A 68,135-nucleotide genomic window follows, 5' to 3' on the forward strand; every position below is an offset into this window, starting at 1 on the left:
AAGACAAGAGCTAAAAATGAAAAGCTAGAACTTGAGAAGGACTCACTCTTAGTAAAGTATGACATAGCCAAAAAAAAGCTAGTGTTGAGCTTAAAGAAGAAAATAAAATCGTGTCATCCAAACTCAAGGAGTTCAAATCCTCTAAAAAGGAGCTTAGAGAAAAACATGATAAACTTGAGGGGATACATAATGAGCTCACCACTAGTTATAATTTGCTAAAAGAAGAGACACCAATCTCAAGATTAATCATGACAATCTTATTCTTTCTCATGAGTTATTATTCAATGAGCCACATGATCCTACTAACAATGTTGTTAAGATTGATATAGCTACATCATGTGATGACTTGATTGTTGAGAGCATTGAGCAAGGTTCTAGTAGCAAAGGAAAGAAAGTGGTTGAGTCTGGCAACTATGATGATTATGTCAAGCTCAAGAATAAGAATGAAAAGCTTAAGAAAGATCTAGAAAAGCTATCAACCACCAACACAATTGTGATAGAGAATCTTAACAATGATTATGATATAGCTCTTGAGAATGAGATGCTTAAAGAAGAGAACAAGAGAATCAAGATGGAGAAAAATCATGATAAACTTAGAGAAGAAAATAGGAAGCTCAAGTTGGAGAAAGAACATCTCAAGATCGGGTTGAGCAAATTCACAAGAGGCCAATATCTCCAAAGTGAGCTACTCATGAACACCGTGATAAAGATGGATAGAAGTGGTATTGAGTACTTGGCAAATCAAGAGAAGAAAGCTCAAGCTCAACATCAACAACAATACAATTCAAAGCCTAAGCCAAAGAGATGTTTTGAGTGTGGACAAGAAAGTCACTTTGCTCATGAGTGTGAAATTCCACCACCACAACCTTTGCCCAAGCATGCTAGACCCTTTGCCTTCAATGCTCACTACATGCTTAGAAATGATTCTAGTGGAAAAATGAAAGTCATGTTCTTAGGTCCATCCAACAAGAATAGGCCTAAGAAAATTTGGGTTGCAAAGTCACTAGTTGAGAAAGCAAAGGGCACTCATCAAGTTTGGGTCCCTAAACAACAAGCTTGATCTCTTATGTGTAGGTGAACTACAAGACCGGTGAAAGTCATTGGGTTATTGATAGTGGTTGCACTCAACATAAGACCGGTGATCCTCGTATGTTCACCTCACTAGATAAAGAAGTAGATGGTCAAGAAAGGATTACATTTGGTGATAATTCAAAAGGCAAAGTTTAAGGATTGGGCAAAGTTGTAATATCAAATGTGTTATATGTTGCTTCATTGAGTTTTAACTTGCTATCCGTTGGTCAATTGTGTGATCTTGGCTTTCAATGTTTGTTTACCGAGAAGGAAGTGGTTGTGTCAAAGAAAGATGATGATCAAGTTATATTCAAGGGTTTTAGATATAACAACCTATATCTAGTGGATTTCACCTCCGAAGATGCAAATTTGAAGACATACTTATTCATCAAAATATCACTTGGGTGGCTATGGCATAGAAGACTTGCACATGTTGGGATGAGCTCACTCAAGAAGCTAATGAAGAATGAATTGGTGAGAGGTTTGAAGGATGTGAAATTTGAGAAAGACAAGCTTTGTATTGCATGTCAAGCCAGCAAGCAAGTTGCAAACACTCATCCAACAAAAGCTTACATGTCAACAACAAGAGTGCTAGAGCTTCTTCACATGGGTCTATTTGGACCAACAACTTACAAGAGTTTAGGAGGAAATCTCTATTGTCTTGTGATAGTTGATGACTACTCTAGATATACTTGAGTGTTCTTCCTTCATGACAAGACCGAAGTGGCCGCATGTTTCAAGAAGTTTGCCAAGAGAGCACAAAATGAATTTGAACTGAAGCTCAAGAAGATAAGAAGTGACAATGGAAAAGAATTTAATAACACAAACATTGAAGCATATTATGATGAAGTAGAGATCAAGCATGAGGTGTCTGCAATAGCAAAATGGCATAGTAGAGAGAAACAACTGTAACACCCTAGGTGTTAGCCTTGCATAACTTGATTTGTATAGCATAAGCATGATCATCAAGCATTCATATATAAGCATTTACACTTGAAACATTTAATTGAAACATATGCAGCATTTCTTATTATTTCATGTTTCCATGTGTATAGGCATATGATCATGAGTGTAAACATGTACTTGGTTGATGTGAGTCACAAAAACATGTAGCAACACTTAGGTTAGCAAATAGGACATTGTTCATGAAGGTCACCTTTCATGATCAAACACTTAAGTAAGATTACATGTGTTAACCTAGATAGCACTATGAGTGACTAATATATGAAATGATTGTATGACCTTGCAATTAGCTTAAACATGTTTAGAGTATCATTATAAACAACTTTGATATTCATGGTTAGGGGTAAATAGGTCATTAGGCCCTAGTTTGAATGTAGACCATCAATTGAATGTGACATGTTTGACCAAGTTTGAACTATGTGTTAGAGACCTTGCATAGAGGTGGTCACTAAAGCAAAGTTGTAGTATTTGATATAGGGAACAACTTTTATTTTTGGGTCATTGACTGGTTTAGCTCCTAACATGCTTGAAATTGGCTCACAAGAATCAACAAAACAAACATTTATCTCCAGTTGTATAGCTTAAAAAATTGTGAAATAAATTTGGTAGTATTTCTTAGGAAGTGTAGTATTTAAGAAAAATATGATCTTGACACTTACAGTAGAAATTTTGGAAGATTTAAATTGAAACATGAAATGTGATTTTGAATGCATGCAAACTTGTTTATTTTATATCTAGAGTTCCTGTGCACCAAAAATTATGAAATTTTTGTGGTAAGCTATTCTTGACATGTACGAGCTCTAGTAAAATGTTTAGGATCAGTGCATGTGTAGATTTGTAGTTATAGATTTTTCTTTTATATATAGGTAATCCTTGTATGAATTTTTATAAATTATTTATGAATCCATTATTCATGAAATTTGTTGGAGGTTATCCTAGTACCATATGGATGATGAGAAAAATAGGAAATCTGTTGCTTGACACTTTTCAATAGGGTTTTCTATTTTTGCTATTATAAGCCTTTCTATCTTGTCATTTTTATATAAAGTGTTCTACTTAGTGAAATGGCATGAAACTTTTACAGTAGTCTTTTGGTAGCATTAGAAAGGCACTATAAATTTTTGAGAATTTATGATGCATATTTAGTATATGTTTATTATTTAACCTAAGTATCTAAATAAAATAATAAAGGCATCTAATAAATATTTTGGGCTTCACCATTATGTTTTCCTGAGTGTGTTAGGTATGCTTGCACTATTGGTAGGACTTTGTGTTGTAAAAATTGGAATACTTATATGAAGTAGAAGTATTGTTGCTTTATAATTCGAATTGAGCGGGTTTTCGGACAGATTTGGTAGTTTGGTATGTTGCATGGTAAGAAGTGGTGTTTGCTATAAAAATAGGTTAATAACAAAGTTGTAGATAACTTCTTCATGTATCTTGTGTTAAAATTTCAGAGTAATAGGCCAAGAGGGTTTAGGAGTTATGGCTGTTCAAAGTTAGTGTTTCCGAATTTGCTTGCTCTCTGGAATTTCTGGATAGCACTGAGTTGCTTGTCTGTTTTGGTTAAGATAAAATGTGAATTAGCTTTTGATGATTAAATAAGAGTTGTAGGAAATTTTATAAGATTTCCAGAAAGTCTAAGATCACCATATTTGGATAAGTAGAACTTCAGTTATGAGTAAAACAATTAGCTGATGTTTTGTAGTGTGGTACATGAACTGCTGAAGTGTTTGATTGAATCATTAAGAAGAGATATGCACCTACTCAGTAAAAACATGATACACTTGTTATTACTTTAGCACTATGATGTTAAAAATACTTACAAGAATGCATTCGTCACATGTCATTATATTATACTGGTCATGCATACATCCGCACTACCTTATGCCATATTCCTGCATCTAGGATCGAAGGAAGAAATAACGTTGCTGGAATTCGACGAAGTAGAGGAAGGGGACCAACAGGAGATCCTCAAGTCGCAGCTCCCGAAGGCGAGGAGCAGAACCCTAAGAGCTTTCGGAGTGCCCTGATCACCACCCCACGTCCTTTCTGAAAGGCAAGCCACGAAGCATTTTAAGTCTCCCAGTATTTTACAAATGATTACTTAAGTACTTATGATTGATGCATTAGGTTATAAGAGTTGAATGAAACCACTTGATGCATACAAATTCCATGTCCAGATATTACACCCTTAATCCTATGTAGGTCCAGGATCGAACATATGCTTAGCCATGCTTAGACCGGTAGAAGTCGGGTGATTTCCTGTCACCTGCGAGATATAGGTGGATACCGGAGCACGGTTGGCTATATTTGCTATCGTGGAACAGAACCATGGGGTGATGTAAATCGAGGCCAGACAGAGTCTATGCGTAGGCTGACTCATATAATTCCGTCTGTGCCGGTTAAGGACCATACCGTTGTTGGCGCTTCTGACAAGATTGAACGCATGCCTATCATTTAGCTGGCCGGATAAGTCATTCCGACCGCGAAGCCGAGTAGCTCAATTCAGGCCGGGCCTCATTCTGTTGTGCGCTCCTTGCGGGGAGGCAGACGTGAGCCTAAGGGCAGGGTAGTCCTGAATGTCATGGCAACTGGTTGTCCCCGATTGTGCGGCGCGGTACGAACCCGTGAAATGTGTACCTGAGTTGTACCAAAGGTGACCTAAGGCTGCCTTCGCATGGCATGCCTGGGTTTGTGTTAGGAATAAATTCCTAGCTGGTTGAAAATGATTCGAATCGCCGTCTCTCCTGGATAGTGAGAAACTTGGCTAGTCCCAACATCGTAGTAACTGTGTTATGGAACATGATGGTTCGGATGAATATGGAATCACAATACCTGTTATGGTTACTATTGTATTCTTTAAATTTGATATACCACATGTTTGGCACAGGATAGCTGCTAATCTAGAGATAGATAGTTATAATTAACTTGATAAAGGAATCATAATTGTACAACTAAGTCAATCGCTTTTATGCAAAATGTGGTCAAGCTATCTCCACTTATACAGCCTTGCATGATCCTTGGAGTCATTTATTTCTAGTTTATGATGGGTAAGTCTAGCTGAGTACCTTCTCGTACTCAGGGTTTATTTTCCATTGTTGCAGATGGCACTGTGTATCATGGTTATTGCAAGAGTTGCTTCTATCCCGCCGTGGATGAGGAGTAAGCCTTGGGTAGGCTTCTTTATTAATCCCTCTATTGCTTTTGTGGACTGTGATCCTACTTTGGCACTGTACTAAACTATGTTGGAAACTTTACTTTCAAACTTAATTTGCTTCCTACTTTTATCTACCAAACTCGGTTGTAATAACTTGGTTTCATACTCTGATGATGAAAATAGTATCTGTGAACTTTATGTAATATGTGACATGTATGTTGAATCATGTACGATCTTGGTTGTTGTAAATCATTTATCGAGACCCGTCGTGGTACTCGACAGGACTACCGGGTTTATATGGATTCAAGTATGACAGTGCGACCGCTTGCGGCTGCCATTGTACTTGTACTCTTATAAATTGGTCGGTTATGCAACAACAACTAGACACTTATCACCCTGGCAGGAACAATGTTTGATGAGTATAATACACCCGAAGCTCTATGGGCAGAAGCTATCAACATCGCATGTTATGCATCTAATCGCCTATTTCTTCAAAAGTTTCTTGGCAAGACCCCTTATGAGTTGCTCAATGGGAAGAAGCCGGACATATCATTCTTCTAGGTATTTGGTTGCAAATGCTACATCTACAAGAAACGGCAACACCTAGGGAAGTTCCAAAGACGTTGTGATATTGGTTTTCTTGTTGGTTACTCATCAAAGTCCAAAGCATATCGAGTATTTAATCATGCCACCGGCTTGGTTGAAAAAATATATGATGTGGAATTTGATGAATCTAATGGCTCCCAAGGAGCACATAAGAATCTCGAGGATATAGGTGATGAACCATTGAGGGAGACCATGAAGAACATTCCAGTTGGAGACATCAAGCCCAAAGATGATGTACAAGTGATTGATCCACCTTTTTCATCAAATGTGCCACAAGATGATGATAAAGATGGGAGAGTAGAAAATGAAGATACTCATGTCTCTTCATGATCAAATGGTAGCACAAGCTCAAGATGTTGATGCTCCACAACCTCCCCCTTAAGTGGTTGATAGAAGAAATTCACCCCTACTACAAGCACTATCCACAAGATCTCATCATAGGGAGTCCTTCAAAGGGTGTAATGACTCGCTCTTAAAAACTTACTTCATTTATTGAACATCACTCGTTTGTTTCTTGCATTGAGCCTAAAAATGTAGAAGAAGCTCTTCAAGATCTGGATTGGATAAATGCCATGCATGAAGAGTTGAACAACTTCACCCGAAATGAAGTTTGGACACTTGAAGAGTGACCACAAGATGCAAGAGTAATTGGAATAAAGTGGGTGTTCCACAACAAACAAGATGATCAAGGCATTATTGTTACGAATAAGGCAAGGCTAGTTGCGAAGGGTTTCTCCCAAGTTGAAGGGTTGGATTTTGGAGAGACCTTTGCACCGGTTGCAAGACTTAAAGCCATTCGTATCCTTCTTGCATATGCATCTCATCATAAAATAAAATTATATCAAATGGATGTTAAAAGTGCATTTTTAAATGATTTCATAAATGAACTAGTCTATGTTGATCAACCTCCCGGGTTTGAAGACCATAGATATCCTAATCATGTCTATAGGTTGTCTAAGGCGCTATATGGGCTTAAGCAAGCCCCAAGAGCTTGGTATGAGCACCTTCAGGATTTCCTCATTGAGAAGGGCTTCACCATTGGGAAGGTCGATACCACACTATTCATCAAAAAAGTTTGATGGAGAGATCTTCATTTGTCAAGTATATGTTGATGATATCATTTTTGGCTCATCAAATGAAGACTATTGTAAAGAGTTTGGTGAATTAATGTCAAAGGAGTTCGAGATGTCTATGATTAGAGAGCTTACATTCTTTATTGGTTTTTAAGTCAAGCAAATGAGAGAGGGGATTTTCATCTCTCAAGAAAAATATACCAAGGACCTTCTCAAGTGGTTCAAAATGGATGAATGTAAGCCAATCAAGACACCAATACCATCTAATGGACATCTCAACCTAGATGAGGGAGGTAAATCGGTTGATCAAACTCTCTACCGTTCTATGATTGGTAGTTTATTATATTTGACCGCATCTAGGCCCGACATCATATTTAGTGTGTGTATGTGTGCTAGATTTCAAGCTAATCCTAAAGAGGCTTACATGGTTGCCGTTAAAAAAATCCTTAGGTACCTTAAGCACACACCAAGCATTGGCCTTTGGTATCCCAAAGGAGCTAGATTCCAAGTAGTTGGCTATTCCGATTCGAATTATGCTAGTTGCAAAATTGATAGAAAAAACACATCCGGAGGGTGCCATTTACTTGGTAGATCACTAGTGTCTTAGTCCTCCAAGAAGCAAAATAGTGTGACATTGTCCACCGCTGAGGCGGAGTACATTGCCATGGGTGCTTGTTGTGCACAAATTCTTTACATGAAGCAAACTCTTCTAGACTATGCTGTAGTTCTAGAAAAGGTACCTCTCTTATGTGACAATGAGAGCACGGTAAAGCTTCCTAATAATCCGGTTCAACACTCTCGCACCAAGCACATAGATATCCGCCATTATTTTTTCTTAGAGATCATGTTGCTAAAAATGATATATCACTGGAAGGTGTAAGGACCGAGGATCAATTGGTGGATATCTTCACCAAACCGCTAGGTGAGGCTACATTTTGTTAGTTGAGGAATGAGCTAAATATGCTTGACTTTAGTAACTTCACTAAAAATGAGCTTGTGTTGTCCCTTGCATTGCATTGTAATATAAAACATATTTAATTTTTAGTAATGCACTTAGGGCTTGTCTAACATGGTTAAGGTAACCGCCAAAAAGCGTGTGAAGAAGCTTAACCTTGGATCAAACTTGACAAGCAACTAGACTTACTTTCAAGTATTGCATTACATGTGCATGTGTGTTGCTTTGTCATTTCTTTTTGGTTATCTTTTGAACACCCGTTGTGTTTATCCACAAATAGGGAGAGCATTTGAAGCTCCTATTGGTCATAAAACCCTCTTGTGTGGTCACATGGTGTTCCTCGCCCATTTTGTTGCTTATTTTCTTAAAAAGAATTATAGCCAAAGGTAAATTATTTAGAACAACTTGAGGGTTTGAGAGAAGTCTCTCATATCAGTCTTAATTGGTGTTTAATTTAGATCTTATTGAAGTTTGGGACTTGATTGGGAGAAAGCATCGTGAAGAAAGGAGGCGTTTTTGCAGTTGAAGACGGACTGGATGCAGGGACCGAACTCACCTGTTGCAGCGTCCGGTGAGTACATTAGGAGGAGATATAGTTGCTGAAGAAAGACCGGAAGATGAACAATGTTTCTACAGCGTCCGGTGTGACGATGTTTCTGCGTCCGGTCAGCGCAAGATGGATCTTAGGGAAGGACCAAACTCTGTGCTGTGTCCGGTCAAGGGTTATCAGACACATCCGGTCATGATTTGAGGGTCTCTAACCTCTCTGTTGTTCACCGAACACCGGAGGGCTACGTCCGATCGTCTTTACCGGTGCGTCTGGTCACTGGAGTGCAAGCGAAAAAGATTTCTCTTTTCTTTCCTTGTCCGTCATGGGGGGGCTACCATATTATCATTCTCTCTCTCACCGCGCCATCTCTGCTGCCCTCACCACGCCGTGCCCATGCCTGCCTCTTCGCCATCGTGCATGCGCCTGCCTCTCCGTCGCAGCGCCCATGCCCATGCCTGCATCTCCACCACCGCGCCCGCGCCTGCCTCTTCGCCGCCGCGCCCACACCCACGCCTATCTCTACCGCTGCACCCACTCCTGCCTCTTCGCCGTCACGCCCGCACCCACGCCTGCATCCCCGCCGCCAACACCTCATGCCGTCTTTATCTGTTTCGTCGTCGTGGCCCCGCCATCGCACAGCCCACGCATCCACGCCGCCGTGCCACCGCACATGTGTCACCCGCTGCCACATGCTCGTGCTCCATTGCGCCGCCGTGTGCTCACGCACCACCGCGTTGCCTTCTCTCACGCCGATGGTTTCCCAGTGTTGTGCCTCCTCGGTCGCCGCACTACTTCGCTGCACCAACCCTAGCCTTATGGTGTCATTGTCATTCCCGTGTGGTGTCCCTGTGATCGACAACTTATCCCTTCACACGTCTCGGGATTGTTCTAAGGTAGCAAGCCATATTTGCTCATTACTTTTGTACTGCTTACTTTCCATTAGGTCTTTCACTTCCCTAGTATATAAAGTTGCTTATATATATTCTTCCTATTCTATCGTGTGGCAATTTGGGCAGTGAGTCTGCTTGGCAGTTGGGTAGTTGACAGATTTACTCAGGGCCAAGCCTACGAGTATGGATTGAGGCCAAGCCTCATGAGTGTCAGTTGGCAGTTCTTCTTTATCAGTGGCAGTGATTCTTATCAGCTTCAGAGATGGCTCGTTGCAAGAATGTTGGGGGTGGTCCCGGTGATGAGGATCCAAGGCCTCTGCCTCGCCTGATTGCTTAGAAAAAAGGAAAGGTGAAAAAGACTACAAAGAAGAAGTGCAAGAGAGATGATGTTGAGACAGAGAGAGCAGCAGTAGTGGTAGCCACCGCAGAGCATGCCAAGATAGGTGAACCTGCAGTGGCATTAGTATAGGCGATTAGTTATCACCAGCTCCGAGGGCCACCATCGAGAGGATTGAGGCTAGTCTTGGTAGTCCACCTGGAACCATCATGCTTGAAGGATGACATGTCTCTTTAGAGGAGAGTCAGACTCAGGGGGTGATTGAGCAGTAGACACAGTCGATAGAGCAGATAGAGAATGCTTTGTAGGGAGAGCAGGTTGAGGAGATAGAGCAGGCAGCATAGCCATAGCTTCGATGCTCTAGTCACACATGCACTCAGGTGTCACCGAGGCCTCAGACATAGAGGCGGGGCTCTCGTCCACCTCCTAGACCACAGGGTCTGCCTCTAGTGGTTCACCTTGACCTGAGGGCAGCCACAGCTAGATAGGTGCAGCAGCTATGATTCATATAGTTTGAGGATTGGTTTTTGCCGAGGCGGGATGAGCATGCCTTAGAGCACTTCTACACTGTGTTGCAGGAGGACTTCTATAGTGCATATCTCAACAGTGGTGTTGCTTTTAGATCTTAGTGGGTCTGCTCCATAGAGTCTCTAGTTGTAGCTATAGGCGAGCAGATCCATCCTCACCTCACTTATCTGCCAGGCTTTGTCAGATCTCCTTGGATGGGCTGGTTGGTATGTTCCATCTTGGGTTCGTGAGTTCTACTCCTTGTGGATTGACCCGAGACATAGGTTTATTCATTTTGCTTTCCAAGGGCGTGACTATAGGCTTCAGAGCTCGAGGGTCAGAGAGATACTGAGAATTCTAGGGTCACCTATTCGTCTTCATGAGACATGCTATGGATAGACAGGGCCTCTGAGATGCCCTCATGGTGGACTTGTGCCACCTACAGATCTTGTCAAACCATGCTTCATAGAGCCGTTTGGCAAGGGGTCTAGTAGGACACCATGTGACCTTACACCTATAGCTCGGCTCCTTGATGCTATTATGAGGAGGACTCTGCTTCCGAGGATGGGCTACCATGAGGGCCTAACTCGAATTCAGCTGTGCCTAGTGGATTACCTAGGGTCTCAGACTGTCTTTGATATTTGGGATGTGATGCTCTCAGAGATGGAGGACACACTAGCAGAGGGCTTCAGAGGTCATTGTTAGTTGCCTTATGCTCATTGGATCACTTTCTTACTCCGAAAGGCAGTTTCACACAAGTCCCCAGAGACAATGGTAGAGTGGATAGGTGCTACTACTGAGTTTCCACAGTATCACATGAGCTAGATGCTACGTCATAGTCGTGTGAGGACACCTCACCAGCCGAGTCATCGCCTAGAGGTACTAGAGATAGTAGCTTAGTAGGATGAGATCATCAGGGGCATCACAGAGACATAGGAGGAGCAGCTTGATGCACAGTAGGAAGATAAGGTCGAGAGCAACCCGAGTGATAGCTCAGACAATGACTATCAGCCGTTTCCACCGATAGCACCTCATCCACACGATAGAGAGGCTAGTGGCTCTAGCTCAGCTCCACCACAGCCACCGTAGATAGACCCGACACTTCTAGCTGTACTTGAGCGGATGAGACAGGACCAAGCACGCCAGGCATAGGAGACCATAACTGCACTTGCTTAGGTTTAGACATGATAGGATGAGTTTCAATGGTAGCAACAGGCCATACAGTAATAGCTAATGATTCAGCAGCAGTTACTCAGCTTCATGCAACATGTATTCGCTGTTATCGAGGTTGATCCTCAGTAGTCTACATTTCAGATAGGCTAGCCTGCCACCACCACTCCAGTGACTACAGCTGTATAACCCAGTGGGCTTCTGAGTCAGAGATAGCTAGCTCCTTAGTTTTCCTCACCTACAAAGCATGTGTCTCAGTGGTTTGCTTCACCAGGGACAGCTCAGGGTTTGCACTTTACTCCTATTGTTACGGACTTCACTCCAACTCAAACTTCTTTGGCGTTAGTGATGGACACCCTAGTCTCCAGGAGTCTTGGCGGTACCTTCAGTGAGCTTACAGGGTAGCCTACACCTCTAGTGTTCTGAGTCTCTGGTCCTACCATAGCTGCTCTAGTTATCGAGACTACCGAGACGATTCTATCATCTTTTGCATCATCCGAGCCTCCTCTGACAGTCACTCCTACACTTGAGGCTTCAGCGACAGCGACAACGGCAGATGTGGCTCCCCTTCCTACAGTGACACCTGCAGAGTTACAGGCCACGCTAGTTACTGACCAGACCCAGACCGCTTTACCTTCACTTCCAGCTATAGAGGGTCAGACCCCTCAGAGTTCAGGGTCAGAGGATGATGCAGCTCAGTTCTAGGTCTCTCACCGTACCTCAGCGCCCAACTCGACTGCTCCTGTCCTATCGTCCGACCTTTAGGTTTTGGTGCTTGATGCCAAAGGAGGAGAGGGACCAAGTATGTTAGATTTAGGGGGAGTGTGTGAGATGGACTCGATTCTTTTGGTCTTTCGTGTGTGATACTTCGTGCATTCATGTTTACTTTCATGCATTGTATTATATACATGTGATGGTGAGACTTATGTGACATGTGTGCTCTCTACATTGGTTTATATATGTCATGTCACTTGGTTATGCTCATTGGCTTTGCTTCCACGTTTTACTCTGATTCAGATGAGCTTTACTTCATGTACTCATACTTAATTCATATCTTTTGAGTACACCATGTTGGCTTGGGTCATATAAGCATCCCTAATCCTTTTGTTCTTATTATCAAAAGCTTATATGAACCAAGCATGTTGAAAACCTCACTCATCTCTTTTACATACTCGAGGTTGTGTTGTCATCAATCACCAAAAAGGGAGAGATTGAAAGCATCTAGGCCCCCAGTTGGGTTTCGGTGATTAATGACAACATGAGATTACTATGACTGACATGTGTTTTGCAGAGGTAATTTGAGTTATGTCATGGTAATAGAAATTGATTGGGCAATCATGGTTGCCATGCCCCTGTCGATGGAAATCATTTCGGTTTTCAAAGGATGGACGGCAAGATTAAGGACGGACTAGTTCTAAGTGTCGTTTGGTATTGGAGAGACACTTAGAATAATTTAGGACTTTGTTTTTCCTTTGACCATACTATTAAGGGGGGTATGGACTAGTAGCTTAACCTAGGTGAGTCTAATGGATTAGGTGTGGTGCACACTTGTCAAACTTAGCACTAGGTAGCTCAAGAATAGCCCTAAGATCGATAGAAGTCAACTTCATTCATAAAGAATTTCTAATTGGAAGTAAATGGAGAGTCAAATGACTGAACGAACGCTGATTTGGTTGTGACCGGACGTGGCTTGGAGAGTCCGGTCAGTTCATTTGATCAACAGCAGCAGTTAGAGTGCGACTGAACGCTGGACACCAGTCCTCACCAAACGCGACGCTAGCCGTATCTATAGCAGCATGGACAGGCTGTTGACCACGGACCAGATGTTGAACAGAGAAATGACCAGACTCTGGGTGCCAGCGTCCGATCAACAACGGTAAGGTTTTAGAGAGGGTTTTTGATGACCAGATGCATCCGGTGGGTGCTGACCGAACACAGGCCAGAGTCCGGTCAGAGCAAACGGCTCTTTCTGACACGCTGACGTATTACACTGACCGGTGCATCCGGTCACCTTGACCAGAGCGTCCGGTCATCCTGATACTTGCTGAGTTGGACCCAACCATTATATTTTGAATGGAGGTATAAATACATATCTCACTCGTCCATTTGAGGTCTCTTGTCCATTTTTTCAGCTGAGAAACACCTTTGGAGTGCAAGGGAGAGCAAGAGCCTAGTGGGGTGATTGAGATTTAATCATCCAAGATTAACGACCTCATTAGTGCATAGGGAGTAGCAAGTGTGCATCCACCTTACTCATTAGGTTTGTCTTGGTCAAGTGAGAGTTTGTGCTTGTTACTCTTGGTGATCGCCATCACCTAGACGGTTCGGTGGTGATTGGAAGCTTGGTGATTATCCGACAGAGCTTGTGGATGACCCAAGTTACTTTGTGAGCTGTTGTGGGTGATTCACCGTGACGGAGTGTCAAAGAATCAGCTCGTAGAGTGCACTTGATCCTTGCGTGGATCAAGGGGGAGCTACACCCTTGCGCGGGTGCTCCAACGAGGACTAGTAGGGAGTGGCTACTCTCCGATACCTCGGGAAAACATCGCCGTGTTCCTTTCTCTCTCTTTACTTTGAGCATTTACATTTGAGCAATTCATTTCATGTCTTTGTATTTCTAGAATTGCCATGCTAGAGTAGGATTAGAACCTAGGGTGCAAAACTTTTGTACGAGAGAACAATAGAAACACATTTTAGACACAAGAGGTGAAATAGGCTAAGTGTAGGACTTATTTATTGCAAAAATTTAGAATCAGCCCAATTCACCCCCCTCTTGGGCATCTTGATCCTTTCACGGCGTCCGACTACCGGCTTGCGGCCCGCATCTTCGACGACCACTGTGCTTCCCGCGTCCGACTGCCGGCTGCCGGCTGCCGGCGCGCAAGCAAGGCGATAACAGTTCCGAGGCCCGCGCGCATAGGAGGAAATGGTGGCTCCAGAGGCCCACGTGCGAGCGGGGCAAGCGGAGCGTGGGAGACGGGCACGGCGATGGAGACCCGCCGCGCCGCGCAGGAGGGAGGCGAGGGTGGCTATCGCATGGAGCTGCTAATCCACCGTGGCCTTCCTCTCCACCGGAGCGGCGATCTCAGTGCCGCCGGCGAGCTCTACACCGGTGAACTCCACGCGCCGACGAGCTTTCATTCAGAAACAACAAGGAAATATTGCGCTCAAAGCCCATGTTGCAAGCTTATGTTTCAAGTGTTTTAGAAGTATGTAGCATGTGCTTCATACGGATGTTGCAATAGTAGATCGAGATGTTGCACATATTGCAATAGTTGTACACGTATGTTGCAAGCTTCTGTTTCTAATGTTTCATCTGTGTTTTTTTCAGACATATGTTACAAGTGTGTTTATTCGGATGTTGCATATGCTTCACGCATATGTTGCAAGTGTTTTATCTGGATGTTGCGTGTGATTTTACGATGGTTTTCATGTGATTTTCATGTGTTTTTTGCGAGTGTTTCAGATGCATGTTTCAAGTTTTTCATTTGTCTTCAGACGTATGTTGCAATTGTTGCATCTGGAGGTTTCGAAAGTAGATCGGGTATTGCATCTCCTTTCTCGCTTTCTGTTGTCCACCTCGTTGTCTCTTCCTCCCGGCGCCAGTTGGGCATCCGCCGCCCCTACCCCTCTTTCTCGATGCTGGTGATGTTCGGAGAGGCACAAACCCCACATGGGCGTGTGAAACTGCGCGGGAAACGGCTATAGGTGTGGACGTCCGTACGTCCCGTCTGTCCAGACTTCCGGGCGCTAGCCAACCCCTCTTGAGAACTGCTGGTAAATTATACTCATTTAGATTTGCCGCGCACTTTGCACCCTTGTCAATGGAACTGTAACACAAATATATCTCATAGTTTTGTACCCTAGCAGTTAATTTCTGCTCTATCGACCCGTGCACGACGTCGATCGCTCAAGGCGCGGGCCTGGAGACGCCAGCGTGGCAGCGTGCACAACACAGCGAGGCGAATGGCCTGGCCGGCGCTAGTCCCGTCTCGCCGTGCGCCGCTCCGCTAGCCATGGAGCTGCCCAAGTCCGTGTCCCGCAAGGCCCCATGGATCAGGATAAACCATGGCAGTGATTTGTAGTATTGACCACCCCAGCCCGGCCCAGTCCAGCAGTGACCATCTACACTTCTTATAGGAGGAGAAGAAGTAAGACCCTCGCCTAAACCTGCCAATTAGGTTCCGATGATGGCCGCCGGCGCGGTTCCTGTGCCGGTCCCGGTGCGCGGCGGATCCTCCCTCCGCGTCCATCCCTCCTCTTTCTCTGCCAATGCTGCCGCCTCGTCCTCGTCCTCTTCGGCGCGCCCCATCTTCCGCGTCTTCTGCAAGGGCATGGTGATCAACGACGACGACGAGGTCGTAGGCCTTGCTGACGAGGACCCCGGCGGCGTGCCGGTGCTGGCCGTGGCCGTATCTGGACCGCAGGGAAAGGTTGTGCTCAGGGGGCACAAGCCCGTGCTGGGGTTTGTGGGCGGGCATGATGACGAATATGGCCAGGTGCTGCTAGGGGCGATGGCGCTCGTGGAGGGCCTCCACACCGCGATCAGACTGGGCATCGCCAGCGTCAAGGCCATCACCGATCACAGGCTACTGCGCAACATTCCTGATTATTGCAGATGCTTGGGCTTTCACGTCCAACAGGGGAGAAGCTTGCAGATATGATCAGTCAGGCTCTATCAGTGCGGAAGCAATTCGAGCAATGTGAAATATCACTCGCTAAGCAAGGCCAAGTCGGCAATGTGGTGAAGCTAGCAAAAGAGGGACTAGATGTTGAGATCGCCAGATATCTTGCTACCAAGGATAAACGAGAGAGTTGCATGCAAGATCTGCTTCGACGACGTTGACACTACAAGAATCCATGCGGTTGAAGGCTGTTCGCATCGTTTTTGCCTCCCCTGTATGAAAAAGCACATGGAAGTTATGCTACTCCGTGGAATGGCCCCACGTTGCCCACAACTTGGTTGTACCACCAAGCTGACCGTGGAGGAGGGTTCAAGAGTATTGTTGCCGTCACGGCTTTTGGGGATGATGGCGCAGCGCGTGTAGGAAGAACATATCCATCCAAGGCCTTGATGTCCTTGAGGAGCGAAGTGCAAGCGGGATCATCGTGCTCAGAATACTTGGCTCATAATAACGCTGCGACATTGAGAAAGTGCGTCAAGTGTGGAAGGTGGCATGGCATGAGAGGATGAGCTGCCTTGAGTACCAGAGGTGCTACCCCCACGGTGGTCCTGAAGGTGAAAGGTTGCAGAAGCTTGCGAGGCAGCGGCAGTACGTGGAAGTAGTGTGAGAGATGCAACCACATGATCGAACTCGCAATGGGTTGCGCATATATACATAACCTGCGTGTAAGTTACAAGCACAGTGTCTTTTGTACCCGATCTTTTCTTTGCACTTGCATACACATATATTATATATATAAATATATAATGATAAATCTTGTGTCGTAATATAAACATCAAGTGTGTGGTTGCAGGTGTGGTAATCATTTATGCTACATATGTGGGAAGACATTGACGGAGGATGGAAGCTGCGCCTGTACCGAATTAGCACGCAGGAGAGGACTGAGGGTGTCTTCGATCCACTACTAGCATGTTAGGGGGAGGCATGCGTCGCTAGTTTCCTTGGAATGAATTAATTTAATTATTTCAGTTGTACTCCGATCCATTAGCTAAGAATAGGATGCTTGGTGCAGGGAGATTTTGAGCTACTGAAACCGGCCTGTATGTTTGAAGCGGAGCAGGAATGACTTCTTCCATAATATGTTTGATTGGGATGTATGGAGACACATGGGTAGGGTTATATGGGTGAAAATGAAACTACTCCCGAGTCCCAAGTTACTACTGCTGCTTATGTACGTGTAGCTGACCCTGACAAAGGGGGCACGGTGACATTGTCGTTCACCGATCTTGCAGCAGTAGCAGTTGTTGGAGTTAGAGGAGGTGAAGCGAAGACACCTGCAAACCTGAGGGGCTCCTGCATCGTCGACAGCTCTTCCTAAAGAGTCGGATGGTGCCGGTGATGCATCGGCATCGGCATCGGCGACAGCTCTTTCCCAAGAGGGCTGCTGCATGTTTTCTAAACTCACAGGTACATGCATTGCTTGTATCCAAATTGCGGTGCAGACATCTATTATTTAAAAAAAGTTTCTCCAATAATCCAATTAATATAAGGCTTCGTTTTCATTTGATTTAGAATTGTCGTGCACTGCACCCTTGTCAATAAAACTGTAAAACAAATTATATTTATATCTTTTGTACTCTTAAAATTTCAGCTTTATCTCATCATATGGTGGGTGGTTTTTTTTTTGGCAGATATCTCTTTTTTGGTTGTATTTATTAATTTGTTTTTTTAATAACAAAGAGAAGAAGGAAACAAAAAATCGAGCACGCAGGCGCTCTTTCTGTTCCTGCATGGCATTGGCGCTGCACGCCGCGGTCTGCGCATACCGCCGTGGCCGGGCATTGATCTAGCAGTGATGGCTAGCGGCCGACGCAAGCCTGGGGCACCGCCCGTGGAGGATTCGGCGCCGGATCTAGAAGAGTATTTTCGAGTTGCTGCAGGCGCCGGATCTACGAATACAAGTTTTTCCCGCGTGGTGTCCAATGCGCTGCGCTAACCAGAAATGGAAGTCGCGGGTACCCGTTGCCATCTTAATTCACCGGCTGTGATCTGTTAGAATAATTTAGTACATATAAACTCCAATGGTGAAATGCTTGAATTAATATTTTATTGTAATATCATCCTGATATCAGTTGGCATTCTTGCAAACAATCCTAACACCGTCTTGATTATTGCAGATGCTTGGGCTTTCACGTCCAACAGGGGAGAAGCTTGCATATATGATAAATCAGGCTCTCTCGGTGCGGAAGCAATTCGAACGATGCGAAATATCGCTTGTTAATGACGGCCATGTCGACAATGTGGTGAAGCTAGCAAAAGAGGGAATAGATGATGAGATTGCCAGATATCTTGCTACAAGGGAGAAAAGAGAGAGTTGCAGGATCTGTTTTGAGGATGTTGACACTACAAAATTCCATGCGGTTGAAGGCTGCGCACATCGATTTTGCCTTGTCTGCATGAAGAAGCACATGGAAGTTATGTTACTTGGGGAGGGCTCAAAAGCATTGCTATCGACGCGGCTTCTGGAGATTATAGCGCAACGGTTGAAGGAAGAAGATATACAGCATCTCTCTCACCCCAAGTGTTGGGCCTTGATGTCCTTGAGCGAAGTGGAAGGATCATTTTGCTCAGAATATCCTGCGACATTCAGGGAGCGTGTGAAGTGTGGAGGGCGCATGTGTGTGGCCTGTAAGGTGGCATGGCATGAGAGGATGGGCTACCTTGAGTACCCCCATGGTGATCCTGAGGACAAAAGGTTGCATAAGCTTGCGAGGCGGAAAATGTGGAAGCAGTGTGAGAGATGCAACCACATGATTGAACTCGCGGTGGGTTGCGCACACCGTAAGTTATAAGCACATTGTCTTTTGTACTCGATCTTATGGTTGCACCTGCACATATATATAACTATATAATGATAGATTTTATTGCCGTAATAAACATCAAGAGTGTGGTTACAGGTGTGGTAATCAATTATGCTACAGTTGTGGGAAGACATTAGCGGAGAATGGAAGTTGCGTATGCACGAGATTAGCAGGCAGGAGACGAGGAGGGTGTTTCCCACTAACAACATGCTGGGGAGGCATGTGTCGTGAGTTTCCTTGGACTGAATTAATTCAATTATCTCAGTGGTACTCCGATCCATTAGCTATGAATAGGAGGATGATTCAGGTAGATTTTGGCCTCGTTCGGCTTACCTAAAAACCGGCTTGTTCGGCTTGTTTTTTCAGTCAGAACAGTGTTTTTCTGTCACAACAATTTAGTCAGAACAGTGTTTTTCAGCCCGTTTCAATCAAGTTTCAGCAAGTCGAACGGGCCTTTGAGGTGGTAGTTGAGCAACTAAGATCTGTATGTACATTGAGGGGGGTATAGAGTGTGCTCCGGTTTTCAGCTCTGGTACTGTAGTAGTACTGTAGCACGAATCTGGTGGAGCTCAAAACCGTGGCTCTGCCGACTCCTCTTTCAAGTTCATTTTTAGTCAAAAGATAAACCATCCCGTGCTATAGTGCTCCTGCATAGTTTCCCAGTAGGAGCCGAAGCACCTGGGAGCCTTACCTAACAAGGTCTAAGTTTGTAGTTGAACAGGAATTACTTCTTTCATAATACAATATTTTTGATTTCACGTTGCTTGCTCTAATCGATTGTATGGATATGGGATGTATGGATACATTGAAATGACACCTGACCATGAGAGAATCAAATTAAAGTTACCGTGTCATATCACTGCTGTAGGTGTAGAGAGGCAACTCATTCTGCTACACATACTCCGTAGGTACTGTACATGGGTAAGGTTACATTATATGGGTGTTGGTATATTTAACGCACACAGATAAATCTGTAAGCGCATGGATACCGCTGTAGCTTTCACCTGGAAGTATTCCAAGTATTATATTTATAGGGAAACGTGTGAGATTAACTATATCTAACTTAACCCGGAGTAGCAACAAGACTTAAAATAACAGGAGTATAAAGGAGATCACTAAGGTCTTCTAGTTTTAACTTCGGTAAGCTATGTCTTTTATTGTTCAATCTGGGGATATTACTAAGGGAAACATAGGCAGATTATGTTTTCTATAGTAACTAAATCCTGCTAGGCCTACAAACGGAATGTGAACTACACAAAATTCAATGAGGCTATAAGAGTCACCCTTGTGAGCAACCACCGATCTAGAATGTAGCGCACATCTACGAGTATCCGAATCTAAGCACCACGCTTACACTAGGAATACTACTTTAACCCAGGAATGACAAGGATTAAAGTACTCAAAAAGAGTCATAAACCTGAAGAACAATATAAACACGTTACTTACTTGAATTAGAAGTTGATTACCAAAAAAATCTCAGAAACAAGCTCATGAAGAACTTGATTCCGCCAGGGTACAAAGCCATAGAGAGAGCACCGACAGGCCAGTACTTCCTCTAAACTCTTCCTTCACACTCTATCTCCCTCTATTTCTAATACAAGACTAGATCATATGGAGGACTAATCTTCTCTTGATAGCTAGCTCTAATCCTCATGAGGATATTGAAAGGATCAAGATGTCCAAGAGGGGAGGGGGTGAATTGGGCTAATTCTATTTTTTTGCAATAATTAAGCCCTACACTTAGCCCATTTCACCGCTTGTGTCTATAAAGTGTTTATATTGTTCTCCCGTACAAAAGTTTTGCACCCTAGGTTCTAATTCAACTCTAGCATGACAATTCTAGGAATGTAAAGACATGAAATGAGTTGCTCAAATGTAAATGCTCAAAATAAATAGAGAAAAAGGAACACGGCGATATTTTTCTGAGGTATCGGAGAGTCGCCACTCCCCACTAGTCTTTGTTGGAGCAATCGCGCAAGGGTGTAGCTCCCTCTTGATCTACGCAAAGATCAAGTGCTCTCTACAGACTGATTCTTTGACACTCCATCACGGTGAATCGCCCACAACCGCTCACAACATGACTTGGGTTATCCACAAGCTCTACAGGATGGTCACCAAGCTCCCAACCACCAAGCCGTCTAGGTGATGGCGATCACCAAGAGTAACAAGCACAAACTCTCACTTGACCAAGACAAGCCTAATGAGAAAGGTGGATGCACACTTGCTGCTTCCTATGCACTAATGAGGTCCTTAATCTTGGATTATCAAATCTTAATCACCTCACTAGGCTCTTGCTCTCCCTTGCACTCCAAAGGTGTTTCTAAGCTGAACAAATGGGCAAAAGACCTCAAATGAACGAGTGGGATATGTATTTATACCCCCCATTCAAAACATAACCGTTGAGGTCCAACTCAGCAAGTATCGGGATGACCATACGCTCCGGTCAAGGTGACCGGACGCACCGATCAGTGTAATACGTCAGCGTGTCAGAAAGAGTCGTTTGCTCTGACCGGACTATGGCCTGTATCCGGTTAGCACCCACCGGACGTGTCCGGTCATCAAAAACCCTCTTTGGAACCTTACTATTGTTGACTGGACACTGGCAGCCAGAGTTTGATCATTTCTCTATGTCAGCGTCTGGTCTGTGGTCAACAGCCTGTCCACGCTGCTATAGATATGGCTAGCGTCGCGTCCGGTTAGCACTGGTGTCCAGTGTCCGGTCGCACTCTGACTACTGCTGCCGATCAAATGAACTGACCGGACTCTCCAAGCTGCGTCCGATCACAACCAAACCAGTGTCCAGTCAGTCATTTGACTCTCCATTTAATTCTAATTTAAAATTCTTTGTGAATGAAGTTGACTTCTATCGATCTTAGGGCTATTCCTGAGCTACCTAGTGCTAAGTTTGACAAGTATGCACCACACCTAATCTATTAGATTCACCTAGGTTAAGCTACTAGTCCATACCCCCTTAATAGTATGACCAAAGGAAAAACAAAGACCTAAACTACTCTAAATGTCACTCCAACACCAAACGACACTTAGAACTAGTCCGTCCTTAACCTTATCGTCCATCCTTTGAAAACCGAAACAATTTCAATCGACAGGGGCATGACAACCATGATTGCCCAATCAATTTCCATTACCATGACATAACTCAAATTGCCTCTACAAAACACACATTAGTCATAGTAATCTCGTGTCGTCATTAATCATCGAAACCTAACTAGGGGGCCTAGATGCTTTCAATCTCCTCATTTTTAGTGATTAATGACAACACAACCTCGAGTATGTAAAAGAGATGAGTGAGGTTTTCAACATGCTTGGTTCATATAAGCTTTTGACAATAAGAACAAAAGGATTAGGCATGCTTATATGACCCAAGCCAACATGGTGTACTCAAAAGATATGAATTAAGTATTAGTACATGAAGTAATGCTCATGTGAATTGGAGTAAAATGTGGAAGCAAAGCCAATGAGCATAACCAAGTGATATGACATATATAAAACAATGTAGAGAGCACACATGTCATATAAGTCTCACCATCACATGTATATAATACAATGCATAAAAGTAAGCGTGAATGCACGAAGTATCACACATGAAAGACCAAAAGAATCAAGTCCATCTCACACGCTTCCCCGACATCTAACATACTCGGTCCCTCTCCCCCTTTGGCGTCAAGCACCAAAACCTAAAGGTCGAACGACGGGACAGGAGCAGTCGAGTCGGATGCTAAGGTGCGGTGAGAGACCTGGAACTGAGCTGCATCATCCTCTAACCCTGAACTCTGAGGGGTTTGACCCTATATAGCTGGAAGTGAAGGTGAAGCAGTCTGGGTCTGGTCAGTAACTGGCATGGCCTATAACTCTACAGGTGTCACTGTAGGAAGGAGAGCCACATCCGCCACTGTCGCTGTCATTGAAGCCTCAAGTGTAGGAGTGACTATGTAAGGTGTCTCGGATGATGCAATAGACGACAGAATCATTTCAGTAGTCCCAGTAACTGGAGCAGCTATGGTAGGGATAGAGACTCGAAACACTAAAGATATAGGCTACCCTGTAAGCTCACTAAAGGTAGCACCGAGACTCCTAGAGACTAGGGTGTCCATCACTAGCGCCGAAGAGGTTTGAGTTGGAGTGAAGCCCGTAACAATAGGAGTAACATGCAGACCCTGAGCTGTCCCTAGTGAAGCAAACCACAGAGACACCTACTCTGTAGGTGAGGCAAACTGAGGAGCTGGTTGTCTCTGACTCAGAAGCCCACTGGGTTGTACAGCTGGAGTCACTGGAGTGGTGGTGTCAGGCTAGCCTATCTAAAATATAGACTACTAAGGATCAACCCCAATAGCAGTGAATACATGCTGCATGAAGCCAAGTAACTGCTGTTGAATCATAAGCTGCTACTGCTGCATGGCCTGCTGCTGCCGCTGAAACTCATCCTGTCATGCCTAAACCTGAGCAAGTGCAGCTGCGGTCTCCTATGTCTGGCGTGCCTAGTCCTGCCTCATCCGCTCAAGTATAGCTAGGAGTGCTGGATCGGTCTATGGTGGCTGTGGTGGAGCTAAGCTGGAGCCACTGGCCTCTCTATCGTGTGGACGAGGTGCCATCTGCGGAATCGGCTGATAGTCATCGTCTGAGCTATCACTCAGGTCGCTCTCAACCTCATCTTCCTGATGTGCATCAAGCTGCTCCTCTTCTGTCTCTGCGATGTCCCTGATGATCTCATCCTACTGAGCTGCTATCTCTGGTACCTCTGGGTGATGACTCTGCTGGTGAGGTGTCCTCGCATGACTGTGATGTAGCATCTAGCTCATGTCATACTATGGAAACTCAGTAGTAGCACCTGTCCACTCTGCCATTATCTCTAGGGACTTGTGTGGAACTGCCTTTTAGAGTAAGAAAGTGATCCAATAAGCATAAGGCAGCTGACAGTGACCTCTGAAGCCCTCTGCTAGTGTATCCTCCATTTATGAAAGCATCACATCCCAAATATCAAAGACAGTCTGAGACACCAGGTAATGCACTAGCCATAACTGAATTCGAGTCAGGCCCTCGTGGTAGCCCATCCTCGGAAGCAGAGTCCTCCTCATAATAGCATCAAGGAGCCGAGCTATAGGTGTAAGGTCACATGGTGTCCTGCTCGATCCCTCGCCAAATGGCTCTATGAAGCAAGGTCTAACAAGATCTGTATGTGGCACAAGTTCACCGTGAGGGTGTCTCGGAGGCTCTGTCTATCCATATCATGCCTCGTGAAGACAAATAGGTGACTCTGGAATCCTTGGTATCTCTCTGACCCTCGAGCTCTGGAGCCTGTAGTCATGCCCTCAGAAAGCAAAATGAATAAACCTACGTCTCGGGTCAATCCACAAGGAGGAGTAGAACTCACGGACCCAAGATGGAACATACTGACCAGTTCATCCAAGGAGATCTGACAAGCCTGGTAGATAAGTGAGGTGAGGACAGATCTACGCGCCTATAGCTACAACTAGAGACTCTAAGGAGCAGTCCCGCTGAGATCTGAAGGCAACACCGCTATTGAGATATGCACTATAGAAGTCCTCCTGCAACACAGTGTAGAAATACTTTGAGGCACGCTCATCATGCCTCGATGAAAACCAATCCTCAAACTGTATGAACCATAGCTGATGTACCTGTCTGGCTATGGTTGCCCTCAGGTCAAGGTGAATAACCAGAGGTGGACCCTGTGGTCTAGGAGGTGGACGAGAGCCTTGCCTCTATGTTTGAGGCCTCACTAACACCTGAGTACGTGTGCGACTAGAGCGTCGAAGCTATGGCTGTGCTACTTGCTCTACCTCCTCAACCTGCTCTCCCTACTGAGTGTCCTCTATCTACTCCGCTGACTGTGTCTGCTGCTCAGTCACCCCCTGAGTCTGACTTTCCTCTAAAGAGACATGCCATCCTCCAAGCATGATGGTCCCGAGTGGACTACCAAGACTAGCCTCAATCCTCTCGATCCCAGGTGGACAACTGATCGCCTATTCAAATGCCACTGCCAGAACCACCTATCTCAGCTCACTCTGTGGCAGCTGCCACTGCTGCTGCTCTCTCTACCTCAACTTCATCTCTCTTGCGCTTCTTCTTTGTAGTCTTTTTTGTCTTTCCTTTTTGCTGAGCAGTCAGGCGAGGTAGAGGCGTTGGATCCTCATCGCCGAGACCACCTTCGACATTCTTGCAACATGCCATCTCTGAAGCTGACAAGAATCACTACCACTGATAAGAAACAACTGCCAACTAACACTTGTGAGGCTTGACCTGAATCCGTACTCGTGGTCTTGGCCCTGAGTAAAGCTGCCACTATCAACTACCAAGCAACCTCAAGCACACCGACTCACTGCATAGATGGAATAGATGGATATAAATAAGAACATTATGTAACTAGAGATAAGAGAGTAATCCTATTTGAGCAAGCAATTGGGTAAGAGATTGAATAACATCTTGCTACCTGGAAAAAACTCCTATGAAAAGATGAGTATACTGAGCACAATGGAGCACCACAAGGTCATGGCAAGGATACAGGAGAAAGGCACTATTGGCCAATGAATTTGTCGGAGCAGCTACACTAGAGGACGAGCAAGGCTGGGGTGAGAGCGTAGGAGAGAGTGGTGACGACAGCGGGCCAATGCGGAGAGGAAATTCAATGGCGGTGATGAGCTGAGCACGGGAATGGCAAGCAGCATTGTAGCATGGTGAGTGGAGGCACAGGCATGGTGGTGGAGATGCAGACACGGGCACGGCGGCGGAGATGTAGGTGCAGGCATGGCAGTGGAGATGCAGGCATGGTGGCAGAGATGCAGGCACGGGCGTGGCGGTGGAGATGCAGGCACGGTGAGGGCAAGGTGGCATGTGGTGAAATAAATGAGGCCCCCCATGACAGTTACAGAAGAAATGGATCTAATCCACACGAGTTGAAGCGACCGAACGCACCGGTGAAAATGACCGGACATAGACAACCAGAATCCGGTCGAGTACAGAGAGGTACAAAAATGCCCAAATGGTGATCGGACGCGTCCGATGCACTATGAACGGATGCAGTTGTGAGTCCGATCCTTTTCTATTAACTTCCTCGTGTTGACCGGACGTGGATTCAACTTCACACCTAACACGCGCGAAATACATTTCATCTTCCGGTCTTTCTTCAACAACTGTATCTCCTCCTGATGTACTGATTAGACGCTACAACAGGTGAGTCCAGTCCCTACGTCCGATCCCTCTTCAACTACAGATACTCCTCCTTTCTTCGGGACGCTTTCTCCCAATCATGTCCCAAACTTCAATAAGACCCAAATAAACACCAATTGGGACTGATATGAGAGACCTCTCTCAAACCCTCAAGTTTTTCTAAATAATTTGCCTTCGGCTATAATTCTTTTTAAGAAAATATGCAACAAAAGGGGCGAGGAGCACCATGTAACCACACAAGAGGGTTTTATGACCAATAGGAGCTTCAAATGCTCTCTCTATTTGTGGATAAACACAGCGGGTGCTCAAAAGATAACCGAAAAGAAACGACAAAGCAACACACATGCACATGCACATGCAATGCAATACTTGAAAGTAAGTCTAGTTGCTTATCAAGTTTGTTCCAAGGTTAAGCTTCTTCACACGCTTTTTGGCGGTTATCTTAACCATGTTAGACAAGCCCTAAGTGCATTACTAAAAATCAAACATGTTTTATATTACAATGCAATGCAAGGGACAACACAAGCTCAATTTTTAGTGAAGTTACTAAAGTCAAGCACATTTAGCTCATTCCTCAGCCGACAAAATGTAGCATCATCTAGCGGTTTAGTGAAGATATCCGTCAATTGGTCCTCGATCCTTACACCTTCTAGTGATATATCATTTTTAGCAACATAATCTTTAAGAAAATGATGGCAGATATCTATGTGCTTGGTGCGAGAGTGTTGAACTAGATTATTAGCAAGCTTTACCGCACTCTCATTGTCACACAAGAGAGGTACCTTTTCTAGAACTACACTATAGTCTAGAAGAGTTTGCTTTACGTAAAGAATTTGTGCACAACAAGCACCCGCGACAATGTACTCTGCCTCTATGGTGGACAATGCCACGCTATTTTGCTTCTTAGAGGTCCAAGACATTAGTGATCTACCAAGCAAATGGCACCCTCCGGATGTGCTTTTTCTATCAATTTTGCAACTGGCATAATCCAAATCATAATAGCCAACTAGTTGGAATCTAGCTCATTTGGGATACCAAAGATCAATGCTTGGAGTGTGTTTAAGGTACCTAAGGATTCTTTTAACAGCAACTAAGTGAGCCTCCTTAGGATTAACTTGAAATATAGCACACATACACACACTAAACATGATGTCGGGCCTCGATGCTGTCAAATATAATAAACTACCAATCATAGAATGGTAGATAGTTTGATCAACTGATTTACCTCCCTCATCTAGGTCAAGATGTCCATTAGATGGCATTGGTGTCTTGATTGGCTTATATTCATCCATTCTGAACCTCTTGAGAAGGTCCTTGGTATATTTTTCTTGAGAGATGAAAATCCCCTCTCATTTGCTTGACTTGAAAACCAAGAAAAATGTAAGCTCTCCAATCATAGATATCTCGAACTCCTTTGATATCAATTCACCAAACTCTTTGCAATAGTCTTCATGTGATGAGCCAAATATGATATCATCAACATATACTTGACAAATGAAGATCTCTCCATCAAGCTTCTTGGTGAATAGTGTGGTATCGACCTTCCCAATGATGAAGCCCTTCTCAATGAGGAAATCCCGAAGGCCTCATACCAAGCTCTTGGGGCTTGCTTAAGCACATATAGCGCCTTGGACAACCTATAGACATGACTAGGATATCTAGGGTCTTCAAACCCGGGAGGTTGATCAACATAGACTAGTTCATTTATGAAACCATTTAAAAATGCACTTTTAACATCCATTAGATATAATTTCATTTCATGATGAGATGCATATGCAAGAAGGATACGAATGGCTTCAAGTCTTGCAACCGGGGCAAAGGTATCTCCAAAATCCAACCCTTTAACTTAGGAGAACCCCTTCGCAACTAGCCTTGCCTTGTTCCTAACAATGATGCCTTGATCATCTTGTTTGTTGCAGAACATCCACTTTGTTCCAATGACTCTTGCATCTTGTGATCGCTCTTCAAGTGTCCAAACTTCATTTCAGGTGAAGTTGCTCAACTCTTCATGCATGGCATTTATCTAATCCAGATCTTGAAGAGCTTCTTCTACATTTTTAGGCTCAATGCAAGAAACAAACGAGTGATGTTCAATAAATGAAGCAAGTTTTTTAGAGCGAGTCATTACACCCTTTGAAGGACTCCCTATGATCAGATCTTGTGGATGTGCTTATAGTAGGGGTGAATTTCTTCTATCAACCACTTGAGGGGGAGGTTGTGGAGCATCAACATCTTGAGCTTGTGCGACCATTTGATCATGCGAGACATGAGTATCTTTATTTTCTACTCTCCCGTCTTTATCATCATCTTATGGCACATTTCATAAAGAAGGTGGATCAATCACTTGTACATCATCTTCATCATCTTTGGGCTTGATGTCTCATGGTCTCCCTCAATGGTTCATCACCTACATCATCAAGATTCTCATGTGCTCCTTGGGAGCCGTTAGATTCATCAAATTCCACATCATATGTTTCTTCAACCAAGCCGGTGGCATGATTAAATACTCAATATGCTTTGGACTTTGATGAGTAACCAACAAGAAAACCAATATCACAATATCTTTGGTACTTCCCTAGGTGTTGCCGCTTCTTGTAGATGTAGCATTTGCAACCAAACACCTGAAAGAATGATATGTCTGGCTTCTTCCCATTGAACAACTCATAAGTGGTCTTGCCAAGAAACTTTTGAAGAAATAGGTGATTGGATGCATAACATGCGATGTTGATAGCTTCCACCCATAGAGCTTTGGTTGTATTGTACTCATCAAGCATTGTTCTTGCAAGGGTGATAAGTGTCCATTTCTTTCTCTCTACTACACCATTTTGTTGAGGAGTGTATATTGTGGAGACCTCATGCTTGATCCCTACTTCATCACAATATGCTTTAATGCTTGTGTTGTCAAATTCTTTTCCATTGTCACTTCTTATCTTCTTGAGCTTCACTTTAAATTCATTTTGTGCTCTCTTGGCAAACTTCTTGAAACATGCGGCCACTTCGGTCTTGTCACGAAGGAAGAACACCCAAGTATATCTAGAGTAGTCATCAACTATCACAAGACAATAGGGATTTCCTCCCAAACTCTTGTAAATTGTTGATCCAAATAGATCCATGTGAAGAAGCTCTAGCACTCTTATTGTTGACATGTAAGCTTTTGTTGGATGAGTGTTTGCAACTTGCTTGCTGGCTTGACATGCACTACAAAGCTTGTCTTTCTCAAATTTCATATCCTTCAAACCTCTCACCAATTCTTTCTTCATTAGCTTTTTGAGTGAGCTCATCCTAATATGTGCAAGTCTTCTATACCATAGCCATCCAAGTGATGTTTTGGTGAATAAGCATGTCTTCAAGTTTACATCTTCAGAGGTGAAATCCACTAGATATAGGTTATTGTATCTAAAACCCTTGAATATAACTTGATCATCATCTTTCTTTGACACAACCACTTCTTTCTCGGTAAACAAACATTGAAAGCCAAGATCACACAATTGACCAATGGATAGCAAGTTGAAACTCAATGAAACAACATATAGCACATTTGATATTGAATGATCATTTGATATTGCAACTTTGCCCAATCCTTGAACTTTGCCCTTTGAATTATCACCAAATGTAATCCTTTCTTAACCATCTACTTTTTCATCTAGTGAGGTGAACATACGAGGATCACCGATCATATGTTGAGTGCAACCACTATTAATAACCCAATAACTTCCACCGGTCTTGTAGTTCACCTACACACAAGAGATCAAGCTTGTTGTTTAGGGACCCAAACTTGATGAGGGCCCTTGATTTTCTCAACTAGTGACTTTGCAACCCAAATTTGCTTAGGCCTATTCTTGTTGGGTGGACCTAAGAACATGACTTTCATTTTTTTACTAGAATTCTTTCTAAGCTTGTAGTGAGCATTGAAGGCAAAGGGTCTAGCATGCTTGGGCAAGGGTTGTGGTGGTGGAATTTGACACTGATGAGCAAAGTGACCTTCTTGTCCATACTCAAAACATCTCCTTGGCTTAGGCTTTGACTTGTATTGTTGTTGATGTTGAGCTTGAGCTTTCTTCTCTTGATTTGCCAAGTACCCAATATCACTTCTATCCATCTTCATCACGGTGTTCATGAGTAGCTCACTTTGGAGATATTGGCCTCTTGTGAACTTGCTCAAACCGGTCTTGAGATGTTCTTTCTCCAACTTGAGCTTCTTGTTTTCTTCTCTAAGTTCATTATGATTTTTCTCCATCTTGAGTCTCTTGTTCTCTTCTTTAAGTATCTCATTCTCAAGAGCTATATCATAATCATTGTCAAGATTCTCTATCACAATTATGTTGGTGGTTGATAGCTTTTCAAGATCTTTCTTGAGCTTTTCATTCTGATTCTTGAGCTTGACATAATCATCATAGTTGTCGGACTCAACCACTTTCTTGCCTTTGCTACTAGAACCTTGCTCAATGCTCTCAACAATTAAGTCATCACATGATGTAGCTATATCAATCTTAACAACATTGTTAGTAGCATCATGTGGCTCATTGAATAATAACTCATGAGAAAGAACAAGATTGTCATGATTAATCTTGAGATTGGTGCTCTTATTTTAACAAATTGTAACTAGTGGTCAGCTCATTATGTATTCCCTTAAGTTTATCATGTTTTTCTCTAAACTCCTTTTTAGACATAATTTTATTTTCTTCTCTAAGCTCAACACTAGCTTTTTTGGCTATATCATACTTTGCTAAGAGTGAGTCCTTCTCAAGTTCTAGCTTTTCATTTTTAGCTCTTGCCTTTCTAACGATTTTAGTGTATTGGTTTAGCAACTTGACAAGATCATCATAAGAAGGTGATTCAAATTCTTCATCACTATCACTACCACTTTCATCATTGCTAGCAGTATCATCACCACTACTATCATTATCATTTTGTACCTTTTGTTCACTCTTGGCCATAAGGCATAGGTGTGTAGAGGATGACAGCGGCGGTGTCGGTGAAGATTGTGAATAATCAGTCACAAGAGCGGCCACCTTCTCCTTCTCATTCTCACTTTCATCATCAGATGAGCCACTTGATGATTCAATGCCCATGAGCCAATCACCAACAATGTATGCCTTGCCATTCTTCTTCTTCTTGTGAAATTCCTTCTTCTTGTATGTCTTGTTCTTCTTCTTCTCATCAACATTTTTATCACTTGAGTCATCTTTCTTGTCCTTGTACTTCTTCTTGTACTTGTCTTTCTTGGGTTTGGGGCACTGATGAGCTAGATGATCAAGTTCTCCATAATTATAGCAATCCATTTTGGAGATGGGCTTCCTTCTATTACTAGTGAAGAATCTCTTCTTCTTGCCATCAAACTTGACACCATTCTTGTTTAGCTTCTTGAGCATCTTGGTAGTTCTTCTCACCATGAGAGCAAGACTTGCATCATCAATCTTATCATCACTTGAGCTATCCTGATCAACTCTTGCTTTGCCCCTCTTCTCTTGGCTAGCCTTGAATGCCAAATCTTTCTTCTTGTTGGAAGAAAAGCCATCTTATGGAGTGATGTGCATGTACATCTCATGTGCATCAATCTTCCCCAATATTTGAGTTGGTGTAGCAATGGAAAGATCACCTTGATGAAGCACCGTCACAATATACCCATATTTGTCAATGGGGAGGACACTCAAGATCTTTATCACAACATCAGAGGGTTGCATTTGTGTGAGTCCAAGCACATTGACTTCCTCTATAAGAACATTCAAGCGTGAATACATCTCATTGGCACTTTCTCTAGGAAGAATCTCAAATGAATTAAGGTTTTTCATCACAAGGTGGTAGCGTTCTTCACGCTCACTTTTGGTTCCCTCATGGAGCACACAAATGTCCGACCATAGTGCATGGGCGTCTTTGTGGTTCCGCACACGATTAAAAACATCCTTGCAAAGGCCTCTATAGAGGGTGTTTCTAGCTTTTGCATTTCACTTCTCGTAGTTAACCTTATTGCCTTGAAGGTTGGCGGGATCCTTAGGTTTTGGGAAGCCTTGTGAGGCAGCTCCAAGAACTCCAACATCTAAAGCCTCTAGGTATGCCTCCATGCGAATTTTCCAATAAGGAAAATCGTCTCCCTCAAAGATAGGAGGGGGTCCATCCCCGTGGGACATTTTGCTCTAGGCGGTTAAGCCTAATTTAGGGAGCACGAGGCTCTGATACCAATTGAAAGGATCAACATGCCCAAGAGGGGTGTGAATTGGGCTAATTCTAAAATTTTGCAATAATTAAGCCCTACACTTAGCCCATTTCACCTCTTGTGTCTAGAAAGTGTTTCTATTGTTCTACCATACAAAAGTTTTGCACCCTAGGTTCCAATGCTACTCTAGCATGGTAATTCTAGGAATGTAAAGACATAAAATGAGTTGCTCAAATATAAATGCTCAAAATAAAGAGAGGAAAAGAAACACGGTGATGTTTTCTTGAGGTATCGGAGAGTCGCCACTCCCCATTAGTCCTCATTGGAGCACCCGCGCAAGGGTATAGCTGCCCCTTGATCCACGCAAAGATCAAGTGCTCTCTATGGGCTGATTCTTTAACACTCCATCATGGTGAATCACCCACAACCGCTCACAACATGACTTGGGTCATCCACAAGCTCCATGGAATGATCACCAAGCTTCTAACCACCAAGCCATCTAGGTGATGACGATCACCAAGAGTAACAAGCACAAACTCTCACTTGACCAAGACAAGCCTAATGAGAAATGTGGATGCACACTTGCTCCTCCCTATGCACTAATGAGGTCCTTAATCTTGGATTATCAAATCTCAATCACCCCACTACGCTCTTGCTCTCCCTTACACTCCAAAGGTGTTTATGAGCTGAACAAATGGGCAAGAGACCTCAAATGGATGAGTGAGATATATATTTATACCCCCCATTCAAAACATAATGGTTGAGGTCAAACTCAGCAAGTATCGGGATGACCGGATGCTTCGGTCAAGGTGACCGGACGCACCGGTTAGTGTAATACGTCAGCATGTCAGAAAGAGCCATTTGCTCTGACCAGACTCTAGCCTGCATCCGGTCAGCACCCACCGGACACGTCCGGTCATCAAAAACCCTCTCTAAAACCTTACTGTTGTTGACTGGACACTAGCACCTAGAGTCTAGTCATTTCTCTATTCAGCATCTGGTCTGTGGTCAACATCATGTCCACGCTGCTACAGATATGGCTAGCGTCGCGTCCGGTGAGCACTAGTGTCCAGCGTCCGGTCGCACTCTGACTGCTGCTGCCAATAAAATGAACTGACCGGACTCTCCAAGCTGCGTTTGGTCACAACCAAACCTGCGTCCGATCAGTCATTTGACTCTCTATTTACTTCCAATTCGAAATTCTTTATGAATGAAGTTGACTTCTATCAATCTTAGAGCTATTCATGAGCTACCTAGTGCTAAGTTTGATAAGTGTGCACCACACCTAATCTATTAGACTCACCTAGGTTAAGCTACTAGTCCGTACCCCCCTTAATAGTATGGCCAAAGAAAATACAAAGTTCTAAACTACTCTAAGTGCCTCTCCAACATCAAACGACACTTAGAACTAGTCCGTCCTTAACCTTGTCGTCCATCCTTTGAAAATCGAAATGATTTTCATCGATAGGGGCATGACAACCATGATTGCCCAATCAATTTCCATTACCATGACATAACTCAAATTGCCTCTGCAAAAACACACGTTAGTCATAGTAATCTCGTGTCCTCATTAATCACCGAAACCCAACTAGGGGCCTAGATGCTTTCAGATATGAATTAGGGTTTTAGGATGGCTCTAGGGAGGGGGGAGGGGCTGCCTTATATAGGGGAGATGGAGTAGGGAACAAGGCATTGCCACGTCATCGATCCGCATCAATTCCCTTGATCACCGTTGGATTAACCGACTTAAAAGGACGATATAGATGTAATCTAGGAGGCGGTGGAGAATCAACATTCAAATGGGAGACTGACTAGGAGGGCCCATAGGCCAGCTAGCCAAGTGGTGGGGCCAGCCAGCCCCACCTAACATCCCCTTGGCCTCCGCTTTGGTGGTTTGTCTTCTAGAGTCTTCTGGAACCTTCTAAAGTTGTTTCATTATGGATAATTGAGATTAAATCTGACGTTTAGGTCCATCTTGATGGTTTTCTAGATAAACCCTCCTGCAAACACAGATTCACCAAAACTCGTGGAATTTATTAGTTTAAACCCCTAGACCTATGTTTGGTGATGGAATAAAGTATATATGCAGGTTATATTGATGGTTTATAATTGATGCTAATGGCCGTCAACAAGCTCCTCCAAGCTTAACCTTTGCTAGTCCTTGAGCAAAGCTAAACTCAGCAATGGATCAGGAGTTGCTACAATACTTTCACGCCTCACAAGTACACATGTGTTCAATCAAGAATTCTCCTCTGGATTAGAACAAACTGATTTGACTTTCTAACTTACCCATATTACCTTAAACCATGGGGCTTCTTAGCCTTCACTTGGGTCTTGAGCAATTGAAAGATAGAACGATCAAATCAAGCACTATGTCTCAAGTTCTTTATTCACCATTGTTCTAGAGTTTTTATAAGTTTTCAAAATAAAACTCAGAAATTTCATTGTATGACACTTTCAAGTCTCTCAATATATGTAGTATTTGTGGATCTTCACTAATGCAATAAAAATATTATGCCTTTTTCTCTTCCAATCACTAAGGCTTATGTGGAGTTCATAGGTAGGGAGAAAGCTAGAGCATACTTGCAATGCATATATTGTAAAGTCAAACAACAGATCCAAAGAGAGTTGAGTCATACAATCAAATCAAGATGTGCATGTGTGCGGATATATGGTGGATATATAAGGTGGCTAACCTAATTCTATTTTGCTCCTTGAAAACTTATCTCTCTTTTTAAAACTTGAAAACATCTGCTAGAGAATATGGGCTATCTTATTCATCATTTTCTCTTTTTTCAGGTAGGCATCTAAGTACCCATTGTTTTAAATATCTCGGACACTTGTTCATTTTTTTCTCAACTCTTTTTTTTCTTTCTTCTTTTTTTATGAATAACTTTTGCATAGCCACATGCCTCTTTTCTGCAACAAAACTTTGAGAGAGATATCAACAAGAACTTAGAATATTTATTTGGTGGATGGAAAACCTATCAATCATGTTTTTGTATTCTCTCTCAATGTATGAGTAAAACATTTTTGGGTGGATCTAGATTAGAAGACATGTTTTTGTGCCTACCCCCAGTGTAGGAGTAGTGCATATTTAGGTGGTGTGTACATAATCTTAATTTTAAGAGCATGACAAATCTCTCATAAGGGTCAACAAAGCTTGACAAAATTCAATACAAAAGCAAGCAGCATATATGTGGAAGTTTTTCTAGCCTAAATAACATGTATGGCTCTAGTGGGAATTCAAGCTTTGTCATACAGGAACTCATCTTGTAGTATTTTTGTGTTTTCAAAATGTAAATCTCTAGAATTTTAGTGTCACTTAGAACAAGATAAACAGTAGCTCAGACCTTCTCATATCATATCCGTCAATTACCTAGACTTAGATCAAGCATATGCCACCCACGAGTTTCAAGTTCAGAGTAAATCCTTATATCAAAACAATTTTATCCAAAACTTGAGAGAATTCAAGGCTAAAAACTAGGTACTTGAAAGGAATTACAACAGAGCAACTATTCATCATTTCTATTTAAGAGATTATACTGAATCCTCTTTATTTTATTTAGCTCTTAAATACAAATTAAAACAAACTAGACACACCTTTTTTATTTTGTTTTCAATTTTACTAGATCACACATTATTACTATAAATGACTAATGCAAAGATAATTTTTTATTTTGTTTTTCATTCATCATTTTTTAACTATTAAAAGAAACTAAATCAAAGGGAAAGAATACTTACCTGGATACATGGGGGTGCTGCTCCCCCAAGCTGACTCTTTCGGTGAGGGTTTAGTGTTGTAAGTTCTTCGAACCGGACTTCTCCTTGTGAAGTTCATTGATCACGTACCTCGGTTTGCTCTAACTACGAGGATTCTTGTGATGACGCATCTAATGGTGATGTCACCTCCTTCCACCAAACCCACCTTGGTTTTGAGTTTGGATTTTGGTTTGACAGGTTCAGAATCTTCACTTGTAAAAATTTGGGGAATCGACGAACTCCTCCCACACTTTACTTGAAGTGTGTCCTGCTCATTAAGACAAGGTAGAGATTAAGTGCATGGGCTCTGTTGGTGGGAAAATACTAACAGAACCAGAACTTTATTTATTCTTCTCTATCCTTAGGCACATTGAACAAGATAAAGTTAATGTTATGTGCTTTGTTCAATTATAATATGGGTAGTAAGATCAGAAGATTGAGCACGAATGTAGCATTTAAAGATATTTGGCCAAAAGGGTTGAATTGCTTAACCCATGGAAGGATTGTCTATCTTTACATAATATATCGAACTTTACATGATTATGACTATTATCTTTCAGAGATAGGATGTGCACCTTTCAGCTCATTTGGTTAGGACTATGAGATCAAGAAAGTGATGCTAGAAACAAGCTTAAAGAACTAAGCATGTTGAGTTAATCAGATTGGATTAAGCAAGCTATGACTCAAACATGTTTGTTTCTTACTTATGTGCATACCCAAATCAAGAAAAATTCTTTAAATAATGACCATTTACCTTAGGATGTTATCTTCGTCACTGAAACATGATGCCACCACATGACAAATAGTAGATGATTCGTGATGGTCCTTCCCTTTTGCTTGAAAATTTTCTTGTTCGGCTAGCCTCACAGTTTGAACTATTCATGAGCTTCTTGTCTCCTAGTTTGCACCCTTTTCTTTCTCATTCTTTTGTCATGCCATCTTTTTGCTCTTCGATCTTGACATTTTGTTGGACCTTCCGCTCACTCAATTTTTTATGCCTCAAGCCTTGATTTGTTTCCACGAATGATCTCCTGTTGGTGATGGCTTATGGCTTGTTGATTTGGTTGTCCACTTTCTATGAGTGAGTGCTTTGATTGCAGATCGTGTTTTATGACACTCATCCTCTTCCTCTTTGATCCATAGAGTTCTTCCATCTATGATGAAAAAGCTATGCCTCCTTTGCGCAAAGTTATTGGAGTTCATCATGTGCCTTGCTCTATCTCTGATTTGAATTCATCTCATGACTTACCCAAATTAATTTGAGAGTTTCCTACAGGGGTTAGTCTAACAAAATATCCAGTATCTACTAAAGCACACTCTTGGTTCAAAAAATTAAACTAGACACCATGTACAATTTAATCTAGGAAGCATTTTAACCTAAGCACCATGCTTAATTTAAAAAAGCCTTTGGTACTAAGATCAGCACTCCTAAACTAAGCACCATGCTTAATTTAAAAGATGTATGAACATACTCCAAACCTTAAGCATACTATAGCAAACAAAGCTGGCATGAAAGTATTATAGAGATTTATTCAAATAGAGATGAAGGAGCATGGTTGTTATTTAGCAAAATGAGCATGGCTTGAAGGTAGAGACAGCCAAGATAATTTAGCAACATGGCATAAGATTTTTTAGAGAAGCCCATTCCTCATACTTGAATTTTTGCAAGGCAAAATCAAGTTTGGATGGATGTGATTAAATGTTGCATGATAATTGGTTGGACATACCTTGCGTCGTCATCCTTTATTCTTTTTCCTTCAAACCTAGAATGGTTAGTGGCAAAAATATCTGAAGGAATATTTTTATAATTATATTGCTATGCTTATTTTCACAAGGGTATTACAACAAAAGGTGAAAACTCATGTTATCACCCGAAAGTGCTTGTTTTAGGACAAAAAACTCGTCCCTGGGAAACCTTCGAATTGCGCTTCAAGCTGGTGAAGTGGTTTTCCCTCCAACACCAGTCTTTATATACCTATCTCAAAATTCATGCCAATGAGATTTGCAATATTTATGATAAATATATGCATCTACAACCACCCTTTCAAAATTTTTGTGAGCAGGAAGCACGAGGGGGTTTAAGATCTCGTGTGTGGCAATGTTAGAGAGACCAATTGATTTAGGAGATTTCTCGTATGAGCATGGATTTGATGAGGTGTTCATGAAATAACTTCCATGCTCATCAATGTCATCTTCCTTTTCAGACTCTAAGGTTGTTTCTTCATGAATGCCTATAGGCGGAAACATTATCTCCATCATTCCATGCCTATAACATTCATTGGTCATTTTATTGTCCAAGATTTCCCTTGGATTGGTGACTCGGGTTGATCTTGTCCAAGGCCTCATCCATCCATTCAATGGCAATGGCACATAAGTTCTTAATATCCTCCAGCCATTTTTGTTGCTCTTCTTGGTCTTCCTTGTGGTCTTCATGACTCCTATGCTTTGGGTGTCTTAATGGATTTCTAGGATCATTATGAGTTTTAGGAGAAAGAACATAAAGGGAATAATCGAGGTCAAGGATGGGTTTAGAGATGGGTACAATTGGGACATCTAATGTGAGCATAGAAGGGGAGAGGATAGGAATGACTTCTAGATGGCTCGACTCTCCTTCCAGCAACACCAAATCAGCAGCCAAAAAGACAATGCAAAGACAAATACATTTGCAAGAGCACACGCCTTGGCAACAAAATGTTTTCAGTAGGTCTTCAAGCTCCCCTACATTCAGAAGCCGCCCTCAGAGCTCCCAATCAACTGGTGTATGATCTTTTGGATGCCCAATGCACTCATTTGTTTAGCCACAACACACTTTAAGTAGTGGTGAATAGTTTGTTCTTCCCTATAGTGTTTGAAAAGTCAAGTAACAAATCTTTGTGAAGATCAACACAGGCTTATAAAGAAATATAATAACCAAAAAATTTACCTACCATCTATCTAACAGAAGTATAGGACTTGAGTTGACCCAAGAGAATACAACATCAGCTGCTTTTTGGTTCTAGAAATTAAATGACAATTGAAGTATACAATGCAATATCCTCGCAGAATTAAAAATTGACATCACATACCCAACTTGGCGTTTCCTAATCAGAGTCGGAACACTCAAGTGGACCACTGTGCATGAAACCAAAAATACATAAAGAAATATAATAACCTTGTAGTCGGGGTTCTTGATTTTCTGAACAACACAATGATCAATGCATGTCAGTGCAGCTTGTCTAGCATAATTTAGCCACTTAGTCATGTTCATACCTTTTGCTTCCATCTATCAACATACTCATTTCCTTCATGTCTACTTCTAGTTTTTCATAAAGCCACTACATATGTTGCAAGTACTACAAAGTACAAACCTTTCAAAAGTTAAACCCTTCTCAACAATAGCCAGCCTTCTCTTGACGTTTCCATCAGCGGGTTTGTAACACAATAGCAACTCCCAAGTAGGAACACATCTTCAACTCTTTGCACATCTCTACATCTAGTATTGTGGCAGTGAACACATCACTGTAAGTAGAAGCGATCTTTGATGCCTCCTCCACAAGCACAGCTGAAAAGGACAAATGATGACTGCAATAAGTATACTGACAATAAATCGATGAAGAACAATCAAAGTTTGATGAAAGATCTACTGACCAGGGGTAAGGACATTTGCAGGAGAGTTCACAAGCTCTCTTCCGAATATCACACCTGACGAAAGATCATTAGCATACTTGTTTCTGATCCACCTTGGCACCATAACCTAGTCCAATAATATGAACTTCTTTAAGGTGCACCTTTTTTGATTCAGACTTGTATCTGATGTCCTCATACAATCCCAGCACGGTTCCTGTGATTTAGACCAGCAGAAAAATCAGGCTCAATCCACTGCACTCCATAACCATCACAACAGAAAAGAAAAAGAGGCATGTGCAGGAGAATGAACTTACAAGAATAAATCAACAAAAATTAGCAATACAAAAAAGCAGAAGTAATCTTAATGGTTACTATCTCTCGACAACCGGGTATGTTGCCTGCAAAGAATATTTTGTTTGTTATTAGCATGTATGGCCATGAAAGGCATTATCCATTTTATCTGTGCATCGTCTAGTTAACATGAACACATAAATGAAAATCCTATCGGGTTTACATTTTGCAACGCCACTACCAAGCTAACACAATAGTACTACTATACTACTATCGCACAAAGGACCATATTTGCATCGTGAACCCAATCGATTCTTTTTATGTCAGCATTGATCCATCATTTGTGGTAACTCACAAACAAAGTACCAAGAGATTTACCGGTTTCAAAAAAAACAGCAAACATTTATACCAAGAGATCTACACCTAACGTAACCTTCCAAGAAAGAAATAAATAAAAAAATCTACCCTGGAGAATCCAAACTATCGAACCACCGAGACCTCAAACAAAAAAAAAAAAGGAAAACCAAACGGAATTAGCACAAATAAGAACTCATAGCTGCTTCTTCGCGGCGACGATGAAGTCAGCGAAGGACCTGAGGTCGGCAAAGGAGCAGCGCGGTCGCCGGGCCAGAGCCCACGCACGACGGGCCCGACTGCGTCGACCATGCCACGCGTCGGATCCAGGCACAAACGGCAGCGGGGTCCGCTCCTGGTACTTGCCCGCATCCGGAGTGAGGCTTCAAACGCGCACAAGCAGGTTACTTGTATTCCTACGCGGACTCACAGCTGGTGCGGTCATCCTGGAGACCATCAATGTCAGTGCTAAGGGCCATCTTCTCCAAGTGGACAGTCTTGGAAAGGAATGGGATATCCTTGCCTCTGTGGTTCTTGTAGTTGAAACTCTCGTCATTCGAGTAATGAAGTTGCTTGTACGAAGTGAAGCATACTGGTCGGGCCGCATGCGGCAACATAGCCTTTTTGAGCTGATGCATCACAGTGACTGCAGGAAGCAAGATGGCAAAAGGAATAGGAGTGGAGGACTGGTGGGACTCCAATGTCTACTCCTGGTCCACCGAGGTCCCCGCCCGGAACTTGCCATTCAAAAGGTGCTACAACTAGTGTCCACAACCGAAGAGGACATCACGAAATCCCAGGGCCTGAATGCAGTACGGAGACATATGAATAACGAACAATTGGTCACCTGGATCTGGATGGAGGATTTGAAACTGGAGGAGAGAATCCTTGTGTGGCACATCGCCACTCATGTCTACATGGAGAGTACGAGTGGCAACGCGGGCTCTCGCAAATTACATGCATGTTTTTCCTGCTGGCAGCCAGTTCCTACATGCTGCCTTACCCTGTTAGTCGACAGGCGTATGTCCAGTTGTGCTCTGATGCCATCACTCATCTGAGTTTGTGCACCACCGAGATGCTGCTCAAGGCCATATTGAAACAGAAGGAGGCTTTGATGGAAGGAAGAGGGGAGAAACCACTGGTGCCCAGACTTGTTCGATGAATAGTACACTGGACAAAAGGATGCCAGGTTGCTGCAATGTTGATCCACATCACAGCGAAAGAGAGAGGAGAGCCGATGGTACAGACATCAGAGAGGACAAAGAGAGAAAAGAATCGATGGTACAGACATCAGCACAGAGGAAGAAGACATCATCAGGGAACAAAGCAGAGAGTATTGTTAATGGTCTTGGAAGTGTTGCAAAGATGCTGTGCTACACGGCCTACTTGTGCAACGAGAAATCTCATGCCAAACACCTGATCGACGGTGGTGAGATCATGACCATCGTTACCCTTCTCATGATATACATGAAGAATGGTTTAATTTTTAAAAACACAAGCAGAAGCGCTACGCGCGCGCGGCAGACTCAAAGAGGCCAGACAGATAGTGTGGTCTAGCTAATATAAACCGACCAACGTCTCTCTCTATATATATATCTGTCCTATACTCCTAAAGCTATATACCAACTCCGTCCTCACAGAACACCATTTACCAACAGTACCCTCTCACAAAACACTGTTACCAGAACAGTAACAGAGCCCATGAAACAGTTCCACCTGGTATCACGGAGCCGGTGGAGCTCAAAATCGTGGCTCTGTAGGCTCCTCTTTCAAGTTCATTTTTTAGTCGAAAATAAACCACCCCCTGCTATAGTGCTCCTACAGTATTTTTCAGAGGAGTCGGAGCACCTGTGAGCCATATCACACAAGGCCAGAGTTTGTAGTTGAACAATAATTACTTCTTTCATAATACAATATTGATTTCGTGTTGCTTGCTCTAATAGATTGCATGGATTGGGATGTATGGATACATTGAAATGACACCTGATCTTGAGAGAATCAAATTAATGTGTCACATCACTACTATAAGTGCAGAGAGGCAACTCATTCTGCTACCACGTAGGAGTACTCCGTAGGCACTGTACATGGGTTAAATGAAACTACTCCCAAGTCCCAAGTTGCCACTACTGCCTGCCTATATATGTGTAGCTGAGACTGACGAAGGGGGCACGGTGACACCGTCGTTTCCTGATCTTGCATCAGCAGCAGCTGTTGGAGTTAGAGGAGGCGAAGTGAAGGCACCTGCAAACCTGAGGGGCTCCTGCATCATCGACAGCTCTTCCTGCAGAGTCGGATGGCGGTGATGCATCGGCATTGTCCGCTTGTCTTGCAGCGTGTCCTGCACCATCACCACCTCGTAGGCATCGGCCGTGCGGACCTCCTGCGCCAGAGCGCACGAGTAGCAGCAGAGCCACAGCATGCAGTCGGTGAGGTCAGGCCTGCCGCAGCAGGCGCGGTTCTCGGGGAGGCTGAACCGCCTGCGCATCTGGATCCTCCAGAAGCCGCCGTAGAGCAGGCCGAGCACGCAGAGGAAGACGCCGGCCAGCCCCAGCGCGTCCCTGACGGCCTCGTCGTCCACGCTGATGGCCGCCAGGTCGAAGATGAAGAATGGCGCGAGGCACAGGAGCACGAAGGTAGCGACGTGGACGTACATGTTGCCCAAGCCGAGCCTGCTCATGTTCCAGCCGAACACGCAGCAGCTGCAGAACACCGACAGGTATGCCAGCGACATATCCTCCCACAGATCCTCGAAAAGCCCACCGACCCACTGCGGTGGGTTGCCAGCGGACTCGCCATGGCCTTGTCGTGGCACTAATGAGTACCTCCTCTCGGTCTCGGTTGTTTTCCGTTGGAGCTGTGACTCTTCGTCGTCTGCCTCCGGCTGGGCCTCGTAGTCTTTCCCAAGAGGACTGAGGTTATTGTACAGGCCGGCAACGGCCGGTGCGCAGATGGCAACCGATATGGTGAGGGCAACTCCAATCACCGGACGCTGTGGTCTTCGGTAACCAAGGTTCAGGCCACACAGAGCGTACTGAGCAAAGCAGTTTAAGTGGAGCAGCAGGGTGACAACCATCATATGCTTCCTCTCGTTGGGCTTGCAGGTTCCGTCCTTGCAGTATACTTGCCGGAGCTGATGCATGTCGTCGGCTCTCCAGCGGCACAGGAGGGCGAGGTGGTAGAACCTCCTTGGATGCTGGTACAGGCACATGAGGGTGAAGAGCGCGTTCAGGATTTGGTTGTTCACCTCGAACCACGTGTCTCGCTGCGGCTTGCTTGGCAGGACGCGGTTGAGCATCCTAGTCATGACCATGAAGAGGATGGCGCCAGAGACGCCCACGGCGAGGATCCAGACGGACAGAGCCATGTTCATGGGGTTCAGAATCCACTCCTTGGACTTGTCCCACAGGGAGCTCCAGTCGATCTTCTTCACAAAGGGCACCGTGAAACGTCTTGATGTTGAAGATGATGGCCTCTGATGAGATGACGATCCTACTGACGAGCGGACAGACGAGCCAATATTTCTGTGCTCATCTCCAAGCATTTGTCGAGTGGAGGAAGGTGATGAGGTGGACTGCCAATCAGATTCGGATGGTGGATCGTAGTAGTACTTGTATGCATCGGAGACTGAATTCTGCATGCGGTCAAATGGATTTCCATTGTCATTATTTGGACTGACATTACTGGGTTTCTCCGGTAATCCTGCTGGATGTTGTTGGCGTGAATGATCAACAACACTGTCACCAATTTTGTGCCTCGGATCATCGGCACCACCCAAAACGACCATCTTGTACCAACTAACTGATGACGAGGAGCTCTGATGGATGGAAGCAGCAGCAGTAGCTGCTCATAGCCTCAATCTACAAGTAAATTGCCAAATTAATAATGAATACTCAGTGTCAGTACAGTAGAGTACGTACACGTATACAGCCGTACCGTACATACAGGAAAGCACTAGCTAACTTGTAATTATTAGTTGGCCTGAATCGAGTTTCGTGAAATGAAATAGCTAGTGCTGCGTTGTGATGTTACAAGACGTTCACTTTGTAACTCTCTGTTTCGTGTTACATAATCAAGGATTAACACAATTATTTAAATTATTAGTTGAAGGATGGCAGAGAGGAAAAACCCTTCCTTCTGAATTTGTGGTGCGTGGACAAATTTTGCAAAAGAAAAGGTGGATATATATGCAGTATATATATATATATATAATAACTGAAGTAACCACATGGATTCCATTCAGAAGTTCAGTTTCATGCTAACACAAGGATTACAAGGTTAATTTTCATGGTAATATCTAGTAGTTAGGAGGTAAATGAAACGCTACACACATACTCCTACATAAATACTCTGCAGATTTTATTTATAGGAGAAGAAGAAAAGAAAGCTTAAGCCTGCACAGTAATTAAGACAATTAGCTAGGAAGAATAATCATTAAAACAATAAATAAATCAGGCGGGGTTATTCCTGAAGGGTAGGAATTATCTTGGTGACCTACCTGATGGAAGGGATTTGGGATGGACGAAGCTGAGCTGAGCACGCCGGGAGCCAAGGAGAGGAGATGGTCGTCGGTGGATGGTTGGATCGACCAGAGCAGGCGAAGCGAAGCCTGCAGCTCTAGGTGCAGGGGAATCCAGTCCAAATCCGACTCGACGGAGACGCACTGCAGTGGGGCTGGATCGCCTTCTTCGCCTCCATCCAACTGGAATTTGGAAGGCGCCCGGCCGGCCGGAGCTAGTTTCCCGAGAGACAGATGATGGCAATTGGCAAACAAGAAAGGTTGCTTGGACGGCCTCACCTCCACCTGAGAGAGAGTCGACAAGTTCAAGGTCAATCTTGTTGGCCTGCGCCTTCTCTTGTGTCCACGGCGACCTCGTCCACCCGTTTGGCCTTTTGGCTTTTTCATTCAAACAAAACCAGCCAGCGGCTTTTAAAAAGACCTGTCTATTTGGAACTTGGGTGATTTCACCCCCTCTGATCACTCAAGTAGTTTGAGCGAACAAATCACACAAATGGAAAAAAAAAACAAAATCTGAGTGATCGAGGCCCTATGGTCACACGAATATTCCTAAAGGTCAAATCACTCAAAACTAACTAGAACCACAGTTCAAGTGAAACAGGAGTTGAAATCACACGAATTTTGCATTCCCTCGGAACACCTTCATGCACAATAAATAATAGCAAGAATTTGCTAAATTATAAATACAATAAACCTTGCAAATTAAATATTTAAAATAACAAGAACAAATGATATAGAAAAAACTAAGAACCAAAAAAAAATTGTTCTATGGATGAATCAAACAAATCAACTACTAATTTTTTTCACTTAGTATTACCTACATCAATAATACATAGCGATTACACCTGATTAAGTACTGTAAGTATAGTTCAATTCTAGTGTAAATGAAAAAAAAATTAATTCATAGTCCATAAAAAAGTAAATTTGCCAAGAAGAAAGCAAGATGACAAGGAACAAACACATAATCAAAAAATCAAAACTGCAAATCGAAAAAACCTGAATGACATTTCAAAAAATAGAACAAAACATGAATTATTATAGGAAAGATAAACTTCAAACAACCTTTACACCTTGCCAATTAGTGAAATCCAAGTAGTTGGACACAAAACAAACGAAAAAAACTATAAAAACAAAATTCTCAGGCCATTGCAAGAACCAAGAAAATCAAAGAAATTAACAAACTACAGAAAACAAAAAAATTCTATGGAATGCAAAAACCAAAAACTTTCGAAGGCCATTGGATAAACCAAACATATCAAATAAAATAAGCAAAATAAAAAAAAACAGAAATTTTGTATGGATTGCAAATACCAAAAACAATATGAGAGCATTGCATGAAACAAACAAAACAAAAAAATATACAAAGTACAAAAAAGCAAAAAAATTCTATGGAATGCAAAAAACAAAATGATTTTGACGGCATTGGATCAAACAAACAAATCAAAGTAAGGTACAATGCAATAAAACAATGAGACACACATGTGCCTAATAAACTTTTCCAATTAGTATTACATACATTCATAATACCTATCAATTACACCTAATTAAAGACTATAAGTATAGTTGAACTCTAGTGTAAATGGAAAATTTAATTCATAGTCTATATAATAATACATAGTACTAGTACTAGGCAGGTAATTGACAGGCAGTTCACGAAAGCAGCGACCATCCCAGTGACCAAAGGGACTAGCTACCAAACACCACGTGCCCAGCGCACGTGTTCTCATTGAGCAAAATTTTAAAATAAATTGGACACCGTATAGAATTTGTGTGATGAATGTAAACCAATTACTCAGGTAAACGATAGCTTTTCTGAGTTAGTAACTAAAATCAGATTCCAGGAGAGAAGAATTTGACACGAATTTTAGTTCCTTTCATGAATGCTAATTAGGAAAAATAAATGGAAAGGAGATGAAAGCAAAAATTAGGTAACAGAAAGAACATTTGCATCCGAGCAATATAGTAAGACTAAATAATTTTCAAGTTTTGGAACTTGCATGTGCAAATGAACAAATAATCAAAGTTACAAAATCCAAAATTTTATTAGGAATTGCAAAATAACAAAATATTTGAGCCTTCAACTAATCAAACATACCAAAATAGATAAATTCATATGACAAAAAAATTAGAAAAAACAAAGAAACACATATTATTCTATGAACTGCAAATTAACAAAGATAGAGGGCCTTCAATTTTAAGTAGTATACCAAAGCATATGCAACAGAACAAATAATCAAAGTTACAAAATACAAAAGTTTATTATGGATTGCAAAATAACAAAATATTTGAGCCTTCAATTAACCAAACATATCAAAATAGGAAAATTTCAAATAACAATACAATTGAGAAAAACACAAATCTTCACATTAATATTAAGTTACACTAGTACTACCTAGAAATTATACCAAAATAATCACCATAACATAAACCCGAGTAAAGTGTAAATCTAGTATAAATTCATAGTAACTAAAATCATATTCTAGGAGAGACGACTCAAATCTTAGTTCCTTTCATGAATGCTAATTAGGAAAAAGAAATGGTAAGGTGATGAAATAAAAAAAAAACTAGGTAACAAAAAGAAGATTTACAACCGAGCATGATATATGTTGTGAAACTAAATAAATTTTAAGAATTGGAACAATGCATATCGAGATCAACAAATAATCGAAGTTTAAAAAATTGTTAAAAAAATATTTGAGCCTTCAATTTCAAACATATAAAAAATATAGGGAAATCTCAAGTTACAAAGGAAAAAGGTGAGAAATAACAAAAATGGTAGTATTTGATGAATGCAATTTAACAATGTTAGAGGGCCTTGTATTAAAAAATGAAACAAAAATTAGCCATCTAAGTAAAAAAAACAAGAGTGATTGTCAAAATAAACAACATTAACAAACACAAAAATATTAAAAAAACATAATTAAAATCTCAACGCATGAACTAAAAGCAACAGGCAAAGTCCACAGTAACAATGAGTGAACTAGAAATAATAATTACTATTGAAAGCATCTAGGCCCCTAGTTGGGTTTCGGTGATTAATGACAATACTTGATTACTATGACTAACGTATGTTTTGCAGAGGCAATTAAGTTAGGTCATGGTAATGGAGATCGATTAGGCTATCATGGTGGTCATGCCCCTACGATGGAAATCGTTTCGGTTTTCAAAGGATGAACGACAAGGTTAAGGATGGACTAGTTCTAAGTGTCGATTGGAGTTGAAGAGACACTTAGAGTAGTTTAGGACTTTGTTTTTCCTTTGGCCGTACTATTAAGGGGGTATGGACAGGTAGCTTGACCTAGGTGAGTCTAGTGGGTTAGGTGTGGTGCACACTTGCTCATTCTAGCACTAGGTAGCTCCTAAAAAGCCATTAGATCCATTGGAGCAAACTTCATTCACGTACGTTCGAAAGTTGGAAGTAAATAAAGGATCAAATACTGACCGGACGCTGGCTCCAGTGTGACCGGACGCTGGCTTAGGGTCCAGTTAGTTCATTTGACCAAGGTATTTTTGTCTGGTGTGACCGGACGCTGAGAGGTCAAGTGACCGGACGCTGAGGGCCAGCGTTCGGTCGACTCTAGTAAGGTTCCAGAGAGGAAAAAACTCGACCGGACGCGTCTGGTCACACTGTAAACACTAGAATTCGGGGTGAACTGACCAGCGCGTCCGATCAACATGACCGGAGCGTTCGGTCACCCCACAGAGGCACATAATGGTTTGTTTTTCAGCCCATATTATAAATACTTCCTCCATTCGTGTGTGGGGGCACTTTTGTTCATTCCAACAGCTGAGAAACACCTTTGAGAGTGCCAAAAAGAGCAAGGTCCTAGTGAGGTGATTGAGATTTGAGAATCCCAAAGAGAGCCTTCATTAGTGAGATCAAGAGTAGCAAAGTGTGCATCCACCCTTCTCATTAGGCTTGTCGTGGTCAAGTGAGAGTTCGTGCTTATTACTCTTGGTGATCGCCATCACCTAGATGGCTTGGTGGTGATTGGAAGCTTGGTGATCATCCGGCGGTGCTTGTGGGTGACCCAACTCAAGTTGTGACTGGTTGTGGGTGATTTACCGCGATGGAGTGTCGAAGAATCAACCCATAGAGAGCACTTGATCCTTCCGCGGATCAAGGGGGAGCTACACCCTTGCATGGGTGCTCCAATGAGGACTAGTGGGGAGTGGCCACTCTCCGATACCTCGGCAAAATATCACAGTGTTCCTCCTTCTCTCTTTACTTTGAGCATTTACTTTGAGCAATTCAATTCTTGTCATTTATATTCCTAGAATTGTCATGCTAGAGTAGGATTAGAACTTAGGGTGCTAAACTTTTGTGCGTTAGATCAATAGAAACACTTTTTAGGCACAAGGGGTTAATTGGGTTAACCATAGAGTTTAATTATTGCAAAGAAATTGAGAATTAGCTCAATTCACCCCCCCCCCTCTTGGGCATCTTGATCCTTTCAATTTGTATCAAAGCCTCGTACTCACGTATTTAGGCTTAACCACCTAGAGAAAGATGTCTCATAGGGATGGATCTCCTCCTATCTTTGAGGGGGATGATTTTCCATATTGGAAAATCTGCATGGAGGCGTACTTAGAAGCTCTAGATGTTGGAATACTTAGAGCCGCCTCACAAGGTTTCCCAAAACCTCGGGATGCCGCACACCCACAAGGCGATGAGTTGAATTATAAAAAATGGAATGTAAAGACTAGAAACACCATATTTAGAGGTCTTTGTAAAGATGTGTTCAACCGGATGAGGAACCACAAAGACGCCCATGCACTATGGTCGGACGTTTATGCGCTCCATGAGGGAACAAAGAGTGAGCGTGAGGAATGCTATCATCTTGTCATGAACAAGCTCAACTCTTTTGAAATGCTTCCTAAAGAATGTGCTAATGAAATGTATTCTCGTTTGAATGTTCTTATAGAGAAAGTCAATGGGCTTGGACTCACTCAAATGCAACCATCCGATGTTGTAAGAAAGATCTTGAGTGTCCTCCCTATTGACAAATATGGGCATATTGTGACCGTGCTTCATTAAGGTGATCTTTCCACCGCTACACCGATATAAATCTTGGGGAAGATCAATGCTCATGAGATGTACATGCACATCACACCTCAAGATGGCTCATCCTCTACTAAGAAGAAAGAAAAAGATTTAGCATTCAAAGCTAGTCAAGAGAAGGGCAAGGCAAGGCTTGAGTATGAGAGCTCAAGTGATGATGAAGTTGATGATGCAAGCCTTGCTCTCATGGTGAGAAAAAACGCCAAGATGCTAAAGAAGCTAAACAAGAGTGGCATCAAGTTCGATGGTAAGAAGAAGTTCTTCACTAGCTCTAGAAGGAAGCCAATCTCTGAGATGGATTGTTACAATTGTGGAGAACTTGGTCATCTAGCTCACCAATGCATAAAGCCCAAGAAAGATAAGTTCAAGAACAAGAACAAGGGCAAGAAAGATGACTCAAGTGATGAAGATGAGAAGAAGAAAGACAAGCCATACAAGAAGAGAGATGGCAAGAAGGACTTCCACAAGAAGAAGAGTGGAAAGGCATACATCGTCGGTGATTGGCTCACGGACATTGATTCATCTAGTGGCTCATCCGATGATGATAGTGACAACGAGAAGGTGGCCACCATTGTTATTGACTCTTCATCATCTTCACCGCCATCATCTTCTACACACCTATGCCTTATGTCCAAGGGTGAACGCAAGGTATCAAATGATGATGAGAGTAGTGGTGATGAACATGCAGTAATGATGATAGCGATAGTGATGATGATGAATATGAATCACCATCTTATGATGATCTTGTTAAATTGCTAAATAAATACTCTAAGAGCATTATAAAGACTAGAGCTAAGAATGACAAGCTAGAAACTAAAAATGATTCTCTTTTAGCTAAATGTGATATAGCCGAAAAGGCTAGTGTTGAGTTTAGAGAAACAAATGAAGCTATTTCATCCAAACTCAAAGAGCTCAAATCTTCTAAGAAAGAGCTTAAAGATAAACATGATAAACTTGAGAGGATGCATAAAGAGCTCATCACTAGCCATAATATGCTAAAAGATGAATATAATACTCTTAAGATTAATCATGATAATCTTGTTATTGCTCAAGAATTCTTATCTAATGAGCCACATGATGCTACTAACGATGTTGTTAAGATTGATATAGCTACATCATGTGATGATTTGATCATTGAGAGCATTGAGCAAAGTTCTAGTAGCAAGGGCAAGCAAGTGGTTGAGGCCGATGATTATGATGAGTTTGTCAAGCTCAAGAATGACAATGAAAAGCTCAAGAAAGATTTTGAAGAACTTAAAACCACCAAGTGTATAGTGCTAGAAACTCTTGTTCATGATGATGCCAGCTATAACAGAACCGACCAATTATACGAAATTAAGTAAGAAAATCATCCGCCAGGGCAGACGATTTAGCAAATTTAAGCCTGTATAACCCGGTAGTCCGTGAAATCATGAAGGATTTCAAACCAACTCACATCCCAGCCAAGATCGTAATAAGTTTAGCGGTCACCATCACATATTACATAAAAGTTCGCATCTCAGATACATCAGAGTTTAAACATAGTTATTACAAAACGAGTTCAAATAGAAGTAGCGGAAGCCATTTGTTTAAAACCACACGCACTCACACGGAGTTCAAATACAGTGCCAGCTAATGATCATCTCCAACAAAAGCATCAGACGAGACGTAAGGAATGACCATGCCCATGGTCCTAAGCATCACCCATCGCAGGATAAAGGCAGTTGATACAGTAACCGTAATACATCTGCCCATCCGCAACAAGTGGGAATAAAACCCTAAGTACGAGAAGGTACTTAGCTAGACTTACCCGACATAACCGAAAATAAAGTGACACCAAGGATTATGAAGGGCTTTATAGTAGGGTAGCTGACTCATTTGCAAAAAGAGGCATTTTTAGCATTTCAAGAACCTTTCCAAAAGCATTATTGTCAAGTTAATTATTATTAACCTGTCGACTACATTTGCACCTATACTAGAGCAAATATGAGATTAAGCAAATAATGATAACCAATGATCATTAACAACTTCCATATTGTCATATTCATTATAACTGTCCAAGTGTTCCATCAACATTACTACGATGAAGTAACACAAGTCAAGTGCTCACTATCCAGGAGCGATGACGATTCGAATCGATTCCTAACCAGCTGGTGATTTATTCCTTACACAAACCTCACTCACCTGCTAAAGTGAGGTATCGGTCACCGAGTCAACTATCCAGGAAGCTCGAGTTTGCCAGGAACCACATGTACCCGGGGGCCAACCGACTACACTTTGGTCTTATCATCTCGCCCCCGTATCCTACCACACCTGCTCCGGCACAGTGCGCTGCGGGCAATCTACTCGGCCCGAATAATCTCCCAGCTTCGCGGTCGAAAGGTACTTTATTCGGCCAGCTATATGTAAGACATGCGTTCAACATGACCTGAGGCCCAACAATGGTCGGTCCTTAATCGACATAGACGGAAAGCACTACAGTCCAAAAACTCTGTAAGTCTCCGTCCGGTCTCAACTTCATTTAACACTTAGTTATACCATGACTACATAGTTATCCAAGCAGATCCAGGTAACCACCTATAGCTCGCAGGTGACAGGAAATCACCCGACTTCTACCGGTCTAAGCCAGCTAAGCATTGACTCGACTGCGGATACCAGGGTAACAAGGATATAGTATAACAAAGGTAAACAAGGTATAATGCAGCAACGGTTGCAAACAACTCCTGAACGTAATGCATCAATTAAAGTAAAGCATTTAATTAATAATCGCAAACTGGGGAGAAAAATGCTCTGGGGCTTGCCTCTCTCGAAGGAGCTCGGGCGGTGATCGGGGCACTCCGGAAGTTCCTCAACGTCCTCCTCGTCTGCTTCGGTCACTTCCTGCGGCTGCACCTCGAGCTGCTCCTCGGGCTCCTCGAGTATGATGACTGGATTCTCGGTTTGCGATCCTGTATGATGCATGTGCATAAGTGCTTATGCAAAAGGTGCATCGGATGAAATGAGCACAATGGATATGCTTGAATGCAAGGTAATCAATATCATCCAAGAACATGTACTACAAGCACATATCATCTACTGCATTCTCTTCTACTACTAATATGCTAAGTCAACACATCTCATTAAATGCTTCAAAGATACACCAAAGCTTCACTAATTTCTTAATCACACATAAGGCAACACTTGATTAAACCCTAATTAATAATAGGTTTGAATAGCAACATCTATTTTTATTTCTTAGAAAAATCTTAGAAAATTACCATAGCACAGTACTACCCTAAGTAGTCTACCATCAGATTTTTATGGTATTTGAATAAGTGGATTAGCCTACACAAAAATAACAAGCTATGGCATGATTATGAACATGAAAATACTTTGCACTGTGAAAAATGTCAAACAACTGATGAAATATTTTTCATATGTTCTACACAATAAATAATCACTGTACAAAAATTATCACATGCATGTTTTATACAAATTTTGCTCTCTAGCAAAAATAACAAAAATCAGCCATTAAAGGCACTTGAACTACACCTCATAATTTTTCTACAGTACATGCATGACACATATTTTTCCTAGGAAGTACATTACACAAGAAGGGTAACAAACTTGGAATCATAATTTTCTGATACATATAGGATTTACTAACCATTTTACAAGATATCAGCAATATCAAGAATTAATTAAAGCTCTACAGAAAAGTATCTCAAAAATGACATTCAACATTTTTATCATGAAGATCTGGTGACAAGGAACACAACAAAATTTGTTTCAACAAATTTGGAGCAAATTTTAGCAAGTTATAAATTTCCAAAGCATTTAACAGAATTCTAAAAAGTATTTCTTCAATTCATTTTAAAACCAGCCGACGAAAAAGGCTGGGTGCACCCGGTGCAGTGCACCCAGAGGGGCTGCCAGGTGGGACCCAGTGGGTCAACCGGCCCCACTGGCTAGTCACCCGGAGCCTTCACCAGCCACTGCGGCTGGGCCCTGTGGCCCCACGGGTCAGCGACCCGAGAGCAGGGGAGGAGCTCCGCCGGCCGGTGCTCACCGGCGGCGAGCCCTTCCGGTGGCGCTGGTGGTGCCAGCGTGCACACCATGCCGAGCCACACCAGCTGGGAGGGTGGCGTTGGCCCAGTGGCGTGACGAACCACACGGCCGCGGCAGCGCGCTTGCCGGAGAGGAAGGAGGCGCCAAGCTCGGCCCTTACCTCGACAACGGCGGCCACAAGTGAGCGCAAGCGAGGCAGGGAGGCTAAGCGGAGCTGCTGGCGGCGGGAATCGAAGAATGGAGGCATGGGAGGAGGGGTATGTCGTCGGCGGGGCAACGGCGACGCTCGGTGGCGAGACCTCCCGCGGAGCTCTGAACTGGAGAGAAAAGGAGGAGGAATGAGGAGGAGGCAGCGTGGTCGGGCAAAAGAAGACACGCGCGTGGAGGGCGAGGCAGGCCGTGGCTGCCGTGCAGCGGGCGTCGCCGGCGCATGGCCGCCACGCGGTGGTCGCGCTCTGGCGCTGGTCGGGACGCGGCGCGCGGGAACGGCGCGGCGCAGCGCGGAGGCAGGCCGGGCGCGCGAGGTGGGCTGGGCCAGACGCGGGGCGGGCGAGCGGCGGGCGCGGTGGCAGGCCGAGCCGACTTCGGCCGTGGGCCGAGAAGCGGGGCGGCGGCCCCTGAAAGGAGAAAAGCATTTTTCAATTTTCTATTTTCAAGGAAATTTCAAATAGCAGTTTTCAAATACCCTTTTGAGCAAGAAAATGACTTCTTTTGAAAATGGCCCAAAAATAAAAGTTGCTTAGAATTTAATCCTCTACAACTTTGCTTTTATGACCAAAGTCCAATTCTTGCTAGATTTTGAATTATAAAAATTAAAGTCAATTTTAACTCAAAACCCTAATTTTGGAGAGTTATTTTTAAAGTAAAATTTGGCAATAATTTAAATACAAACTTTGCTCCAAAAATTGTGCTAAATAATTCTAGATGATTTACAATCATAGCCAAATAGGTTTTACTAACTTAGCAAGCATAATTTGGGCAAAAACAACTCTAAACAGGTGTATGCAACATTCATGTTTCACGAGCACGTTTCATATGTTTCGAAGCAGGGTTTCAGTTATTATTTACATGATTAGGTATGTATGATTAGGATGCTTGATGATGCATAATATGCATGATTTGCAGTGCCTAAATGCTAGCATAACACCGGGGTGTTACAGCCCTCCCCCCTTATAAAAATCTCGTCCCAAGATTTGGGTTACGAACCATTTGTTATAAAAATCTTCATAAGCTTTTTGTAGATATTCTCCCGTTTCCTAAGTTGCATCTCCCTCATCATGATGATTCCACTGTATCTTGTTTGTTTTCACCACACTATTCTAAGTAGCACGTTCTTTAGTGTCTAACACACGGACTGGTTGCTCACGATACACCAAATCTGATTTGAGTTTGATGCCCCGAGGTTCTATTCTTTCCTCCGGAACACGCAAACACTTCTTGAGATGTGATACATGGAAAACTGGGAAGACGGTACTCATGGTCTCAGGTAACTCCAACTTATAAGCTACTAGACCTCTTCTTTCCAAGATCATGTATGGTCCTACGAATCTAGCGGCAAGCTTTCTTCGGACTCCAAACCTTTTCTTCTTCATTGGCATGACCTTCAGATAAACATAGTCACCAACTTCAAACACAAGAGGTCTCCTTCTTCTGTCTGCATAACTTTTCTGATGCGATTGAGCCGCCTTCATATTTTGTTGAATAATATGAATTTTCATCTTGGCTTCTTCTACAAAGTCAATGCCATAATACCTTCTATCACCTGGCTCGACCCAATTCAATGGTGTTCTACATTTTCTGCCATACAAAGCTTCGAATGGAGCTATCTTGATGCTCTCTTGATAACTATTATTGTAAGCAAACTCAGCTAATGGTAACCATGACTCCCATGATCCCTTAGAAGACAACACACATGCTCTTAACATATCTTCCAAAACAGCATTCACTCGTTCAGTCTGACCATCTGTCTGAGGATGATAAGCAGTACTACGAATCAAACTAGTTCCTAAGCCTTTGTGTAAATGTTCCCAAAAGTGAGCCGTGAACTGGGGCCCTCTATCAGATACTATAGTCTTTGGTATACTATGCAACCTCACAATTTCTGCAATATACTTTTCGGTATATTGAGGTGGTCGATATTCTGTCTTGACAGGCAAGAAATGAGCAGTCTTGGTAAGACGATCCACAATCATCCAAATCGAATCATGTCCCTTTTGAGTAGTGGGCAAACCCGAGATAAAATCCATACTTATATCATCCCACTTCCAACTAGGGACGAACAAAGATTGCAACAAACCAGCAGGTTTCATATGAATAGCTTTCACTCTACAACATGTGTCACATCTAGCAACATAGGCCGTAACTTCTTTCTTCATTTTGGTCCACCAATAACGAGGCCTTAGTTCTTGATACATCTTACTACTTCCCGGATGGATAGATAGCTTAGAAAGGTGAGCTTCATCCATGAGTTTATTCCTAAGCTCTCAATCCTTGGGAACCACAAGACGGTCATCAAACCACAACACGCCCTGTTCATCCACTCTAAAGTGCTTAGATGGCTTTTCTTTTATTTTCTCTTTGATGTGGAATATTCCCTTGTCGGTTTTCTGGCCTTCTATTATCTTACTCTCCAACGAGCAACTAATCTGGATACTATGTGATACAGCATGATGCATCAGATCGAACCCATCTTCAAGTAATGGTTGTACATTCAAGTAATGTGACTTTCTGCTCAAAGCATCTGCCACTACATTGGCCTTTCCAGGATGATATTGCACATTCAAGTTGTAATCTTTGATCAATTCCAACCATCTTCGTTGTCTCATGTTCAGTTCTAGTTGGGTAAAGATGTACTTGAGACTCTTGTGATCTGTAAAAATGTTGCACACATTACTAAGTAAATAATGTCTCCAAATTTTAAGGGCATGCACAACTGCAGCAAGTTCAAGATCATGTGTCGGATAGTTGCCCTCGTGCTTTCTCAATTGACGTGAGGCATAAGCAATGACTCTTCCTTCTTGCATAAGGACACAGCCCAATCCAGTTTTCAATGCATCGTAAAACACATCAAATGGTTTCTCAATGTCCGGTTGTGCTAGAACAGGAGCAGTGGTCAACAGTTTCCGCAAGGTGTGGAAAGCTGCTTCACACTCCTGTGTCCACACAAACTTGTGATCCTTCTGTAGCAGACATGTCATAGGTTTGGCAATCTTCGAGAAGTCTGGTATAAAACGACGGTAGTAACCAGCTAGTCCTAAGAAACTTCTAATCTCAGGAACTGTGGTCGGTGCCTTCCAATCCATAACCTCTTGCACCTTACTCGGATCGACTAAAACTCTATTTTCTGACAGAATGTGACCAAGGAAAGGAACTTTCTTCAACCAGAATTCGCATTTGCTAAACTTAGCGTACAGCTTATGATCTCTAAGTCTGGTTAAGACAATTCTCAGATGTTCTTCATGATCCTTCTCGTTCTCGGAGTACACCAGAATGTCATCGATGAACACAACCACGAACTTATCCAATTCTGGCATGAAAACTATATTCATCAAAAACATAAAGTATGTAGGAGCATTTGTCAAGCCAAAGGACATGACAAGATACTCATACAACCCATATCTGGTGGAAAATGCAGTTTTCGGTATATCTTGTGGTCTAATCTTGATCTGATGATAACCGGATCTCAAATCTATTTTTGAGAACACCTTAGCCTTGGCTAATTGGTCAAACAGAGCATCAATATGAGGCAAGGGATACTTATTCTTGATGGTTACAGCGTTAAGTGGCCTGTAATCCATGCACATTCTCAACGTGCCCTCTTTCTTCTTCTTCACAAACAAGGCGGGACATCCCCATTCAGACTTGCTCGGGCGGATAAACCCCTTTTTCGATAACTCTTCTAGTTGCTTCTTCAGCTCAACTAATTCGTCTGGAGGCATCCGATAGGGTCTCCGTGAAATCGGAGCTGTTCTGGGGATTAACTCAATTCCAAACTCAATATCCCTATCTGGCGGAAGACCAGGTAGCTCATCCGGGAATACATCCAGAAACTCACACACTATCGGAATCTGATGAATAGGAATAACTTTAGTAGCACATGTAACACTTATAAGGTCTGTTCTCCGAGGCAATGGTACTTGGAAAGTACCCTCACCCAAGGGATCCTTAAGGGTAAGTACCCGACTTCCGGTATCTATGACTGCTCCCCAATCCTTCATCCAATTCATCCCTATAATGACATCCAAAACTAGTCCAGGCATAACTATCAAGTTTACTCCAAACTTCCTGCTACCTAATTCAAGGGTTGCCCCTCGAACCATCCGGTTGGTCAAAACATCAGCCCCTGCTGAACTTATACGGTAACCATAACCCAATTATGTGCATAGTTGTTCATGTTTCTGTGCAAATGCTTGACTCATAAAAGAATGCGATGATCCAGAATCAAATAGAACAACTGTAGGGTTTTCGTTGACAGGAAACTTACCAGCGGTTATGGGCTCTCCTTCAGGAATCTCATCCACAGTCGTACTATGCACCCTAGCATTATAAGTCTGCTGCTTCTTCTTGGGCAGATAAGGACATAACCTTGAGAAGTGGCCGGGTTGGTCACAATTGTAGCAGGGTCCCCTCACTGTCCCAGCAGATCCCACAGCTCCCTTGGAACTGCCCTGTACCGTAGTTGCGGCTGCCTTGTTGGGCTGTACTGCCATCTTGTAAGGCTTCTGGGGTCCACGGAAATTCTGACTTCTCTGCTGAGGTGGCCTAAACCTAGTGCCAGGTGCAGATGGACGATAGGGAGGATGACCTCCTATAGGTGCTCTTGCTTGGGACGGACCACCTTCGAGTGCTCTCTTGCGAGTCTTGGATGCGGTGCTGGCGTTGTTGTTCTTTTCCTGCTTCAGACAATCACTGATGAAGTCATTGAATCTGACACGGTTGTTGGTACCCACATGCTTCATCATCTTTGGATTGAGTCCTCTCTTGAAACTGGTGATTCTCTTAGCATCAGTGTCTACCATGTCGGGAGCATAACGACACAAGTTATTGAAAGCATGCAAATATTGCGTCACGGTCTTGGTGCCCTGATTCAACGCCAAGAACTCTCCCAACTTCATCTCAGTCAGCCCGGGTGGAATATAAACTCCACGGAAGGCCTCAACAAACTCTCTCCACATAATCTGAGCATTTGGAGGGAAGGTGGTGCGATGGTGCTTCCACCACATTCCCGCTGGTCCTTGCAACTGATGTGCAGCATACTCAGTTTTCAATACCTCAGTCATCCTCAACACACGAAATTTATCTTCCATAGTGTTGATCCATTCTTCAGCATCGAGTGGTTCTGTTGCTTCCTTGAATATTGGCGGCTTGGTGTTCATAAAATCTTTGAAGCTGCTATATTGATTCACCCCAATGCCACCACCCTGATTATTACCGCGCTAAATGTTGTTGGCGATGGTACGCAGAAAATCCTCCATGTTCTTCTGGGATTGTTCCGTGTTGCGTGGACTCCCGAGCAACTGGGCGAAGAACACCTCTGGGGTGAGCGGGGGAGGAGGTGGCAAATGCGGTTCATGGGGAGGCTCATTGTTGTTGCCGTGGTTTCCACCACCACCACAGGTCCCAGCACCATTAGCACCGGGCTCAGCGGCCTCATACGTGGTACGATGAGTATTTGTCATCTGCATATTTCAGCAACAAGTAATGATTGAGTGAAGCTATAATAATTGTGAGTGAATGAAAAATTATGCCGAACTGAATTTACTGGAGAGAATAAATTCATACAATAAAACAGAGGCACAATAATCGCATCCCAATTAAAACAACATCACTAATTAAATTACTTCAACAGCAAACATCGCGTCCATACAACCAAATTGCCAGCATACATACACTAGACTTTTATGCGTTCAGATATTGCATTACTAGCCAAGTTCCAATCACATGCCAAGTCTCATAATTCCGAAGCAAGATACATTAGGTTACATGCCAACAAAAGATTGGTCATCGCGACAGGACCTAAACACTAGCGCAAGGCAACTAGCCTACTCCTTAGGGCTATCGTCGAGGTCAGAGACGTCACCATCACCCCTAGGTGAAACTATAGGCTCGTCCTCGTCGTTGTTGTCGATGTCCATGCCAGCGCCGTCTGGAGGAGCATATGGGCCAACCCCATTGTAGAGCGCGTGAAACTCCTCGTGTAGGTTGACGTTGTACTCCTCTAGCTCATCGACCCTCTGTAGCAGAAGGTCCCTCTCATCCCAGGCTTCATTCCTCTCCTGAACCAACTGTCCAATCATGCGGTCTGCATTGTTGTTGGCCTGAGTCAATGTATGCACCTGCTGCATAGCTCTATCACCTCTCTCAACCACCTAGTTTCGCTGTAAGTTCATATCAGCCAACTGCTCCTGCAAACTAGCTATAGCACGTGCCTGTCTCTTCTTCTGCTTTCTCCCCTTGAGCTTATCATGACTATGTAAGCCAGTCAAAGTCCAGTAGGTACTCTCAAGACCCTCATACGCTCTGATGGCGGTGAACATAACACTCATAGCATGATTGTCGCTAGCATGTCCCTCAGCTGGACCTCTGACCAAAGCACTTCCCTGAGGCTAAATCCAAATAGCATCATGAGGATCATCCCTAGGAAAGGTGCCAGCTAGAGCTGCTGCAAGTTCACTGGGAAATCTGCTCATGATGTCCCTGATGACACGGAAAGCTGCTCCCTCTGCACCCTCAGTAGGAGTGCGACCCTCAAACTCCAAGTGCCAACCATCCCAATCTGGAGCATCACCGAGAGCAGGAACCGTGATCTCTACCACTGTAAGTCCATCCTCTGCTAACTGGCTCTCATTCCAAGAGTACACCAGCTCCTGACCCTCGGGGTACCCCACATCATGGAGCACTCTCCAAAGCAAGGCCGGCATGCCAAACTCGCTCAAGAAGGTGTCCGTGGTGCGGTGCTCCCTTAGGGCCAACGGACGTTGAGGTGCTCTTCCTCCGGTGGACTTACGGGCGGTCTGCTTCGTGCGGGCCATCTATAGCAAAAGTTCTTTTATTACTCCATGGGAACATATTTTAGGTGGTACAACTTTTATCAAAATGAGATAATCAATTTATAAGGGGAGGAATGCATGACATGAATGAAATGCACAAGTAATATGATGTATGTACGTGCCGTACGTTCTCACAAACTCATGAAATAAATAATTTCTAGCGACGAATTCGGTGGCATACAAACGATCTCTCAAATACGTAGCTAATATGTTCTACACGATAACGTTGTTATGTACCTGCAGAAGATTCATTTCAGCCCAATTTCCGATGAATGCATAAAAGCAGTAAATGTTATCTACACGCTCTACACGAATCCCCAGATACGTGTACAACGGTAGTAACTACCCGAACCATCGTCCTATTGACGGCATCTCCTCAATAGACGTAATACCCACACATGAGATACCTTTGTAAAACATGCGTAGAACATGAATTACTCCAGCATCATATAAGCATTCACCCTAAATCGGTGGTGTATCCGATCATGCTCTCACAACTCACACTTACCGAGGCGTAGAGGCAAATGATCCATACATTACCACTCAAACAAGTGGCACTCATACAATAGCACACCGTATGAGCGACGAAAGAGAAATATGATGCAAGAACCCCAAGTCAGTACTTAATTAAGCCACCTAGAGTCCTTAACTAGGCATAAAGGATATGACCACTGGCACACTTTTTAGTTTGGAAATCACGTTTTTCAAATGCCTTTTTGTTTTAAATACACTTGTGAACAGTAACATGCTAAACCATGCTCTGATGCCAGCTGTAACAGAACAGACCAATTATACGAAATTAAGTAAAAAAATCATCCGCCAGGGCAGACGATTTAGCAAACTTAAGCCCGTATAACCCGGTAGTCCGTGAAATCATGAAGGATTTCAAACCAACTCACATCCCAGCCAAGATCGTAATAAGTTTAGCGGTCACCATCACATATTACATAAAAGTTCGCATCTCAGATACATCAGAGTTTAAACATAGTTATTATAAAATGAGTTCAAATAGAAGTAGCGGAAGCCATTTTTTCAAAACCACACGCACTCACACGGAGTTCAAATACAGTGCCAGCTAATGATCATCTCCAACAAAAGCATCAGACGAGACGTAAGGAATGACCATGCCCATGGTCCTAAGCATCACCCATCGCAGGATAAAGGCAGTTGATACAGTAGCCATAATACATCTGCCCATCTGCAACAAGTGGGAATAAAACCCTGAGTACGAGAAGGTACTCAGCTAGACTTACCCGACATAACCGAAAATAAAGTGACACCAAGGATTATGAAGGGCTTTATAGTAGGGTAGCTGACTCATTTGCAAAGAGGCATTTTTAGCATTTCAAGAACCTTTCCAAAAGCATTATTGTCAAGTTAATTATTATTAACCTGTCGACTACATTTGCACCTATACTAGAGCAAATATGAGATTAAGCAAATAATGATAACCATTGATCATTAACAACTTCCATATTGTCATATTCATTATAACTGTCCAAGTGTTCCATCAACATTACTACGATGAAGTAACTCAAGTCAAGTGCTCACTATCCAGGAGCGATGGCGATTCGAATCGATTCCTAACCAGCTGGTGATTTATTCCTTACACAAACCTCACTCACCCGCTAAAGTGAGGTATCGGTCACCGAGTCAACTATCCAGGAAGCTCGAGTTTGCCAGGAACCACATGTACCCGGGGGCCAACCGACTGCACTTTGGTCTTATCATCTCGCCCCCGTGTCCTACCACACCTACTCCGGCACAGTGCGCTGCGGGCAATCTACTTCGCCCGAATAATCTCCCAGCTTCGTGGTCGAAAGGTACTTTATTCGGCCAGCTATATGTAAGACATGCGTTCAACATGACGTGAGGCCCAACAACGGTCGGTCCTTAATCGACACAGACGGAAAGCACTACAGTCCAAAAACTCTGTAAGTCTCCGTCCGGTCTCAACTTCATTTAACACTTAGTTATACCATGACTACATAGTTATCCAAGCAGATCCAGGTAACCACCTATAGCTCACAGGTGACAGGAAATCACCCGACTTCTACCGGTCTAAGCCAGCTAAGCATTGACTCGACTGCGGATACCAGGGTAACAAGGATATAGTATAACAAAGGTAAACAAGGTATAATGCAGCAACGGTTGCAAACAACTCCTGAACGTAATGCATCAATTAAAGTAAAGCATTTAATTAATAATCGCAAACCGGGGAGAAAAATGCTCCGGGGCTTGCCTCTCTCGAAGGAGCTCGGGCGGTGATCGGGGCACTCCGGAAGTTCCTCAACGTCCTCCTCGTCTGCTTCGGTCACTTCCTGCGGCTACACCTCGAGCTGCTCCTTGGGCTCCTCAGGTATGATGACTGGATTCTCGGTTTGCGATCCTATATGATGCATGTGCGTAAGTGCTTATGCAAAAGGTGCATCGGATGAAATGAGCACAATGGATATGCTTGAATGCAAGGTAATCAACATCATCCAAGAACATGTACTACAAGCACATGTCATCTAGTGCATTCTCTTCTACTACTAATATGCTAAGTCAACACATCTCATTAAATGCTTCAAAGATACATCAAAGCTTCACTAATTTCTTAATGACACATAAGGCAACACTTGATTAAACCCTAATCAATAATAGGTTTGAATAGCAACATCTATTTTTATTGCTTAGAAAAATCTTAGAAAATTACCATAGCACAGTACTACCCTAAGTAGTCTACCAGTATATTTTTATGGTATTTGAATTAGTGGATTAGCCTACACAAAAATAACAAGCTATGGCATGATTATGAACATGAAAATACTTTGCACTGTGAAAAGTGTCAAACAATAGATGAAATATTTTTCATATGTTCTACACAACAAATAATCACTGTACAAAAATTATCACATGCATGTTTTATACAAATTTTGCTCTCTAGCAAAAAATAACAAAAATCAGCCATTAAAGGCACTTGAACTACACCTCATAATTTTTCTATAGTACATGCATGACAGATATTTTTCCTAGGAAGTACATTACACTAGAAGGGTAACAAACTTGGAATCATAATTTTCTGATACACATAGGATTTACTAACCATTTTACAAGATATCAGCAATATCAAGAATTAATTAAAGCTCTGCAGAAAAGTATCTCAAAAATGACATTCAACATTTTTATCATGTAGATCTGGTGACAAGGAACACAACAAAATTTGTTTCAACAAATTTGGAGCAAATTTGAGCAAGTTATAAATTTCCAAAGCATTTAACAGAATTCTGAAAAGCATTTCTTAAATTCATTTTGAAACCAGCCGACGAAAAAGGCTGGGTGCACCCGGTGCAGTGCACCCAGAGGGGCTGCTAGGCGGGACCCAGTGGGTCAACCGGCCCCACTGGCCAGTCACCCGGAGCCTTCACCAGCCACTGCGGCTGGGCCCTGTGGCCCCACGGGTCAGCGACCCGAGAGCAGGGGAGGAGCTCCACCGGCCGGTGCTCACCGGCGGTGAGCCCTTCCGGTGGCGCGGGTGGTGCCAGTGTGCACACCACGCCGAGCAGAACCGGCTGGGAGGGTGGCGTTGGCCCGGCGGCGTGACGAACCACACGGCCGTGGCAGCGCGCTCGCCGGAGAGGAAGGAGGCGCCAAGCTCGGCCCTTACCTCGACGACGGTGGCCACAAGCGAGCGCAAGCGAGGTAGGGAGGCTAAGCGGAGCTGCTGGCGGTGGGAATCAAAGAATGGAGGCGTGGGAGGAGGGGTATGTCGCCGGCGGGGCAACGGTGGCGCTCGGTGGCGAGAGCTCCCGCGGAGCTCTGAACTGGAGAGAAAAGGAGGAGGAATGAGGAGGAGGCAGCGTGGTCGGGCAGAAGAAGGCACGCGCGTGGAGGGCGAGGCAGGCCGTGGCTGCCGCACAGCGGGCATTGCCGGTGCATGGCCGCCACGCGGTGGTCGCGCTCTGGCGCTAGTCGGGACGCAGCGCGCGGGAACGGCGCGGCGCAGCGCGGAGGCAGGCCGTGCGCGCGAGGTGGGCTGGGCCAGACGTGGGGCGGGCGAGCGGGGGGCACGGTGGCAGGCCGAGCCGGCTTCGGCCGTGGGCCGAGAAGCGGGGCGGCGGCCCGTGAAAGGAGAAAAGCATTTTTCAATTTTCTATTTTCAAGGAAATTTCAAATAGCAGTTTTGAAATACCCTTTTGAGCAAGAAAATGACTTCTTTTGAAAATGGCCCAAAAATAAAAGTTGCTTAGAATTTAATCCTCTACAACTTTGCTTTTATGACCAAAGTCCAATTCTTGCTAGATTTTGAATTATAAAAATTAAAGTCAATTTTAACTCAAAACCCTAATTTTGGAGAGTTATTTTTAAAGTAAAATTTGGCAATAATTTAAATACAAACTTTGCTCCAAAAATTGTGCTAAATAATTCTAGATGATTTACAATCATAGCCAAACAGGTTTTACTAACTTAGCAAGCATAATTTGGGCAAAAACAACTCTAAATAGGTGTATGCAACATTCATGTTTCACGAGCACGTTTCATATGTTTCGAAGCAGGGTTTTAGTTATTGTTTACATGATTAGGTATGTATGATTAGGATGCTTGATGATGCATAATATGCATGATTTGCAGTGCCTAAATGCTGGCATAACACCCGGGTATTACGGTTTGATCCTTGAGAATGAAAAGCTCAAAGAAGAGAACAAGAAGCTCAAGGAAGAGAAAAACAATGATGCTCTTAAAGAAGAGAACAAGAAGCTCAAGTTGGAGAAAGAGCATCTCAAAATAGGATTGAGCAAGTTCGCTAGAGGCAAGCATCTTCAAAGTGAGCTACTTATGAACACCGTCATGAAGATGGATAGAAGTGGCATTGCGTACATGGCAAACAAAGAGAAGAAGGCTCAAGCTCAACAACAACAAAAGCCAAAGCCAAAGAAGTGTTTTAAGTGTGGACAAGAAGGTTACTTTGCTCATAAGTGCCAAACTCCACCACCACAACCCTTGCCTAAGCATGCTAGACCTTTTACCTTTAATGCTCGCTGCATGCTTAGAAAGGATTCTAGTAGAAAGATGAAAGTCATGTTCTTAGGACCTCCCAATAAGAATAGACCTAAGAAGATTTGGGTTGCTAAGTCACTTGTTGAGAAGGTGAAGGGTCCTCAACAAGTTTGGGTTCCTAAAGCTCGATCTCTTGTGTGTAGGTGAACTACAAGACCGGTGGAAGTCATTGGGTTATTGATAGTGGTTGCACACAACATATGACCGGTGATCCTCGTATGTTCACCTCACTAGATGAAGAAGTAGATGGACAAGAAAGAATCATATTTGGAGATAATTCAAAGGGCAAGGTTAAAGGATTGGGCAAAGTGGCAATATCAAATGATCATTCTATCTCAAATGTGCTATATGTTGCTTCTTTGAGTTTCAACTTGCTATCCATTGGACAATTGTGTGATCTTGACTTCCAATGCTTGTTCACCGAGAAGGAAGTTGTTGTATCTAAGAAAGATGATGATCAAGTGATATTCAAAGGATTTAGATACAACAACCTATATCTAGTAGATTTCACCTCCGAAGATGTAAATTTGAAAACTTGTCTATTCACCAAAACAACACTTGGGTGGCTATGGCATAGAAGACTTGCTCATGTTGGGATGAGCTCACTCAAGAAGCTAATGAAGAATGATTTGGTGAGAGGGTTGAAGGATGTGAAGTTTGAGAAGGACAAGCTTTGTAGTGCATGTCAAGCCGGCAAGCAAGTTGCAAATACTCATCCAACCAAAGCTTTCATGTCAACCATAAGAGTGCTAGAACTTCTTCACATGGACTTATTTGGGCCAACAACATACAAGAGTTTAGAAGGAAATCTTTATTGTCTTGTGATTGTTGATGACTATTCAAGATATACTTGGGTATTCTTCCTTCATGACAAATCCAAAGTTGCATCATGCTTCAAGAAGTTTGCCAAGAGAGCACAAAATGAATTTGAAGTGAAGCTCAGGAAGATAAGAAGTGACAATGGGAAGGAATTTGACAACACAAACATAGAAGCCTATTGTGATGAAGTTGGAATCAAACATAAGGTCTCCGCAACATATACTCCTCAACAAAATGGTGTTGTTGAGAGGAAAAACTAGACTTTGATCACTCTTGCAAGAACAATGCTTGATGAGTACAACACCCCCGAAGCTCTATGGGTGGAAGCTATCAACACCGCATGCTATGCATCCAACTGCCTATTCCTTCAAAAGTTCCTTGGCAAGACACCTTATGAGTTGCTCAATGGGAAGAAGCCGAACGTCTCCTTCTTTAGGGTGTTTGGTTACAAATGCTATATCTACAAGAAGCGGCAACACCTAGAGAAGTTTTAAAGACATTGTGATATTGGTTTTCTTGTTGGTTACTCATGAAAGTCCAAAGCATATAGAGTATTTAATCATGCCACCGGCTTGATTGAAGAAACATATGATGTGGAATTTGATGAATCTAATGGCTCCCAAGGAGCACATGAGAATCTTGATAATGTAGGTGATGAACCATTGAGGGAGGCTATGAAGAACATTCCAGTTGGAGACATCAAGCCTAAAGATGATGAAGATGATGTACAAGTGATTGATCCACCTTCTTCATCAAGTGTGCCACAAGATGATGATAAAGATGGGAGAGTAGAAAATAAAGACATCCATGTCTCCCATGATCAAATGGTGGCACAAGCATAAGATGTTGATGCTCCACAACCTCCTCCTCAAGTGGTCAATAGAAGAAATACACCTCTACTACAAGATCATCCACAAGATCTCATCATAGGGAGTCCATCAAAGGAAGTAATGACTCGCTCACAAAAACTTGCTTCATTTATTGCTCATCACTCTTTTGTCTCTTGCTATGAGCCTACCAAGGTAGAAGAAGCTCTTCAAGATCCTGATTGGATAAATGCCATGCATGAAGAGTTGAACAACTTCACCCACAATGAAGTTTGGACTCTTGAACAGCAGCCAAAAGGTGCAAGAGTCATTAGAACAAAGTGGGTGTTCCGCAACAAGCAAGATGATCAAGGCGTAGTTGTGAGGAACAAGGCAAGACTAGTTGCAAAGGGGTTCTCTCAAGTTGAAGGTTTAGATTTTGGAGAGACCTTTGCACCGGTTGCAAGATTAGAAGCCATTCGTATCCTCCTTGCATATACATCACATCATGAAATGAAACTATATCAAATGGATGTGAAAAGTGTATTTTAAATGACTTTATTAATGAACTAGTCTATGTTGATGAACCTCCTGGGTTTGAAGACCCTAGATATCCTAATCATGTTTATAGGTTGTCCAAGGCATTATATGGGCTTAAGCAAGCCCCAAGAGCTTGGTA

General features: G+C 43.0%; 2 protein-coding genes across 2 annotated transcripts; one reads left to right on the plus strand and one right to left on the minus strand.

Annotated features, from left to right (window-relative positions):
- Window positions 1-15,472: 15,472 nt before the first annotated feature.
- On the plus strand, window positions 15,473-18,759 carry LOC136509438 (E3 ubiquitin-protein ligase RSL1-like). Its single transcript, XM_066504239.1, has 2 exons — window positions 15,473-15,916; window positions 18,085-18,759. Exons 1-2 carry the CDS (start codon window positions 15,473-15,475, stop codon window positions 18,757-18,759), a joined length of 1,119 nt encoding a protein of 372 aa, XP_066360336.1.
- A 23,346-nt stretch (window positions 18,760-42,105) lies between these two features.
- LOC136508753 (uncharacterized) lies at window positions 42,106-44,995 on the minus strand. The gene is made up of 2 exons (XM_066503533.1): window positions 44,634-44,995; window positions 42,106-43,995 (listed from the first exon to the last, which is right to left on the minus strand). Exon 2 carries the CDS (start codon window positions 43,920-43,922, stop codon window positions 42,273-42,275), a length of 1,650 nt encoding a protein of 549 aa, XP_066359630.1. The 5' UTR covers window positions 43,923-43,995; window positions 44,634-44,995; the 3' UTR covers window positions 42,106-42,272.
- Between the last annotated feature and the right edge of the window lie 23,140 nt (window positions 44,996-68,135).

The sequence above is a fragment of the Miscanthus floridulus genome, chromosome 15 (genome assembly GCF_019320115.1).
Source record: "Miscanthus floridulus cultivar M001 chromosome 15, ASM1932011v1, whole genome shotgun sequence".
In the NCBI taxonomy this organism is placed as follows: Eukaryota; Viridiplantae; Streptophyta; class Magnoliopsida; order Poales; family Poaceae; genus Miscanthus; species Miscanthus floridulus.

Bases quoted from the DNA above. Each gene is read 5' to 3' on its own strand.
- LOC136508753 (XM_066503533.1), bottom strand. From the start codon at position 43,922: ATGGTCGTTTTGGGTGGTGCCGATGATCCGAGGCACAAAATTGGTGAC.
- LOC136509438 (XM_066504239.1), top strand. From the start codon at position 15,473: ATGGCCGCCGGCGCGGTTCCTGTGCCGGTCCCGGTGCGCGGCGGATCC. The intron at 15,917-18,084 runs GTCCAACAGGGG...TGATTATTGCAG, and splicing joins GCAGATGCTTGGGCTTTCAC to ATGCTTGGGCTTTCACGTCC.